The sequence below is a fragment of the Gymnoscopelus braueri genome (assembly GCF_963280865.1).
Source record: "Gymnoscopelus braueri genome assembly, chromosome: 1".
NCBI lineage: Eukaryota > Metazoa > Chordata > Actinopteri > Myctophiformes > Myctophidae > Gymnoscopelus > Gymnoscopelus braueri.
In genome coordinates, this window is record NC_137603.1 from 30,019,650 (window position 1) to 30,091,738 (window position 72,089).

The following is a 72,089-nucleotide window of genomic DNA, read 5'->3' on the forward strand; positions in this document are numbered from 1 at the left end:
GGGGTTAATATTAGGTGTAAAGGGGTTAATATTAGGTGTAAAGGGGTAAGGTGTAGGAGTGTGGTGAAGGGCTCAGGGCAGGTGGTGGGTCTTGCTCTGTACCAGGGGTTAGACAGCAGGGCAGTGAGCTAGCAGCTAGCATGGTAGCAGAGTAGACAGCTAGCATGATAGCAGACAGCTAGCTGATTGGCAGTGTGCCAGGGGTTGGTGAGTCTGCAGCATTGTGGTTGTGGGCTGGCTCGTATGCTCTCAGTCACTGATTCTACAGAGAGATAAAGTTGATGAGAGAACAGGTCAGGGGTTAAAAAAAATAATATCACGGACCCCAAAATTGACTTTCATTAGGCAATGGAACCCCATCACACTGATGTGAAAATATGTGTTGGTTTGAATTAAATTGGAATTTAAAAAAAAACACTACCCCCCAAAAAACTGAGCACATCATTCATCAGCCCTGTTTTGGCCCAACGCAACGTGGCCCAAACATCACATTGATTTAAACATTTAACTTTTTGTTTTAAAAGCCCTTAATGGCCTAGCTCCACAATACATTTCTGAAGTGCTGACTCTTCTTCCTGCCCCCAGGACAGGTAGGCCTAGTAGTAGTATTATTATATCTTTCAATATGGCAACGTTGTTTTCTTGGTAAAACGTTAAACAACAGTGCCCTCTCCTGGTGGAACTACATTTCCCTGTAGATTTCCCTATGCATGTTATTGATTGATTGATGTACTTTTATTTGGTAAGACATGAGAATAACAGTACATGGAAGTACAAATTCACGATACAAGGTCTACTAAACTGGAAGACTCATTAAGCACTGAGCTTGTTTAAGATGAGAACCCCATGCACACAAATCATGATGACATATAAGAGACAGACAGATATAACACTACTATACAGAATGTCATACAATCAGCTTACTGGTTACTGGTATGAAGAGTGAAAAAAATATATACAAAAGAAGAAAATGAAAAGGGGGGGGGGTAGGGGGGGTAGGTTAAGACTTAGACAGGGGCCATTTTCGAATTGCAGCCTCCTGAAGGTGTATCTTTACGGCAGTTTTGAAAGTGAGTAGGGTTTTACACTCCTTTACTCCTTTTGGTAGGGCATTCCACATTTTTGATGAATAGCATGAGAACGAGTTCATTCCCTTAGTTGAGCCAAATCTGGGTTGAACATGATTTGTGGAGCTGCCTCTGGTGTTATGATCATGGACTTCATTAACATTTTGGAAGTATTTTGACAAATACAGGGGGATCCCAATGTTGTGGTGTATCTTGAAGACCAGGCCCATAGTTACATAATGTCCTTCCTTTTTGGACTCATGGGCGTTGTTGTGGTGTATTGTTGTTTGTTCCTCTGCTCATTTTTCACAATATACAGTATTATAATCCTGTTCTGGAATCTGTAGCCTACATACTGAGTGACCTCCTATGAATGTGTAGGAATTGATTTGAATCAATTTGACTTACAGTGGTTGATTAAACTTAAAGGGATAGTTCACCCCCAAAATGACTTTTTTCCTATAGATTACACACCCCATGGAGCCTTGAATTCATAAAGATTTCATTTGTTTTCGTCGCATTCATAAGCCAATAATTAATGACCGATGGAAAGATGCTAATGTCTCTGGCATTAGCATCTTTCCGCCGGTCATCAAACATTGTTAATGTTATATGAATGATGGTGCAAGGGAGGTTGATTACTTGCCTTAGTTGCCTGCAATGTGTATGTGTGTCACCAACTTTCGCCACTAACACTTTATCCATTGCAGACAGACAGTCACTGTGCTTGTATAATATCCACGACCCATAGTTCTGGTTTTGACGGGTTTTATTATCGTCAAGTGGGTCCATATTCTATCACTTCGGGACCCCGGTTCTGTTTATCATTATACCTAATTAAGCGAACCTCCCGTACGCAGCACTGATTAGGAGGAGATGCAGCTGTGTAAAGCTTCATTTGTGCTTCGCGGTATGGCGGTGTTGTTGCGTATCGAAAATAGCAGACATTGATTGATTGATTGATGTAGTTTATTTAGTAAGACATGAGAATAGTACATGACAGTACATAACAGTACATGGAAGTACAAATTCACAATACAAGGTCTACTAAACTGGAACTCTCATTAAGCACTAAGCTTGTTTAAAGGAGAATACCGGACAAATTAAGTGTTGTCTTTGATGTCTCGTTACTCACCTACCGACGTGAAAAGTGGCGTTCTTTTTTCCATAGATTCCCCTGTCGTCATTTTTTAAACCCCCTCCGTTGTCATAATGGGAGCGCGTGGGTTATGGAGATTCGTCTATTATAACCGATGCAAAGTTGTTTTTTTCTCTACTGCTAGTCATTGTGGAGTCTCATGATAGTCAAACATGCGCTGAAACTTCCTGCGAGCCCACCGTTAATGGCGAACGACTTAACACTGGTTGCTTGTTTCCAGAACCTGGCAACACCAGTTGCCAGGTTCTGGAAAGAAACAAGCATCCATCCCATTATGACAACGGAGGGGGTTTAAAAAATGACGACAGGGGAATCTATGGAAAAAAAGAACGCCACTTTTCACGTCGGTAGGTGAGTAACGAGACATCAAAGACAACACTTAATTTGTCCGGTATTCTCCTTTAAGATGAGAACCCCATGCACACAAATCATGATGAAATATAAGAACAAACATACAAGCGTGATGACTCCATGTTCCCCAGAACTCTGAACAAAGTCCTCCAGGTGTTGAGGAAGTGATTTAGCAGGTTTGCACTGGAACCCTGCCATATACAGTAGATAACATTAGGCATGGTGGGGCGAGGCAACTCAAACACAAAATCAATTCTCATCAGCCCACTGCTGCTTGCAACACGGAGTAGAAATCTACCTCGGAACCAAAGTATTTATCTAACAGACCTACATAATGTGGTATAACATAATTTGCAATCTGGCGACAGCTATAACACACATCACTGCATACTGTATAATAAGGTTGGTTGGCCCTCCCTTGCGCCTAGGAGAGATCAGCAAAAAAAAATTAAATTAAAGTTTTAATTGGGAGTTTACCCTCTTATTTAAATTCTCCTATCTGAGTTTGGAAAGTCTGCTTTCAAGTTTTGTGACCCAGCCCCCACATACCTGGAACACCTTACAGGGTTTGCTTAAGTACAGCTCTCTTGTTGTTCCCCTATAGGTCACTTTCAGTTGGATCAATTTCTCTATTTGCAATCTAAATTGCACCTGTTTTAATTACATTACATTAAAAACATTTATTTTTATATTGTTTGTGCTTTTCTCAGACTTGTAATCTCGGCACCACTGGAAAAGAGGCTCTAAGCCTTGATTATAAGTTAAGCATTTTCATAATTTTCATAAAATAATATATTGAAATGTTTAAATCTTCCACATTTAGTCCGATTTAATTTTTCTTCTAAAACATACCCTGAAACATATACACTTGATAGAAGCAGCACATATAATCACAATAAGAAATGCCACTGTTAGTAAAAACAACATTACGTCTACAGAGTGGTAAGAGTACCAGGGCATTTTGTAGGAGTCTGTGCGGAGGTGAGCAGCACCTTTGTGTCTCATAACAAACTCTATCCAGAAGATGGCGCTGTCCAGCGGTTTCATTGGTGTGTCTCTGTGAAGCCTGGAGAGTCTCTGCATGTTCAACCTGTAGGAAGGCTCATGGAGGACCTCCTGCAGGATATTCCCAAAAAGGTTCTGATCTAACATGGAAATATCCACAACCTTTGCCACGCCCTTTGCTTTCATCCTGGCGAGGTTGTCTGCTTGGTCAAACACGATCGGAACACCTACAATTGGAGTGCCATGATATATAGCTTCATAAATACCATTTGTTCCCCCATGTGATATAAACACTTTGGTCTTTGCATGTCCTAACAGGTCATTCTGCGGCATCCAGTCAACCAGTAAAGTGTTGTTGCCCAGAGTAGCTGGCCTGTCACCTTTATGCCTCCAGATGACTTTCTGAGGGAGTTGGGCAAAAGCTGCAGCTATCTCATCTGCTAAGTCATGGGGAAGTTCTCCAACTAGAGTCCCCAAAGACATGATGATGACTCCATGTTCCCCAGAACTCTGGACAAAGTCCTCCAGGTCTTGAGGAAGTGGTTGAGCAGGTTTACACTGGAACCCACCCATATAGATAACATTAGGCATGGTGGGGCGAGGGAACTCAAACACAAAGTCAACTCTCATCAGCCACAGGTCTGCGGCTTGAAACAGGGAGAAGTAGTCTACATCGGGACCAAAGTAGCGGCCACATAATGTAGAATAATGCGCCCCCACGACCTGTTTGTATAAATACATTCTCATTGCATAAACAAAGACATTCTTTACTCGTCCGAAAAAAGTCATGTTATCTGTTAATTCTGAAACTGGAAATGGCACATATGAAAGTGGGGAGGGGGCGATCGCAAAATGGGCTTCTCCGTGAACAGTCCATCTGACATTGAACACTAGTGGCAGTTTTAAGAAGTGTGCCAGGATCACTCCTCCCCCATTAGCAGGGTCAGTCAAAACCATGTCATATTTGACGTCTCTAAGGGACTGCATGAACTCCTTGTTCTCTAACATTTTCACCACCATCTCGCAGACTTTCCTGTGCATTCCTGAAAACTTTTCTTTTAACTCCATGTCCAAAGCGAGACGCGTCCAAGCTGACCCAGCCCCTCTCTTTATCCGAATAACTTCAGAGATGAAAGAACGAAAGAAATTCTCGTCAGCACCCCCACTAGCATCCACGGTAATTGAACTGTAGAAGGGAGAGGTCTCGCTGATGTACCAGCTGTCTGACGCTCGCACTACCGTCACACTGTGGCCCCTTGAATGCAACTCCTTAACGAGCACCTTCATGTTCACCCAGTGGCTGCCGTCATGCGGGAAAACCAGGACTTTCCCACCATAGGCAACTGGGTGGGTGAAGGTAAAAAACAATATGATGGGAGCAAACACGAAAAACGATTTCTTCTTACAAGCATGTAGTAGCATGTTGGTCAATCCGGAGGTTAGTCCTACCATGTGCTCTCACTGCAGATTTCAATGGAATTTCTGTATTGGGGTTCAGATAAATCAAGAAAATTAGTTATGTTTTGTTCAACAAGATCGTTTCCACACATCATGAGATCAACACACTTAAAAACAACAAAAAAAATATAATTGAACCACACACACTTTTTAACCCATTCAATCCGGGAACGCATCTCTGTCATTTTAGATTTCTTTGGCTATTCAAAAATAGCAGATATACAAGCTCATAGCGCGGCACTCGGTGCCGCGCTATGAGCTTGTAGATCTGCTATTTTTGAAAAACAATCGTGAAAATGTGTGCAAATCTTTGAATGCACATATATTTTAAGCGAATATTTGTTTCTCAAATCTTTGCTTCTGGGGGGGTCCCTGGAACAAAATATTTAACAAATGTATAAAAAATACATTTTCAAAGATTTGCACACATTTTCAAGATTTTTCAAAAATAGCAGATCTACAAGCTCATAGCGCGGCACTGGGTGCCGCACTATGAGCTTGTATATCTGCTATTTTTGAATATGACAGCGATGCGTTCCCAGATCGAATGGGTTAATGTCATGTGTGGCAATTTGTGTGCGTTTGACAAACTGTACAGTAGGAGTAGTAGCAAAAAGTGTTTTGAAGAAAATTGGCAGAACAACCGGGGCCTATATGGGGAGTTTCATTATGAACCAAGGAATCCAGGGAAACAGTTTGTGTTCCGGACTTGTAGGCCAAAACATGAGGTTGGCAGTTATAGAATAGTGCCACCGTGATGCCAAAGAATGCTGACCATTCAGGGTAGTCGTTTTCAAGATTAGCCACGGACCCACCCACAGACAAACAAATGGACTGACAGACAGAAATGGCCAAAACATGAACTCTGGCCCTGCCTTCAGGGAGGGCGGAGAGAAGTATGTCCTAACTTGACAACTGCAGCATGTTGCAACACTTCCCTGTTGTGTTCTGCAATTTAAGAGCCTATATCAAATTACAGGGCAACACCCTATTCAACAAGAGATAATAATTGTAGTGGAGTAAAAGTATAATATTTGCAGAGATGTAGTGGAGTAGAAGTAAAAGTACTCCAGTAAAGTAAAACTACCTCAAAATTAGACTTAAGTACAGTACTTGAGTAAATGTACTTAGTTACTTTACAACACTGGGTAGTGATAGAAGGACCATGATGCCAAAAACAAAGAACTAATTATAACAAAACCCAAGCTGAGTAAACCTCTCTAAAAAACAGACAATTAAACAAACAAAAGGCTATAACTATGCACACATACAGTGAGTAGCAATCAGTCACAGACCACTGCAGGACTTAGCTGTAAACATTTTACTTAATTGTCAGAAATTGTCACTTATTACTCATCCAGTAGGCTGTTCAGGAGGCTGCAATTCCAAACTGGCCCCTGTCAAAGTCTTAACCTACCCCCCCACCCCCCCCTCCCCTCCTCCTAAAACTGTCTATTGTACATATTTCTTGTTTTTCATACCAGTAACCTGTAAGCTGATAGTATGACGTTCTGCATAGTAGTGTATATTTGCATGTCTTCTTAAATGTCATCATGATTTGAGTGCACAGGGATCTCATTTTAAATAAGCCAAGCCAATTGTACTTCCATGTACTTTTACCATGTCTTTCTAAATAAAGTATTCAATCAATCAATCAATCAAAGAAGTACAAGCAGTTCAAGTTACACATCCTATACACACAGTCCCACTTACCTAGTCTGTAACAAGATGTGCTCGGGTGTGGAGGCACAGAACAAAGTTTCAGCCTAAAATGTAGATAGCAAAAGAGAGAGCACCAGGAGAGCAGTTCCACTGTGAATGTAGAGTGAGGAGGAGCTGAGTGTCTAAAGATGGATGATGGATGCAAAGACCAATCACAGTAAGGAGTAGCAGTACTAAAGAGCCAATCAAGGGAAACAGAAGAGTAAACAGAGAAAGACAGGGAGGGCAGGCAAAATAAGAAATGTGTCACACACTTCGTATGGTGCACATTATGGCATGTCCCATGAGTACAGGACCACAATGCAAACAAGCCCTCAGGACTTTTTGTGTTTTGTGCAAAATGTGTGCCACTCCTCACTGTTTTGTGCAAAAGTTGTGCCACTCCTCAAAACTGTTTCTGTCACAGGACTCTCCAGGCCATGTGATGGTGTGGGGTTCCTTTTTTTTGTCCACTTGGTGGCAGCATTGTCACATCCTGTGGGCTTGTGTGGCTTTCTCTCTGGCATGCTGTATCCATGGCAATGGCAACAGGAACATGGTCAACAGCAGTAGCCTGGGACCAGACGAATCTGCTAGTGCAAAAAAAAATTGCCCTCTGCGATTCAGTGATATAGTCTGGCTACGGGAGGCTACAACAGCAGTGCTCCTGTTGATGGGAAACTGTCTTGTCCATTCCATTCTGCAGATGGAATGAACACAATGTGTTCAACGAAGTGTTTCTCAAACCTTTTCACGTGAAATCAAAAGCGATTTTTGTTGTTTAAAATGTTCAAAAGTATGTCAAATTGTTCACAATTTAAGATTTTTGGTATTCTTTCGAAAATAACTGAAGTAAAAAAAATTGAGGTTAAGTGGTTAAACTGATTTTGACCCCACTTTGAGAACCACTGAGGTAAAGATGGAAGGAACATGTCCTAAGTTATGGCAGCAGAGCAGCTGCTCAAAATGTGGAATAGACAACAGATTATTTTTTATGTATTATGTGTATATCTTCTACTTCTTTTGCACATTTGACACACTGCTGCTGAAGATATAAGATGTAATGCCTCTGCTCTTGCATTTGTTTCATATATTATATATTGTACACCACCTGAAATGGCTTTCCACTGCCATAATATCTGGATGTATTTCCTATTGAAACAGGGACCAGGTGCTTCCTCAGTCAAAAGTTGAATGGCACAAGAAATGTGGCGCTGACTGCTCCAGTGGTTTGCAAGGTTAGCTCCAGACAAACAGACAGACACACTCAGACAAAACCTTCATAGAAGGCTAGCCTCCTACAAAGCCATGCCATAAAAACAAAGAAAGACAAAATATGAATAAATGCTATTTTGCTGTTGAAAAGGCCTGACACAGAACTAGGGCTGGGCGATATGACTTCAAATCAATATCACAATTGTTTCAAACGTTTGCCTAAATTATGATTTACTTAAGGATGAACGATCATTGTGAGCTTGTAGATCTGCTATTTTCACAATTTTTGCATGTCACCATTATATAATAGTACGAAGTATAATACAAGGTTAAGTGGTAAATCAGACTAATCGATTTAGTCTATTATTAAAATATCGAATCTTCGTGTCGGTTTGTTGATATAAGAAAAAACGAAACCTTGCTTCTCAATTATTTGATTATAAGTTGTATTGGTTTCTATATATTATGTTTGGTTAATTGTCCTGCCCTACACAGAACTTCATATTTGGGCATAGCTGTCATCATAGTGACTTCATAGTGATGATGTGAGCGTCAGTGCTGCTCAGCTTAAAACCGGCCTTCACACCAAACATCTGGTGCAGAATCAAGGTGTCTGGTGTTGTTTTGCATAGTAATACAATGGCGCCTTATAGATTTTTAGGCTTATTTCTTCTCGTCCTGGCAGTTGGAGCCCAGGCTCTCTCACCATCTCATTACCTGTCACTGTCGGATGTGGGGAGACTGCAAAACCGACTGAGTCAACCTTTCACAGACCTAGAATCGGCGTACTACTCTATTGTTGGTCTAGCCAAACTTGGAGTCTCTGTTCCTGATCAAAGTGAGGCATGCCAGTTCCTTAAGTCCCAGCTCGACCCTTTGAGTCTTGATTCTCTCTTCTTCGCTGCTGAGGCCAGTCAAGCCCTGTCGGGATGTGAGATTCCTGTGTTCGATGAAACCCACAACATCCTCTTGGCTGCAGTTAGTGATGACTCGACAGTGATTCAGATCCACCGCGCTGTGAGTGCGCTCAGCTCCCTGGGGCTTCCTCTGGCGTCTCAGAAAGCAGTTGGTGCCCTGGCAGGCCGCATCAACAAAGAGGACAATATAATGGCCAAAACAATAGCCCTGCAAACAGCAGCCCGCCTCTCACAGCAGGCAGAGCTTGGAGGAATACTGGAGGAGATTGAGGATCTGACGGCTCATTTGGATGATCTGGGTGGCGTCTACCTCCAGTTTGAAGAGGGACTGGAGGCAACTGCCCTGTTTGTGACTGCTGCTTATTCGCTGTCAGACCATGTAGATAAAGCGCCCCCTCTAAAGGAGGACCACGTCATCCAGCTGGTGAACTCCATCTTTAGCAAGAAGTCCTGGGACTCTCTGGCTGAGGCTTTCAGTGTGGCAAGTGCTGCTGCTGTCCTCTCTAACAACCGCTTCCATGTACCAGTTATTGTCACTGTCCAGGGCCCAGCTACAGTCTCACACAGCCAACCAACATTGCAGCTCCTTGTCACCAATGTCCTTTCTCAGCCCCTGGCCTCAGCCAATGTGCAGGTGGAATCTGCTTCTGCTGTGGCCTCCAAGAGTGTCATACTCAGCCAAGCACCTTTCACCCTCAGAGATGGTGTTTTTGAACTGAACTTCATGTCAAGCCAACCAGCCGGCGGATACTACCAGTTCACTGTCGCTGTGACTGGAGACGACCGATTGGTTGCCAATCATGTTGAGCTGAAAGTAAAGGTGTCCACCAAGGTGGCCATTAACAATGTTGACCTTTCTGTCGTGAATAAGGACCAGAGCATTGGCACATTGACCACCGGGGTGGACTATCCTAATAAAGCCAAGATCTACTTCACAGCAGACAGCTACCAGAACTTTGTCATGTTCTTCCAGCTGACTGACGTTAACACAGGAGTCAACCTCACCCCTCACCAGACCTTTGTGATGTTGCGTAATCAGAAAACCGGCCAAGAGGTTGTGTTTGTGGCTGAGCCAGACAGTAAGAAACTTTACAAACTTGAGCTGGACATAGCTGAGCGGAACGTCGAGTTTGATTTGAAGTCTGGCACCTACTCTCTCCATCTCATCGTTGGGGATGCGACCCTGGAGAATCCCATTTTGTGGAATGTGGCAGATGTTGATCTGAAGTTTCCCAGAGAGGAGGCCCTCACCATCATGCAGCCAAAGACCCTTTACATGCCCAAACCAGAAATACAACATCTGTTCAGGGAGCCGGAGAAGAAGGCTCCTAGGATAGTATCCAATACCTTCACTGCTCTCATCCTCTCTCCATTTCTACTGCTGCTCGTTCTGTGGTTTAAACTTGGGGCCAATGTTTCCAACTTCAGCTTCTCTCCCAGCTCTATTCTGTTCCATATATTACATTCAGCCATGCTGGGCCTAATGTACGTTTATTGGATGTACCTTAACATGTTCCAGACCCTTCTGGGTCTAGCTGTCATAGGCAGTCTTACGTTCCTTGCCGGGAACTGCATGCTTTCCCAGAAAGCAGTCAAGAATTAGGGCTACAGCAAAACTACAAAACTACAGTTTTGCTAAACACTAAACCCTACTCCCTGAACTGAATGAACCCATTTGTTGAATCAATCACTCTTGAAGAACTTTAAAGTCCCTGTTCATATGTCCCATGGTGTGGTTTAAAACCTCATCTCTTCAATAAATCCATAAAATCAATAAATGTCAGATATTTTTCTACCCAAATGCATCCACATTACCGGAAGCTGTACTGCACCTTTTTCTTTGCTCTATCTTTGACCACATTTAATATTCCATAATATCCTATGAATTTTGCAAACGTTTGATTGATCCACAACATTTTGGTAATCCAAGACTATGCACTCCAAACTCAATCACTGACTTGTGGACGCGATGCACAGGCATGTCATGTTAAGAGGCAGTGCTACTTTATTTTCGTCCAACGTCCCTGCATACTTCCTCGTTCATTTAGTGATTGGCATTAGTGTGTAACGTGACGACGCCACACCTCATCTGAGTTGCGCGCCCTGCATCAAACCTATTTTCAGTGAATGCTAGTCTGAAGACCAGAATTTAGTGGTAAAACTCGTTTTGATGATACACCTCATCGATGTATTGTGCTAATAAACTACCAGGATTTTCACAGGCAAGCTTTAAAAAAAACATGAACATAACAAAAAACATGATTTGGGGAGAGTGGGTCTTTAAACACTGTTCAGGTAGACAATTCGCAAATCTCATCCATTCATTTTGCAAAACTCTAAGCACACGCACTGTGATCCCCTTGATAAACACAGGCGGCACAATGTAAAGGTAGAGTGAGTGATCTTTTTTTCTTCTTTTTTTTAACAGAAAAGTTTCTGTTACTGCGTTTGGGCCCCCGCTTGGTCTTCTACACACCAGTCACCTTTGTAGTTGTGCTAAAGACTTGCTTTAAGTTTTTCCTTTTTGTTAAAATAAGTGTTAAATAGCTCTATAATGTGATAGTAATCATTGATATAGAGTGTACACAGGGTTCTCCCCGTCTCTCCAGCTCTTTAGTAAACAGAAAATGCATTTTCAGGTCAGGAAACCAATACTTTCCAATAATGAGAGAGAACTCATGCAGGATATAGGATAAACATGTGAAGTTGGAGGTGATGACACAAAGAAGTGAGCAGACAGAACTGGAACACTATAGAACTGAACCTGATGAATGTGGGTACTCTCTCCTGATTTGCTGAAATTGGCATCCCACCTGGTATCTTTCCACACAGCATCACCCTTTAACAGGCAGGAGCCATTGTCATTTATCTTGAATGGGCCGGTAAAGTTCCTTTTTGGCCTCATAATCTTTACCAGGCTAATAACAGTAATAACAAGAGAATCTGAGCGATATGAATGTCATAACATTTATTAATTTGTGAATAATGTGAATAAAAATGCATAGGAAATTATAGATTATTTCTGTCAAGGGCCGGAAAATATGTTGTCAACATAATGAGTTCATCTTTCCTTTCCTCTCATCTTCATATTCCTCTTCGTAACACCTGGAATTACAATGTGACACAGTCTAAGTCCCCCGAAAATGAACAGGGACAATGATGCTGGCCCACTTGTAGATGACAGGAATGAAGAGCAGCGCAGAGCCCAGGATTGAAACGATAAGGAAGGCCCACAGGAACACTCGATCCAGAACCTGTGCCACAAACTTCCAGTCTTGCACCACCTGTGAAAACAAGCAAAAGAACACATACATTATCTTTTGCAGAGAAAGACATGGTTTTAAAGTCATTCTGTGTAACATCCATTTTAGCAGACTTTTTGGTGAAACCTCTGTTAGAACTGCGATTTCCAGACATCAGTTCAGAAAACAACAACACGGAAAGGTCATTTCGAAACGAATGCTGCAGGTTCCTAGCACCACAGATATTTTGGAAAGCAACATTTTCAGAAACTGTATATATTAACTTAACCATAAATACATTTCTTTTCAGGAGACCTGGTTCTGCCAGACCCGGAATAAGTACTAAGATCAGAGCACTACGTCACGGCTAAGCCGGACTTCACATGACGTGTCAGCCTGTGTCTATGCCCATGTATGGACGAAAGGGGGACAGACTTTTATAAGCCGGACTTCACATGACGTGTCAGCCTGTGTATGCCCATGTATGGACGAAAGGGGGACAGACTTTTATGGCTGGGGCCTAAGGGCAAAGGGGGCATGCCCATGTATGGAGAAAACAGGTACAAATATGCCCATGTATGGACGAAAGGGGGACAGACTTTTATGGCTGGGGCCTAAGGGCAAAGGGGGCATGCCCATGTATGGAGAAAACAGGTACAAATATGCCCATGTATGGACGAAAGGGGGACAGACTTTTCTGGCTGGGGCCTAAGGGCAAAGGGGGCATGCCCATGTATGGAGAAAACAGGTACAAAGCCTCATGTAGGCCGACCCCTTGGGTCTGGCAATAAGGTTTAGAGAAGTCGTAAAAAAAAAAAAAAATACAAAAAGTTACACAATATTACTTTGAAGCCATATAAAGCCCATACTGTAGATATGTGTAGAGGTGACTGAATGAAGTTGATGTAAAGCTGGGTGCAGTGCCTACATTTACAATGGGGCAGGTTTACAGCCTGTCACATGTCAACCCAATAAAACCGGGAGAGCATCCATGTCATTTTAGATTTAGTGTTGGCTATGAAAAAAATAGCAGAAGTACAAGCTCACAGTGCGTCCCTTTGTGCCGCGGTACAAGCTTGTTCATCTGCTATTTTTGAACATTTTTGAAAATTCTTGAAAGTGTTAGAAAATGTTTTAATAACTTTGGGGGTCCTTGGCACGAAAAAGTTTGAGAACTACTGAAGGCATTTTGTAGAATCGGCCTCAGGTCTCAAAGGGTTAAGACAGATTTCCCAATGAATGCATTCACTCAGCAGTCCACGCTGCAGATTTCAACAAGCCGAGGGGAAATCAGGCCAGATTTACAGCCAGGGAAATTTGCAGCTTTGAGCTTTTGCCCAGGATTGATATACAGAAACAACACCTCAAAACATTTCAGAACATTTTAGCATTTTTTGGTTAATAACTAGAAAGGGGTGTTCAGTGGAGCGCATATCTCCGCCAGGCCAGGTGGCCTATAACCAGGCTGTGTAGAGGGAGAATGCAACATTATAATTGTATTATGCCAGTCAGGAGCCGTGTGGAAGTTCATATTTGGGCAGCAAGACTCCATAGATAGCCCAGCGGGATGCTCATCCCATAGCATCTGACACACACGCACAGAATACTAATAAACTGGGGATTGAATTCTTTGACCTGCAGGCATTCAATACTGATCGTTCCAGTGGTTTACAAGATTACCCACGCACACACGTACGCACACGCGCGCGCACGCACACACACACACACACACACACACACACACACACACACACACACACACACACACACACACACACACACACACACACACACACACACACACACACACACACACACAGATTAAACAATCTCCCTGGGCATTGATAACAGCAGGACAAAAAATATTTCATACTGGCACTAAGTACTGTGGATACAGGCCAATACATTACATTACAAGTCCAGGACCCTTACCTCTCTGACCTCATTCTCCTTGACCACATGCATAGCGATGTAGCGAATAGAGTCCAGTGCTGCCTGTAGGTTGTGCCGAGTGGCGGGAGGAGGGGTGGATTCCAGCGGTGAGCCTTTAGCACCACCTGATCTCGCAAAGACCCCTATTCCCCCTTTGCCCACCTCGACAGCTTCGTGGGTGGCATACCTGTAGCGGTCCACATGGCTGCGCATGCATAGAAGCTTGGGCAGTCGATGCAGGAAGATCTTCCTGACCCACGGGGCCATGTCGTGGTGCGTGGAGGAGGAACGGTGGTGAATGTTGATCGCAAAGACGGTGATGACGATGGAGAGGGTGACGAAGATCATGGTGAAGACCAGGTACTCCCCGATGAGCGGGATGACCTTGGACGAGGAGGGTATGATCTCCTCGATGACCAAGAGGAAGACGGTGAGTGACACCAGCACCGACGTACACAGCGAGATCTTCTCGCCGCCATTAGAGGGCAAATAGAAGACCAAGATGGTGAGGAAGGACAGGCCAATGCAGGGGATGATGAGGAACAGGGTGTAAAAGAGGGGCAGCCTACGGATGATAAAGGAATAGGTGATGGTGGGATAGAAGGAGCTTTCGTCTGTCCTCACACCACGACTGCCTGTGGCCTTCATGATCTCCCATTCACCGCTGTCAAAATAGTCCCGCTTGTCCACGTGGAAGTCTTCCAAGAGGATGTCCACCTGTTGCACAGAGAACAGAACACCATCAACCAGAGGATCATTATGTATTGTGGTTATTGGCAGAACACAGCAGGAACATTTTTCTTATATTGAGTTGTCCACTTAGAATAAATTATGTAACCAATGTCTCAACTCTCTCGAATAGTCTCAATGGGTCTAATCTAAAAAAATTATAAAGTAATTAGGCTACAAAAATAATGAAAGGACCATACCAGCCTTTTTTTTAAACTTTATTAGTCCCTCTTACTTTGATAGGATTAGGTTCCTCAAAAAAATGCTTCAATTATTGACATAATCAGCCTATAGTTGCTAATGAAGACTGATGCCTCTAAAAACACGTTAAACACCTCAAAAGGACACAAAACCTACAACACTTCATCATGCTATTTTGATGTTGGTGTTCTCACTTGTCCCACACGTCAAAGAGGCAGGTATGCTCCTTTTTTATTTATATTTTCTTCCAATTAATCCATGTGGTGTATTTCAGTCCACATACTGGTTCTCAGCTCTCAGATGTTTGGAAAATCCTGATGAAGAACGTTTTAGATCGAAATGTTAAAAGCAATACTTAAAAACTAAAGTGAAACTGAGAACCGGTGTGCAGACTTAAGTATTTTTTGCTGTTGATCTGTCGCTTGTCCATGGACCGAAGATTGGATGTGCATGCATCTCCTTTGTACAGTATTTCATAGATAGAACAGGTGTCAGTAATGACTTGGAGTACATTATACAATGGTAACAACCTGTGAGCCATCGTAGGTCCAGGAGCCAAACTTCATTGAGCAGTTCTGGAGGTCAAAGGGGAAGAAGGTGACATCGATGGTGCAGGCTGACTTGTAATTGGCCGGTGGTGTCCATGTTATGGTACCATCATATCTCACCACAGCCTTGGTGACGGTACCCTCAAAACGGCCATCGGAACTATATGGGAATAAATATTAGTTTTTTAATCTACAATACTAAAGCATTGGGTATATGGTTTTAGCTGCAAGATCACATACTGTATAAGATCAAACAATTTAACAAGTTAGCTGCAGTAGATTATTTAGATTCAAACTAAGCAATAGGGTTGTAGCACTCGAGACCGGCTTTTTGATTTACTCGGTCTTGTCTCGTCTCGCCCATAATTTGACTCGGTCTTGTCTCGGTCTCGCCCATAATTTCACTCGGTCTTGACTCGGACTCGGACTAAGGGACTCGGGACTCTGCCCCCACCGAGTCCACTCGAGTCCAAGACCAAGTCACTACAATGCAATGAAATAATTTTATTATACCCATATTATGAGGAGCCTATTCACATTAACATTCTAAGAGAGCTGTCTCACTGGCGCTTATGGACAGCTGTCTTGGAGCGCATCATCTCGTGGTTGACAGCGCAGCAGCAGCAGCAGAACACACTCTGCCATGTCCCTCTAGTTTATATTATTTTTAAATTATTTCCATTAACAGCGCAAGCTTTCCAGGTGTTTATTTATTTATTTATTGTGTGTTCACTGTGTAGCCTGTGGTTGTTTTAATAAACGAGATTCTCTAAAGATGATTAGAGACGGCTTTCAGTAAGGTTTCCTTGCGCACATTATTGATTGCCAGTGGCTGACAGCGCGTGTGCGCATCTAATCACAAAACCCGAGGCTTGATCAACAGAAAAATATAGATTAATACATTTGACAAAATACAGCGAAATCCCAAAATTATTAGTCTTAATATCCAGTAAGCAATAGAAATGAACTGCAAACAAATTCAAAGTTATAGGCTATCAATATCACACAAAAGTAAAGAGAAGCTGTGATCTCACCTCACAAACAAATGGACAAGAAATAAATAATCCTTTTGCAAACAACATCCATGTTCTGTTTGTTTGTCAACAATGATCTAAATGGAAAGTTTATTTCAGCTATGTGACAGTTTGACATAGTTTGAGGATTTTTTGCTGTGCAGTACAGTCCTTGTTTAAGTTCATTGCCTTCACCTGTTGTTCTGCTGTGCGCAACAGGGCATATCTCCACCAGGCCAGGTTTACCTACCCAGGCCATGAAATTCATAGGCAGTCATCGTAGCCAATTAGAATGAAATATGCTAAAACTGACTCATGTACTGATACAGAACCGTCGCTGTTGGGTGGAAACCTTGTATGTTCCTTTTTTTTATTATTATTTAAAAACTGGTGAAAATAGCCAATCTACAAGCTTCAGTTATTAATAATTAAGAAATATTATATTTTAAATAGTGCAAAATCAACTAAAGTCATTGTTAGTGCAAGTTCAATCACATTTAATTTGAATGAAAATAATTTGTGTGGAAAATACATAAAATCTGTGAATCTAATGTGATTCATATGACCCCTACTTCAGTCAGTGAAGTCCAGGGCTGAATGTGACAAATATTGAGACCAATATAACTTAGTACAAATATTGGTCATTTGCCAATATGGGTTATATTACACAGATAGTTATACCATTCTTTTACTATATTAAAATAAAATCATCCTTAACCTTCAAATTAAATTCATTATGTCGTGGACTTTAAAAAAAATGCCCTGGCATTTGGCCATTGTGCCCTAGAAAATGACAAAAGGCCAAGTGGCCTTGCCCCTGGCCTAAAATGATGAAATTCCAGGCCTGGTCACAATGCGTCATGGGACGCATTGTGAGCTTGTAGATCTGCTTTTAAAAAAATATATATATAACTACTGTAGCCTGTTATTATGACGTTTACATATTTTAAAACTGAAGATGCAAACGCATATTGAATGACAGTGCGTTTAAATCGAATGTCTCACCAGTGTTTGAAACACTGATTCATTGCTGGGGTGTGAGACTTGGTTGGTCAATAACTTTACCATTCACATGTAATTCAGTCATTAAAGTAGCACATATCGATGTGCTATGTAATGATGGCTCCTTGTCATTAAAGGGGAGTAGTTTTCATTGTTCTGTCTGTAAGGAACATTAATGTGTAATGATGATAATGGCTCATTGGTCAATTTGGTCATTGTTGTTTGGTCTAGGTTTACCATTGAGATGTAATTAATTCAGTAAAAATAACTAAATAGCTAATTGCTCTGCCATTCATTAAAAGATGCAAAGAATTTTTTAAATGTCAAAATAAAAACAAAACAAAACTAGAAAAAGTGCTCCTCGGAGCACAGGTCTCCGCCAGGTCAGGTAGGTTATTGTTGCTTCCTGGTGGCACTATAACAGGCCAATGTGAAAAGGGCGGCATTTCTTCCTCTCTAGTGGGAATGTGTGTGGAAAATTTCACGGAAATCGCATGCTGCGTTCATGATTTGAGGCATTTTGTTCCAAACTGATCTATCCTGCAAACTTTGGAAGCTAATGTTAGCAAATTAGGATGCAATATGAAATATCGGACACATCCGTCTTGATCACATGACTATAGAGATACTGTGTACTGATTTGCGTGATTTTTGGATAGAATCTGAAGGAGTAATAGCAACAAATTTGTTTTACAAAAGTCAGCCTCCTGGTGGCGCTCTAACAGGCAGATGTGAAAAATGCAGGGCAAGGGTTTTTCCTTGGCCTCTAGGGAGTGTGCAAAGTTTCCTGTGGCCTGTCATAGCGCCACCATGAGGCTGATTTGAACATTTTCTATAAAAAAAAAAAAAAAAAGAAAAAAAAAATCTGGTCTCGGTCTCGACTCGGTCTCGCCTCCGGTCGGTCTCGGCCTCGACTCGGTCTCGCCTCCCGTCGGACTCGGTCTTGACTCGGACTCGACCCCCTCCCTGGCCTCTCGGACTCGGTCTTGACTCGGACTCGCCCCCCCTCGGACTTGGTACTGACTTGGACTCGCTTTAGGTGGTCTCGACTACAACCCTACTAAGCAATTAACTTTAACTGAAGGAGTTACTTTAAGACAGTGGTTCTCAAACCTTTTCACATCAAGGACCCCCAAATGTGATTGATTGATTGAATACTTTATTTAGTTTAGTTACTAAATAAAGTTAGTTTTTAAGTTTGCCTAATGGCTTGTTTCAAATGGGGTCCTTTTGTACTCAATTCATAGTGACATTAAATGACAGACAGATATACACTACTACTCTATGCAGAACATCATATAAACAGTTTAGAATTGAAAAATAAGAAAAACTAAAATATTTATTTATATTTGGCAGGGATGATCTCTCAAACCGCTCGGCCAATCAGGGCCACATTTGTTATGCACACTGGCAGTAGACCAAAGAAGAACCAGTAAGTATGTGTTTTATTTCACGTATTTCACGTATGTGTTATGCTCTGTTGCAATTGTGGCATCGTCTTGAACCCATAATTTTGCCATAATAAGTGTGTGTGTGTGTGTGTGTGTGTGTGTGTGTGTGTGTGTGTGTGTGTGTGTGTGTGTGTGTGTGTGTGTGTGTGTGTGTGTGTGTGTGTGTGTGTGTGTGTGTGTGTGTGTGTGTGTCTTGTGCACAACTGTTTTCCTCTTAAGGACCATATCAGTGGTCTGGCATGTGTAACCCACCCACACTGTCTTTGAATCACGGTGTACTTGACATTACTGCCGGCTATTTGCCAAAGCATACTGTGGTTTGTGTGGATTGATTTTGAAAATGAAGCCGAATATAGTCCCTATAGAGAAAAGATCATTAACTGATTGTTTGGTTATTTGAAAAGAAACCCTTTAACATCTGTTGCATGTTATTATATAGGTGAAGCTGTGAATTGACCCACTGGTGCTGGTATCCTCTAATCACGTTTATTGCATCATGAATATTATGCTTTACATGTGTTGTTGTTCTCATCATTATCAGCTCATTCCCATGACACGTGTAACATACTTATCGTACAGCACAATGTCAGGAATCCAGATAGTGTCCGAGGGCACTCGGATAGAAGTGAGGCCCAGGTAGTCATCTGGGTTCCACCTCAGCTTCTTGTCAACCCATTCCTAGACAGTGGATAACAGACAGGGGAGAATTTTAAAAAAAGTATAATGCTGGATAATGTAAAAGAAAAAGACTGGACTCTTCACCTCTGTACGTCTCTGGTCCCTGTACCGTAAATTCTGGTACCGTAAGCACCAACAATGGTCAATTCACCACCAATTCAATGTATACAGTGTGGCTCATGCCAATATGCCTGCCCCTGAGAGTCTTATTGACAGCAATTACTGGGCAAGAGTCCAGCAAATACCTTGTTCAGCGAGGATATGAGCACAAAACCCAGCGCAGGAAAGGGAATAATTGATTCTACCACTAATGTTTAAAAACAAGACCAGGAGACCTGGTTCTGCCAGACCCAGACTTCACATGACGTGTCAGCCTGTGTCTATGCCCATGTATGGACGAAAGGGGGACAGACTTTTATGGCTGGGGCCTAAGGACAAAGTGACCAAAACCTGTTTTTTGCCCATGTATGGAGAAAACAGGTACAAAACATGCCCATGTATGGACGAAAGGGGGACAGACTTTTATGGCTGGGGCCTGAGGACAAAGTGACCATGCCCATGTATGGACGAAACAGGTACAAAGCCTCATGTAAGCCAGACCCCCTGGGTCCGGCAAAAAGACTGGACTCTTCACCTTTGTACGTCTCTGGTCCCTGTACCGTAAATTCGGGTACCGTAAGCACCAACAATGGTCAATTCACCACCAATTCAATGTATACAGTGTGGCTCATGCCAATATGCCTGCCCCTGAGAGTCTTATTGACAGCAATTACTGGGCAAGAGTCCAGCAAATACCTTGTTCAGCGAGGATATGAGCACAAAACCCAGCGCAGGAAAGGGAAGAATTGATTCTACTACTAATGTTTCAAAAATATTCCAAATCTTTCAAAACATTTCAAGACTTTGTTTGAAAATAGTTATATCTACAAACACAAGAATGTTCAAGCTATTTGAAAATGGCTGATCTACAAGCTCGCAACGTGTCGCATCGTTACGTGTTGTGAGCTTGTACATCTGCTATTTTCGAATAGCCGATGTAACTGTATGAAGTGGGTAAACTGAGTATAACAATATATTAACTAATTTAGCTGGGGACCCCCTGGAAACCCCTCAAGGACCCCTGGGTGAGAACCACTGCTCTACCAACCCTGTCCCAGCACCCTAGCAAGCCAATCCCCGACAACCGTAACCATGGCATCCACTGCCCTTCCATCTCCTTATTTTGCATTATGTAATTTATCACTGTTGAAGGGAGTGCCTGACCTGAACGGCAGAACACGGTGTAGAGTGGTAATTCCCTTGGCTGCACAGCCTGCACAGAACAGCGGGCATCCAAGACCATTAATAAGACTGACAGGGAGAGTAGCCAACAGGTGGATGTAGATGCGTGGGCAGTGGGCAGGGTTGCGAGTAGGAGTAGGGCTGTCAGTCACGATCATGACACTTTAGTTGACGTCTTGAGATTAATTGTCTTACAGATAATTGTGATTAACGATTTAATTGTGTTTTTGGCACTGAACAATGGAACGCATAATTTGGCTCACAGTCTTCGTAAACAAAAGGTGCACGCAGGGCCGATATGACAAATCACTTATATAAAGAAATGACTGCCATATTTCATAACTTTATACTTTATCGGTGGTTAGCTGACTGTCTGTCCTTTTAAAAATACCATGTAAGCCCAGTTTGTACATTCATTTTGCAGCATCTTCACAGTTCCCATGTTGAAACATCCCTGACAGGCTTTTCCTAAACAATCCTAACAGTCTTTGACTGTCAGTTTCAGCAGAACGTGCGTACATGTTTGGAAATGGATGGATGTTGCATGATTTGTTTTATAGTTGTAATTCTTTTTTTTTGGGGTATTTGTTGTAACAGTGGTACTTGCCTGTTTCATCCACACGTTGGTTGTCATGAGCCCCTTTTTCTCATCCTAGTATATAAAAAAAAGAAGTTTATATTTTAGATGCTGTCTTACTTCACATTAATGCCCTTACTTAGGCTTACACTGTAAAATAATTTCACTCTTGTAACTCAGAGCTACAAATGGGAGTCAACAATGACAATTTTACCGTGTGCACTAGTCTGCACAGACAAATATGTCCAGTGTAGATAATTTTGTACCATTACACGCCTCTACTGAAGCAGGGGGTTAAGTGTTTTGTTTTGTTTTATTTTATAGCACAATAAAAACAGTACAAAGGTAACATTATTAAAAAGACACAGAAATAAGTGCAGGTGAGAAAGGAAACCCATATAGGGCTTATACAAGTTTCTCACGGAAAATAATAATCAAGTGGTAAATCAAAGATAGTAATCAAACATAAGACACGACAAACAACATGTTTTTGAAGTAGGAATCACCAAACAACCATTAATCATGTGATCTGTCATGCATTTGTGCTCTGAATAATATATGGCTATTACTTTAAGTTCACAAATTCACATGATTAACTTATAGTACGTCACACAAATACTCTTTTCAAACTTACCACATCAACTAGCTGGGAGATGGCTAGACCAAATTTCACCTGAATTGTCCCGTTGAGGTACTCTACTGGCCGGACCCATTTCTGGTAGTTTTTGAATAGGTACTTAAACAGCTTGTCTTCGGACTTTGCATAGGATGACAGTTTGGGAATCCCTGTAGAGGTGTGGAAAGAAAGACTGGCGTTAAATATAGAGAAATTACGATTCTGTCAAAACTAAGTGAAAAGAAGTGGCTGGAGGAGACTCCACGTGTTATCAGTCTAATCCCTTCCCAGGCCAACAGTGGAGGTTGGCAGGGTCACACACCACAATACACATGGGGGGAATTGGAAAATGACAAAAAGCGGTAGATCAAATGAAATTAAAACATTTGGAAAAACAAAACTTGGAATAACATGTGGAGTATTCGCACAGAGCTGATGAGTCCCATGACTCATAGTCATTGGCAGCTGAAGCGGATTAAATATGACTTGTGTGTGGGATGTAATCACTGTTACTAGCATGAATTGATAATGCAGTAATGTGGCTTTTTTCAGTACCCAACCAATGTTAAGGTCTATGAGGCCATCTCCGCTGGACTGATCAACACCCAATTTCTTTGGTGCACTGCTTGTATGCAAACCATTTATTTGGTTTATATTTTTAGAAATATTTGTCTTTAATTTCATAATGGAAGTCAATGGCGCTCGGATCAGGCTGAAACCTTGCCCAAATGTGGCCAAAAACAGGTCATAGATGACTGACATCACAGGCCAGCCACATGAAGACAGAGATCCACATTGCAGCCACAACATTGAATTCCCATGTGGATCCTGTAGATATTCAAGAATATTATCACATATAACCATCTTACTTTGGTAAAGGGCATTTTAGCATAATGCATTTTTAAATAGCAAATTTACGAAGAACACGTGGGTCTCATCTTTTAAGTCTGCTATGAAGACATTCATTAGTGGCTCACTGGTGCATCCACTTAAGATGCAGAAAGGTTGACCAGCTGTGACCCTAGCCAGGGAGGAAAATGAGGGGGCTTAATGCTTTCTATTAAATAGTTTCAACTGGGAATTGTTTTAACCAATGTTGATGCTCGTTTTCTCATTGTCTGATTTATGTATTACTTTATTTTCATTTCATTTGCCTAATGTAATCTCAGCACAATGGAAAATTAGGGTCCACTCATCAATGTACATCAATGTATTCCAGAGAAAATAAATGAAGGTTGAATGATTGAATGATTGAATGATTGAATGATTGAATGATTGAATGATTGAATGATTGAATGATTGAATGATTGAATGATTGAATGATTGAATGATTGATTGAATGAATGAATGAATGAATGAATGAATGAATGAATGAAAACAGTTCACAAATCATGGGCACTATACCCTGCCCAAACCACCCAGAAGCCTCTATTCTTTTTGCATCCCTCCTCCACCCCATTCACCTCCATAGTTGCTCTTTCCCCCGCTCCTCTCTCTCTCCCTCTCTCTCTCTCTCTCTCTCTCTCTCTCTCTCTCTCTCTCTCTCTCTCTCTCTCTCCCTCCTCGCTAAAGATTCCTGGGTCAGAACCTACGTCCCTTCCCCTCGTCCATTCTTATTCATTTCAATAAACATCCTTAACCTTTCTCAGAGGTGTGGTTCTTGACTCGTGAATAACACCTTCTTCATTCGCAATCCAGCCACCTTCCACATAACAGGACATCTGTTGACCTCTAGATCTTAAATGCAGATGAAGGACTTACTGTAACCTACTCAGCACAGCAACTAAACCAGTATGTTTCTTTTGCTGAGGCACACTTCGTATGCAGAGTTGGGAAATGAGAAATATTGATTGCATTGTTAAATGTGACACCATTTCTTACATAACCTCTTTAAATCACTCTCCAACATGGTTATGGGCTTATTTTATGATTTGCGGAATGTGGTTGTAAATCCACCTAAAAGGGATGAAAGAGGCAACGACCGCTGATACCATGGTGTCACCCCAGGCCGATCAATACGGACCATGCTCTGGCCTCTGCGGTCAATAGCGGTATGATTAGAAGATTCATCATCTCCACAGCTTCTCCTCTGCTCTCAGCAACATTCTGCCTTCCTAGAAAGCAGAATACTGCAGGTTTTGCTGTATGGCTCTTTAATGCTATAGGTTGGAGTTTTTCAACGGGGGTGCTGCAAACTCCCAGGGGCCGTTCAGAGAACATTGGGGGCCGCTGGAAGCAATATTTTTGTAACGGGGGCACCAAGGGGAGATGTTGGTGTAGAGGGGAAGAGAGTGCCCATTTTATACATGTAGACCACTGACACCCTCTATACTTAGTAAAACGAACCCGAGTTGCACTGTACTTGATGCACTCTTTTTTGATCTACACTAAATCTCTTTGTCGCGTTGTGAGCTTGTAGATCGGGCTGTTTTGACAAAATGTTCCCCCAGAATAGGGATGCTGGGGTCAAAGTGGTTATATAACTTGATGGCGCAAATAGTTTGGGAAGCACTGTTTTGTATGTTTCCCACCTGAAGTGTGACCTGTGATCCGTAACCACTTAAGCCATATTTTGCCATATTCTTATAAGTTCACAACACAGCATTGTGAGTGACCTCATCTGCTAGTTTAGAAAATGTTTGAAAATGTAAACGACGATGTAACGACATCCCCAGACAGTATTTGTATACGAGCGTGTGTCTCTCTGTCTGTCTGTCTGTAGTTCACACACATTAAGAACTCGGTGTGCATGAGGACCTGAGGGAGTGCATGCATGGTCCCCGCCGTCGAGTCGGCCTGAGATCCGCTCGTCAAGAATTATCTCTGCTGATGAGCCTATTTTAACCCTTTAAGACCTGAGGCCGATTCTACAAATGCCTTCTAAATCGGTAGTTCTCTTCACTTTCAAGGTTTTTAATTTTAATTTTTTAAATAGCAGATGTACAAGCTCGCAGCACGCCACGAAGTGACGCGCTGTGAGCTTGTATATCTGCAATTTTTTTAATAGCCAACTCAAAAAGCTAAATCTATGGCCATACAATCCTACTTACCTTTCTCTCTGGGAAGTAGGCTAATAATCACATTCTAACAGTCCAGTTTAATGTCAAATTTGTTATATTTTATTCAGTAAGGTTTTTCTTTTTTTATTATTAAGCAACAGAATAATAAACAAACATAAATGTTCAAAGCATACATTTAGCGGTCCTTTTATAAATGGTTGTGGGCAGCCGTACGGGACGTGGATAATTGATAGGTGGTGCTAGCCCAAAAAAGGTTGAGAACCACTGCTATAGATGAACACAAACACAGGGCATTCAAACGTCTAATTGATTAATGAGGAATTTCAGATAGGCGTATCTTGAGTATGCCACTCACTTAATAAAGAAGACAAGACACTATACAAAATAAACATCCAAAATTTCGCTTTTACAGAGGCTCAAATTAAGTAACATTCTGTTATTCTTCATCTATAAACCGCTTTCAGTCTGCCGTCCCTATACTTTTAGGGACATTATAAGGTTATTTAGGTCAGGTATTTAGGTCATTATAAGCACACTTTTAAAAAAAATTGCAAGCTCAGTCCTCGTAGATTTATGATTATTTACAATAACTGATTAAAGAAACTGCAGCTCTCCACAAATTCTATAGCCATACTCCATTGTAACAGCTGAAACATTTATCTACTGTAACGGCCAATTAATCTAGTTAGCAGAGATTTATTGGGAAGAATGGAAGTTCCTCAGTCATTAATAAACCTATTTGTCTAATGAGTAATGAGCGCTGATATGCACTGGGTCAGTCCAGTTACATAACCAAGCCCCCATGCGTTCTGCTGTGTCCTTGGATTAATGACTCCTGCTCACTCTCTCAGGCACTTTCTCTCATGTACTACTGGGACGTTCACTGATGCCATAATTCCAGGCTGACTGCTGTAAATGTTTTAGCCTTGATATAACTGTATATTCCTCATTATATTCAATTGACTGTGCAAACAGTATTATCCATATTCCCACAGTGTTGCTGGCTGACACTGTACATACCAATATCAGCCCTGCGTCATATTCACTGTCAATGGTCTGTACTGTATATCCATTCATGGACGATAGACGCATTTCCATATTACTGTTGATACAGTAGATTGTACATGATACAAATGAATCAATTAACGTTTATATTTATATCTATAATTAGTTCCTATGCTAACCCGATCAGTCTCTAAGCCTCTTATAAAAGTAGCATGGAAGCTTTCTCAAAAAAGAAAGAAAACCCTAAGTGGGGGTCCCAGCTTCACCTCAGTCTCAGCTAAGGGGCCCTTGGACTGGAAAGACATTAAAGTGGTCCGTCCGATTAATTGATAATATTGATAGTCCACTGGCGAGCCCTCCTCCCTGCCCAACGGCCACTCCTCCTCCCTTCTCTTTCCCTCACATCAATCCTCTGGAGAGCATGTCAACACATTCACTGAGAGTGCTGTGTAAAATCCTGTCTGTTAAATAGTGTTCAAATGTAACATGTTTGTACACTCAAATGTACAACTCAACTGTGTGTAATAATCCTATTTTAACTGGGGACCCCCCACCCCGACAAGCACTTGGAATTGTAGGAGTCGAGGCATTACATTTAGTTTGACTTGGTTCCACAGATAAATATTGTGAAAATAGCCGATCTTCACATGCTCACAACGCGTGATCATGTACTGTAGATCAGCTATTTTCAAATGTGTTATATATTATATTATTTGACAATTTGGCCAATGTTTGACCAGTTTTTATAGCCTAGTTTGTTGATTACTTTTGACACAGTAATGGTATTTTATTTTATTTCAGAGGTATTAAAAAGTCACCTTAAATTGTCACTTTAGAAACGTGCAGTTGTACGTATGTTGGTTTGTTTACTGTCAAGTGAGAAAACAATGTTGCACATTAAGCAAATAATCTGGGAACCCCCCCCCCCCCCCCCCACCCCCCAAATCCTATGGGGACCCACAGGTTGAGAACCACTGGGATATATAACTTACGTAGTGAGTGGAACAGGTGGCAGCATAGCAGCAGCAGCAGCAGCAACAATGGGACCAGAGAGCAGGAAGTCCCTCCCGCTCCCAGCATGATATCAGAGATGGCAGCAGATGTACACAGCTGGTCGCTCAGGCATCACAGGCCTGGAGCCTGCAGAACAATGGCCATGCTTTTTGTCATTACAGGGCAGCGATTCCCAACTGTGGGCCGTGAGGATGTTGCAAGTGAGCCCCCAAATTATTTGCAAAACACGCCGATTTTAATGATAATAACATTAATATAAAATAAATGTATATTGTAAAAAAAATGAATTATTGCATTTTTTCCAAAGGTTGTGAACTCGGTTTAGATTTTTAAAAGAGCAGTCCAGGCTTTTGGACATGTGGGTCCATTATTATTGGCCATAATTCTTAAGTAAGTCCCATATGCTTGGGACTACAGGGAGGGGATAAGAATATAATGGCACAGTGCCTTAATTATTCAATCTAGCCTTAACACCAACATGACAATAGCATTTTTGAAGGAGTTTCGTGTCATTAAGATACAGCATGGTGTGAGAAACATCAGAATTCAATAACAATCATGAATAGGGTATCTTGATAATGGAAAAATATATCAGAAAAGGGTTTTGAGCAATCCTCAAAACAGCACAAATGCAGAGTTAGGCAGTTGATTTTGATCACTCTCAGCCATGCCATAATGTACAGTAATGCCTTATGTAATAGATAAATGCATTCACCTAAATGACATATATTTATGCAATAGACTGTCTTTGGAGACATGCTGTGAGGTCTAATTAATCTCCATACATGGCATATTGAGTGACAAAGTCATGTAAAGACAAAATACACTACCTGTAGCACATTACATTCATCATAGACCTTTGCTATGCAACATCATTATTTAATCAAAGAGTGCATGCCACATACTATACATACAAACATGCACCATTGTGGACATAAATACCTGCTCTGTGTGGCTGCCATTCACACACGATCCTGGGTGGCTTGGTTCCGTTGGTATAGCCCTGCTGCTGACAGCTATAGTCCTCCATCTAATAGTCCTCCATTCTACGCAGGTCTCCTCTCCCTCCACGCCTCACACAGATGTCGATCTCTGTCCCCGCTGCCTTCAGAATGGGCAGCAGGCTGCATGTCCCCTCCTTCTACTTCTGAAAGACCCCCCCCCCCACCCCCCAACACACACCCCACCGTTCTCCCAGAGGAGTGTGATCAGTAATCAGTGACAGGGGGGCGTTCCCCCCAGGGAGGATGCTGCGAGCATCGATTCGCTGCCTCTCTCAGCCTTGAAACATCCCTGCTGCTCTGCTGCCTCCTGTGAATGGAGCAATGCTACCAGCCGTTTAAATATTCTCCGTTGCTCAAACCTGAGGGCAAGGCAACACTGTATGTGCGTGCATGTGCGTGTGTGTGTGTGTGTGTGTGTGTGTGCGTGCGTATGTGCGTGCGTGCGTGCGTGCGTGCGTGCGTGCGTGCGTGCGTGTGCGTGTGTGTGTGTGTGTGTGTTGCACATGTCTGTCTACCTGTGTGTGTGTGTGTGTGTGTGTGTGCGCACATCTACATACTGCATGTCTCCATGGTGACAGCATCCTCGGACCTCCCAATTAGCCTCTTGCTGCTATACGGCACTTGCTCTTGTTATTAATCATTTTATTGATTTTGTTCTGTATGTCATTGCTTTTTATTTGTTAAATATGAATGTTTGTTGGGAATAGTGCAAATAACAAACATTTAGTTTTTTTTTACTAATTAATTCATATTTATTTGTTTGGATTTTATTTGCTCACTAAGATGTGTATCTATACTGTACATTAATTACTGTCTGTCTATGTTTATGTCTGCCTCGGGCATAACTCGGGCGGCATGCGCCCGATTGACCTCAAACTTGGCGTGTGTGCCGGTGATGATCCGGGAGTGTGCAATAGCCTACCAAGTGGGAGTCGGTGGTCGAGAAACGTGAAGTGGAGTAAAGTACGTGGAGTACAGTACTCAAGTAAATGTACTTAGTTACTGTCCACCACTGCGTTAATCCATGCCACAATCAGTGGAATTTTGCACAATCCATTCAGTTGCCTTCTTATGTAATGTAGTAATCTGTTTCCACACTACAGTACAAGCCACAGTATTTATCCAACATCTCTTCTTTTGTGACTGAAGTGGATCATAAGGAGAACATCTTCTGAAAATCATTGTTTCTGCTAAGGTCTAAATTATAAGTCATCCTAAAATCTAACTTAAAAACACAGTCACTATACCTGCCACTTACAGTACACAGTACACAGTACACATAGACGCTACAGCTAAGATGGGAAACGGAGCCATCTGCAATTGCATAATGTGACTTTTTCTATTCTTCATCATAATGAATCACCCAAGATAAGAGGGCTCATTCATAACAAAAAAGAAAACTATATGGGAAAACTTTGTGGTGTCATTTTCATTTTAAATCATAATGAATATAAATAAAATTTATTTGACACACTGTCAGCTTAATATCTTAATAATGCTCAAATTCCAATTCTACAAGGATGCTAAGAATCCATTGTCTCTGTTCCCCTAAAAGGGAATAGCCACAACATACAGCTATCCTGGCAGAATAGCTGACAAAATGTATTTGTACAGATAGGTGAAATTGGGTGTAATAGACATGATGGGTTTTGACAATTCACAAATTATTTGAATTTGAGAAATTATGTGAATCCACCAAACAATTGAGCTACAGACAGAGTATTGTGATTGCTTTAATCAGTGATAGAAGAAAATCAACATTAAACATTTTGATATAAATTTGACATTGTTTCATTTATATTGTGCACCCATTCTTGAGAATTGGGACAAATCATCACATTCCAAATTACTATTTATTAACACACTAAAAAGTTAAAAATCCTTTAAGAATATATTTTTAAGATTTATACAATGTTTCGGTCTGGTTTTCCTTTTTTTCTAAACTTGCACTCTGCCACAAAACACCCTTGTCTAAGACAAGGATTAACAACTAAAACATTTATTTGATTTTTTTTTGTTAAAAGCATAAAAAAAACTATGTGTAGGCCTATTGATAACATAGGTGTAAGAATGTACTATTAATATCAACTTTTTTTTTTATGTTTCTTTTTTGTTAAAGTTTTTGCCTTTCAAAGTTGTGTCCAAGTCAAGATAGTTGTCAACTCCATCAGATTTCTACAAAAACATAATTTAATCAGGCATAAACAGGTTTTAGCTATATTCTACTCTCACTTCCTGGTTAAAAAAAAGCCGGGAAAGCTGCAAAAGCTCTGGTAAGCTTTACATTTTTTCATAAATGCACAAAAAATTATCGCTATCTGGTGTGTCCCAACCATAACATGTCAACTCTGTCAGTCCTTCTAAAAAGAAAAATCTATTTGCAGAACCTAAGCAACTTTGAAAAATAAATTGTCAACTCACTACGACTGTGCTGTGAATGAAAATACATTTTGTAAACTCTGTCAGACTCCGTCAGATGTCAACTCCGTCAGATATATATATATGTGTTTATTTTTTGTCAGCACTTGCGCAGGAAACCGGGTTCCAATCCAGGGTAGAAGAGGAAAGTTACATAGTGCAACTTTAATATGGATAGCTGTTTCAGCAAACAACTTAACATTAATAGAGTGTTCTAAGTATTTTTTGATTGGACCTGTGAATATAAAGAGAACACATCTGGACTTGCAGTTGCTGCCTCTGTGGATGACAAAGACGGAAAGTTAATGTTTGCTCTTAGCCTGTGTGTTCAAGTTTAGGTATTGGTTTTGCAATAGTTCACACAGCAGGCTATTCGTGTAATGATTATTGTCTGAACACAAGATAGACTGCTTCTAAAAATAAAGATGTGGTTTTCTGTGTGGAAACTGAAATGTTTGCACAATTAAACTTTGTTAAAGGTTTGGGTTGTGTAGTTACCTTGCCAGAGCCACACGTATAAACGCTGAGTCTGTTTTATATTTTTAATTTAATTGGCAGAATACATTCATTTGTATGCTAAAAGTATGATTTGACACCTGTTTTACCATGCAATGTAAATGAATGGGGAGCATTATATTGGATACAGTTTTTATCCAATGAAGCAAATATTGAAGATATCTTGCCAAGATTTTGTGTTACATCATGGCAAGTTAACTACACAACCCAAACCGTTACCCCCCCCAAAAAAACTATAAACACACAACTGTTAAACTAGTGGTGAGAAGGTACAGTGGTTTATGCCTATAATGTTGCCTAGGCTATTACACAAAACTATTGTTACCATAAACATCCTATGGAGATAAAGCAGCTGCTACCACTTAGTGTACTGTATTTGTTGACTACTTATGCATTTTTATGTTGTCCTATATTGTATTTCTCTATTCTACTGTTACATGTTATGGTGCTATACAAAAAGACCACTATACCCCCTAATAATATTAATATAATCATTATTCTTGTTATACTGATTGTGTATCCATACCTGGCACTATTGTGTTATACGGTAGTATGGGACCTGAGGTGTTCACACTTTCCTGGACAAAGTCATCAACGTAAGCGTATGTATCATCATCATTGACGTCGTCAAAGTCATCGTAATCATCATCATCTGCATGTCAGAGAACTGAAGTTATCTGTTTACTCGGGAATAACAAACATGTCACCTTGCATTGAAGATACTGCTGTACCTACCTGCTACGCTGACGGAAGAGCCACCATGGACCATTACATTGTGATCCCTGAACAGATAGAAAGATAAGTAACATAATCAGGGGTGGACAATTAAAGTGCTCAATCCCAGGTCTTGAGTCAAAGTATAGATACTCCTGGTCTGTCAAAAGTACAATATTTGTCTTTGAAGGTCATAAGTATCTATAGAAATAGCTTCAAACTGTAGAAAAGACAGCCTCTTACGGTGTAAATAATTCAGACATTTTGAAACTTGACATTAACAATTACAATGTACAATTATTTGGGGAAATGGTGAAAGATTATGAACTGAATATGGATTTGAATAGATGGGTAACACATTTATTTTGCATGTTATTGTGTTTGCAATCTGCCAATTCCAAATTCCAAACCTCTATTATATTATACAGTAGTCAAATATCCCCCACTGTAGTATTACTATGCTGTAGTAAAGCAATGGCTAAATCAATCATTAGTAATGTTTAATTTATTTGTCCTTACCGGGCTTGCTCCTGCCAGTTGAAATGATCCCCTATAGCAATGGAAAAAATACGTTGATGGATAGATTACAAACAAGATATCATCAGGAAATGGATGGGTGCACAATTTCACCCATGTCTAGTGGGGAGTGGGAGAGGTACTTACACTGTAAAAGAGTTAATATGTCCATATTAACTCTATGTGGTTACATTTGGAAACTCTCACATTTGCAACAAATTAACACTGACAATTTTTCACTGTCGGGCATTGGTTCTCAAAGACGGGGCGGGGGGGGGACAAATACACACACACACACACACACACACACACACACACACACACACACACACACACACACACACACACACACACACACACACACACACACACACACACACACACTGTTACTGAGTGTGTAACGTTACGTACCATTGTGTACCTCTGGTCTGCCGTCTGCTCTGTCTACATGTCCTATCTCCATCTCATCATTGACCTGTTGACTGAAACATAAACGATGTAATGTTAGAAATATGCATCTAGAGAGTGTGAAAAACTTTGTATGCACTTTTCACATCTGGGTTTTATAGTGCCACCAGGAGGCCGACTTATGTAAAACAAATCTTTTGCTATTACTCCTTCAAATTGTATCCAAATTTCACGCAAATCGGTATACATGATCTCTATAGTCATGTGATCAAGACGAATCTGTTGGATTTTGTCCACACATCACGTAAATCTGTACCCATTATCTATATAGTCATGTGATAAACCACAATAACCTACCTGACCTGGCGGAGACCTGTGTTCCGAGGAGCCCTTTTTCTGGTTGATACTGTTTTTAGATTGATGCTGCTGAGTGCATCACAATCCACGCTAATATATCTACATGTGACATGTATCACACATGTTGTAAACATGTTTTTTTTATTTGTAACCCTTTATTCTATAGCCACTTTTATAGCCACTCTTTATTTTGGGCATGTCATGATGCAGGCCACTGGCAAACGGAAATTTTCTTTTCTTTATTCAAAACTGGTGAAAAGTTTGGGCCTACACCCTACACACTCACATTGCGTCTATTTATTTAGCAATTTTTTCAAACAGGGTTTAGGTGGCAACTTTTTCGCCACCCCCAATTTTTTTCTGAAATGACACCTATGCAAACCTCTGAAATAACACATTTCAGAGGTTAATTTTTCAGATAAAAAAAAGAAGAAGAAATAACTTACCAGTCATTGCATGAATTTGGACACCCTGTTAAAAGAGAGTGAACAAAATCTCTATGTGAACATCTGTGTGGTTTTTTGGTCTGCTTTTGGAAGTGAATGAGCTAAATGTAGATCGATTAGATATGATTAGAAAGCCCTTCAATTTAATAATTTAGACATAATTTAGTGTAATGCATTAGCCTTGGACAGCACCATCAACAAGGGAGATAACTAGATAAGACTAATCTGTGCTGTTACCAAGATGTAAAATCTTGTATGTTTTGAATATTTTGACATATTCTACAGTATATTCTCATGATAGATGATATATCCCCAGACAAATATTCTCATCAGCATAAAATCGTTATAGTTTTTCTCCCGGTCACCTTTTCCATCTGCCCTATCAGTAATGTTCAAAGTGAAGTGCGGTTATTTGATAATAACAGGTGTTGTGAGCTTGTAGATCTGCTATTTAATGTTATTTGAACAAAATTACATTTAATGTGAGAACTCTGAGAACACAAATATTGCACAGGGATCCCTGGCACATATTATTTTCAGATGGAGGTCCACAGTCATATACATAATAATTTGCCGATCCTTGAGTCATTACAAAGTTTGAGAACCACGCTGCCCTACACATAACATCTTAATTCAAGTCTGTTGTTGTTTTCCTGAAGGGATTAGTCCATGTAACCTACTACTGACTGTTGCAGCCATGACCAATAGCAGAGGGAAATTCTCAGATTGAGTGATATTAATCTTTAAGTTCTTCTTACCTCGTTTGTGAGCCCACATGAAGAGGATAGCAAACAGTAGCAGGGTTACAAGTACAGTACAAGACACCATGACTTGCATTAGATTAGCACCAGGCACTGGAAAGCACATCAGATAAGCATGGTTAGGAATGAATGGTCATAACCAGTGGTTGTCAAAGTACTCAACCCCAGTACTTGAGTCAAAGTATACTCATTGTAAAAAATTACTCCACTACATTATTAATCATAAAGTATTATTTTCCCTTCCTAGAAATATAGTGACGTCAAAAGTCAAATATTTGTCTTCAAAATGTAGTAAACTATTGCAAATGACCTACAATTTGAATAGTGGCCCTCATTGACCTTAATCTATGCGTAGGTCATTAAACAATTTACTTCCATGGCTGTTTTATCTGCAAGTAGAGGTGCTTCAATATCATTATTTTTTTAAAATTCAATTATAATCCTGATAGCCAAAGAGCATCAATTTATAGCCTGACAGCCAGAGAAGTGCTCCTTCAACATTTCTTTAAATGTACTGTATACTGCAAGTTCCTTGGGAATGGACGCAGTAGTAATCAAACACTGGTTTTAAAAAGCAGGTTAGTTCCCTTATTTGGAACTGAATACACAGAGCCCATTAACACAAACCTGTCTGTAATCTGTAGGCCTACTGTTTGCTGTTTGTAAATGAAGACTACATTGGAAGTAAGTGTTTTTATTAATACATTGTGATAATGTGTTGTGAAAGTAAACTGTAGATGAGTAAACCTCACATACACCGCAGGGTATGATTTTTTTATTGTATCTATTTTTTTAAATGTATGTATGTATGTATGTATGTATGTATGTATGTATGTATGTATGTATGTATGTATGTATGTATGTATGTATGTATGTATGTATGTATGTATGTATGTATGTCTGTATGTATGTATGTATGTATGTATGTATGTATGTATGTATGTATGTATGTATGTATGTATGTATGTACTGTATGTATGTATGTATGTATGTATGTATGTATGTATGTATGTATGTACGTACTGTATTCATTTATTCATTCATTTATTCATTCGTTCATTCATTCTATTGTACCTCCAAAAGCATGTTTTTTCCTTACCTGGGAGCCTGACAGTGACATCTGCTGTGACATCTGCTTCAAGAATTTGAAGAAACACTGTGTTGCTGCCAAAAAGCTTCCTATTTTTGTTGTGAGTGGATCTTAATGGCAGCACTACACAGCTGTATGGACCCGTATCCTCTACGCCTACACCCTTCAGAGTGAAGGTTGATTCCATCCGCTTGACGTCAAATGCCTGAACGTGGACAATTGTCCCATTTTTGCTGAGATAAGAGTGAATCAGATGTGTGCTCCCATCTGTGGGCAGGGGGTCTGAAATGGTACATGTGAATTCAACACTGTCTCCCTCACTGACAGTGGACGGGCCTGGTAATGAGATGTTTGCGGGGAGGAAATTGGCTGGGGAGAAGAGGAATAAAAATATATTTTGAAAGATTTTAGTGCATGCTCCCTAAAATATTGTTTTTCATGTACATCTTACAGTAGTGAATATTTTACATGTACACTAATTCGGCCTAGTAGTATGCAAGATGCAAGATTAGTGTGCAAACGCACGCACGCGCGCACACACACACACACACACACACACACACACACACACACACACACACACACACACACACACACACACACACACACACACACACACACACACACACACACACACACATCAAATACAAAATACTTTTATCATCTATACTGTACACTTTTAGGTAATGATAGATTACACTGAATATTCAAAAATATTCTTACCTATTACTTCAATTAAGATTTCGTTGTCTCCTCTCCCAGACACGTTAGTGGGTGGATATTCTTTTTCAGAGAAGACACAACTGTAAGCTCCACTCTCTTGGGTACTAACACTTCTCATGGCCATTTCAGTGTCAAATATATCCTTTTTCTGTATCTGTTTACTCACGCCATGGCCATCCTTACACAGATAGATGTGAACCATTCGGTTCACATGTTGTTTTTTGCCGTACGTGCTACAGGTTACTTTAATATCATCCTCTTCAATTATGGTTGTCTGATCTGTCATTATCCTCGCAGGGATAATGCCTATATTAGATCAAGAGAGACAACATTGGTCATTAAATATTTATGCCTTGTTTTAAGCCTACTTTGTTGTACAATAGTGTCACTCAGTTAAAACAACTCTTAACGTAACCAACTTGTAAGCCTATATTATGTACAGAAACACTGAATATACGGTAGACATGTTTCCAACTTTCCATAATAACCCCAATGACTAATGAAGTATAACTTACCTGTGTTTTGGACTATGGACAATTTCGATAGGGTACCTTTAAGGGGAGAAAATAAATGCAGTCACTTCTGTCCTATTTAGTTTTTTACAACGTCTTTGATTTAGATTGTTTATAAAAAATATTTAAGTTGTCCAGATATACAGTACTTACACAAGAGAACAAGGACAATGATTTCCATGATTGTAATGCAATGTCCAACCCAGTACTGTACGTGTGAAATGTGGTAATAAATTGCTTCTGACAAATGTACTTGCTGTCTCACCAAGAAGGAGAGTAAGACTGCTGCACTGCTAAAAATGTAGATAGAGCTAAATAAGTGACAACTTCCTGTACAAGGTGCTGCTGTGTTAGTCATCGCATGAAATGCAACTTGAAGAGCTTATTGTTCCATGGCCTAAAGTTACAGGGAAACCATCCCAATTTGTAAAATCGTCTCGATATTATTTGTTTTAGAACTCCATTAGCAGCCATACAACTATAAAACTAAGTTCTCTTCTGTGTGACTGTGAAATAGCTGTGACTACTTATATTAACCGGTTTTACAATTAACTGCAGTTTAAAACATCACAATTGATGAACTGTAGGCTCAACATAATTGTGTGTGTGCAGGGAAGTATGTTCCCCCCAAAGAAATATACTTTTTGTTAACTTTTATTCATTATTTTGTCTGTATTATTTGGCTACTGCATTATTTGTCTTATATTATTAGTGTTTTGAAAGGCAGTAACTATATTAATAAAAGCAAACAAAGACATTTTGTGGGGAAAGTATAATAAAACCTAACATTTACTAATGCTCCTGTGATTTTATACATCCATAGTTTTGTGGAATCAATTTACCGTAATAATCATATTAATTGTGTAACCATGATTATATTATATTTATATTATTTATCTCACTATAGTAAGTAAGTAAGTCGGAGAGGCTTATTGTCTTATTATCTCACCATAATCCTACCATCAAAATCCATAATAGTCCAACCCCTACTATGAAACACCACTACAGTCATGTGAGCATGTTTCTCCACTGATGTCAATGGAATAAAATGTGAGAATGTGAAAACTACAACCTTTACTTCCTATTGAATATCCTCGGAGGCCATGATATTATCCTTGTTTGTACTGTGTTTACAGTAAAATAGCAATCTCTTATCTTCGGAAAAGATGATCTACTCTATTACGAGACGTTTAAAAAGATATTGTTGACTACTTGGAGAGAACAGATTTGGACTTCGGATTACACTGGGTCAGTGAAGTGAATCTGAGGAGGATCAAGCCTGTATTCTGTACAAGGAACTGGATGGGGGCCTGGCATGTCTTGCCATGTGGATTTTGTGGTGGAATATGGGTGGACACTGAAATGACCGTTTGACATTTCTACAATCCTCACTGTTACTTTATCCGCTTGTATACATCCGCTTGGTTACATTTGGACCCTCGCTGAGTTGAATTAACACTGAGGATTTCACTGTTATGATCTGGTCTGGTCATCCCTGGTATTAGTTCTGAGTGGGCTTTAATTCAATTCATTAGCCTTGCAGCTATCTTATCTCATCTGATGTGACGGGAAGCTACAGTGCTATCTGCCTGTGCGTGTCCCTGCCTGCATTCAATTAAACACTGAAACCCTCTATACTTAGCAAAACGGACCTGAGTTGTAACCGCGCTCTTTTTTTCACCGTACATGGTACACCAAATGTCTTCGCCAAAAATAACCGATCTACAAGCTGACGACGCATTGTGAGCTTGTTCTGCAATTTTGTTGTGCAATTTTGCCTCAAATTGATTGCAAAACTATTTAAATTAGGCTGTCTGTTTATAGATGTGTGTATGTAGTATGTACATAAAGATGTGTGTATGTAGTATGTACATAAATAATACGTAAGTATTGTATAAAATAAATACGTATGTATGTATACATGTAATTTAATTTACGTCACTCTGTCTGCAATGCTCATTAGCTGTCACTAAGGAAACAGATACTCTTCCTGGGGTCCACACACACAACAAAAACATAACATATAACACATGTAACAAGTCTCAATAAAAACCTGTTAAAGACGTGTAAAGGTCGAGTAAACAACTAAACTAAACAACACAACACATCGAGTTGCATTCCATCACGCTTGTTCAGGTCAGTTAATTAACGTCAGGTTTGTTGCTAATACATTTTTACCAAGTGGCTCCTGTAGGGGCCGAGCTGTCCAGTAGAGGGTCTGTGAGTGAGTCTGTGAGTCTTTAATCTTATAACGGAAGTGAATGGGAGTTGGATCAGGCTGAAACTTTGCCCAAATATAGTGTGATACATCGTAGATAAGTCATAGCGTCACAGACTGGCCACATGAAGCCTGAGAACCACAAGGGAGCCATGCCATAATTAGACACCTTTGTCTTGTTTAAAAGGTGCCTTGCCGGATGATTCAGTGATTCAACTGGTAACGTGTTCCACCTTGTGATGGCCCTATAGCTACTGTACATTACAGATCAGCACACTGTCTGTTCTGGGTTTTGGCTTTGACTATAACCCTATAGTAGTCTGCCTGATAGTGTGACTATGTTGATCTTTCAGGTATTTTATTTGTGAGTACAGACAATGTGACTGTTTACATTAACACAGTGGTTCTCAAAGTGGGGTCTGGGGACCCCCAGGGGTCATTGAAGGGGTTCCAGGATGGCCTGGAAACCAGACGAATCAGCCAGTGCAAAAAAAATAATAATAATAGCCCTTGGCAGATTTGGTCTGGCCCCGCTCGGTGTTGATTTGATTTCCCTGCCCCCGAAGTTGCGGGGCGCCAATCAGGGTCCAATATTCAAATTGGAGCAGGTTAATCACATTATTTAATCGCATTTTTTTATTTGCCCCTTTGAAATGCATGGTTCAGATTAAAGACTAATATCTACGCAGTGATATTAGTCTGGCCATGCCAGGCTAGTTCCAGGGGGTCCCCAGAAAAATGAGTTACTGTAATAGCATCACAATCACTTTTAACCCTGTTAATTTTTTTAAAAATATTAATCTTGGAGATAAAAAAAATAATAACACAAATACTCTTCTGGTGGTTGCTGGCGCAAAATCTTGTCAGATGGGGGTCTGTGGCCAACTACATATACATTGCAGAGTCCTTCACATCAAAACATTTTTTGAGAACCAGACCTGCCTGATAGTGTGACTAGGCTGGTCTTTCACATAATTTATTTGTGAGTATACAGACAGCTTGGTTGTTTACTTTTTCCCAAAGGGACCCGTTAAATTGCTAGGCAACCTCTCAGCAACTCTGAGCCATGACAGACAGGCATACATTCTCTTTGTAGTTTGTACTCTGTCTCACTGACAGACACTGCAGTGTGAGCCTTGCAGCTTTATTCTGAGCTATTTGAAGCTCAGGCAGCTTTTTTGGGCTGCACTCTGCCATAAATGACTGATGAGCAGCCATCAACGTGAGATAGAACGTGTGCCTCTGCCACGAGCACTCTAGACCAGTGGTTCTCAATCTGTGGGTCGGGACCCCCAGGGGGTCCCTACATGATTTTGGGGTACTTTTAAAAAAGGGGAAGAAAAAGACTATTACTGCATCAAAAGTAATGAACAAACTATATAGAAACTGGTCAAACATTGGCCAAATTGTCAAATAATAAGAAAGAGGCAACAATTGTGAAAATAGCAGATCAAAATGTACTGCCTCAACTCCTACATTCAAAGTGCTTGTCAGGGTGGGGGGGTCCCAGTTCAAATATGATTATGTTGGGGGGTCCCCAGTTCAAATATGATTATTTTGGGGGGTCCCCAGTTAAAATATGATTATTTAAGGGGGTCGACGTGGCCTGAAAAGGTTGAGAACCACTGATCTAGACCACCGGTCCTCAAAGTTGGGCCTGGACCCTGGTTCAGTGATTAGTTCAGTGATTAGTTGGTTCAGTGATAATCAACCTTTTTAATTTCAAGGACCCCCAGTTTGCTATGCATCAGGTCATGGATCCCCATTTCACACCATTTGTTTTACTCTCTACACATCAATCGATCTACACTGTCAAATCCTCAGTGTTAAACTGTTAATTCAAATCTGTGTGTACAAATCTGTACACTCTCAGAGTTACAGAGCCGTAAAGGTCCATTTGGACCCCAGGTGGTCCCTGGACCTGAAGTTGAGAACCGGTGCTCTAGACGGAGTGGTAAGAAAAGAAAGGAACAGCTTAATTTGCTGTCCGGCAGAAACCAGCTAATTCCATTTTGACCAATGAAAAGCATTAGAAAGCGCTTCTGACAAAACCTAACTCCATTGGATCCTCAAACTTTCTGCTGAACCAGTTAACTCCACGGAGTTAGCTGGTTTTGCTGACTCCAGGCTCCTAGCCTGGTATCCAGCCTGCTTCGCTACGTTCGGCGGACTTTTTTTTCTCTCTTCGCTTCTCAGTCTGGAAAGCCTCCCATTGGGAGGTTTTGCAGAACTACACTGGAACTACATATGTTACGTTGGGCAACGTCGTTGCTGATTGGATGTTGTTCAAACGAATGACGAATCACAACGATCACACTGTTTTTTTGGTCCCGCCCCGCACCACAGACCAATCAGAAGCCCCAGGTTCGATTCGAAGCTTTTGGCATGTCCCGCCTCCCTTGGAGATAGGAGGCTTTCCAAAAAGTCCGCCGAACGTAGCGAAGCAGGCTGGATCCCAGGCTACCAGGCTCCACCCCCTTTTGACCTCCAACCTCACTGTGAGCTTGGAGGTCCATTCAGCTGTTATTATCAATGATGACCTCCTAGCTCCACTTTTTTTCATTTCCTGAAAAATGAACATTTTGGAGTTAGCTGGTTTCTGCCGGACAGCAGAGTTATGATGCATGATGCTCCTCTGGTCATTTTCTTCTCCCATGATAGCTGTTGTATATAGTCATCAAATCACAACACAAAGCCATGAAATGTCATCTATAAATCCATAGGCCTATCTGTTGATCAAGGCATTAACACCACCTGCCTCCTGGCTGGAATACTTCCCTTATATGTTGGTCTAGTCTCCCTATGCTGGATTGCAAATTACAGATTCCCTCATGCAGATTACATTCACACTTATGCAGATTTCTACCTGCCGTGGTTTCACCTGAGGTGGTTTTTAACCATGTAAAGTATGTGGTTTTTATGATGCTAATGTTTCTACAAGAACACCTGCATTATGATGTTATTGTTCTAAACATAATGTACATACTGTACTTGCTGTCACTATCTGTGTATATATGTCTTTATTTGTTTATTCAACCCGTTTCTATCACGCATTTCTTTTCTCTTCTGCTCACACTCTACCTCTATCCTCTCTCTTCTCACAGAAAACTACAAAATGATGGGGCCTGCACAAACAGAATAAATGAATAAATATTCACCCACTTCACAGTAAACCTGTTATGTGACAATAAAGATTATTGTAATTCTGATATCTGACATATGATCCAATTTGGTGCTCAAAGGTCAATGTTGACTATTGAGTGTAGGACGGGACTGGTTGCATTTCAAATGTTGTATTCTCGCATCGAGCCAATTCTACTTCCCATGCATACATTGTCCTTGATGAGGACACTATTCGGAAAGCTCAACCAAGCTTTTTCCTCCTTATCAGCAAGTCTGAAATGATAGTGAAGCTCATACCGCACTGCTCAGAAAAGGACACTGTGGTGTGGCTAGCGGTACAGAGTGAAATCGGCAGGATATTGTTCTTTTTTTATTGGCCTGGAGGCAGCCTGCCTACACTGGGGAGATGAAGACCAGAGGCCAGTCTAATGAGGTCCTTCATCACCGCCCCTTCTGTATTGATTGTTATCCAATAAGCTGAGGCAAGCTCAGAGGGCCAGAGAGGAAGTATTAACGTGTAATACACAGACCCACGGCGGCTTGCTTTAATCATGTCTGCAGTACATCCTCCTGCTGCTTTGCCCCTGTAACAGCCATCTCCTCAATAAGAGAGACATATTGAGAAAGCAGGAATTCATAGAGCACTGTTTCTCTGGTCCGGGGACCACCGGGGGTCCAAATGGACCCTTACCCTCACGGCTCCATTTGGTTCCATTTGCACGCAGACCTTAGAGTTCACCGCCTGAGGAGCATGTGCAGAGAAGACACCAAGAAGCTGGTCATGAAGTGTAAGAAACACCCTCTACTCCTCAGGGAACCAGAGCCAGGACACAGAGACTAGAACAGCAGTCTCTGTGAAAAATGACAAGGATACATCTTATAGAGACAAAATGACGTCAGATCAAGAGGAGCGACATAACCTTTAAAGTGAAGTAAAGGGGTGAAATAACCTTACTCAGGGGCATATATATGGGCATACAGTATGTCCAGACACACACACACCTGACCCATTGTTTGGGAGAACACTGCTGTAGATACAGTATAACTCATTGCCTGATGCGTCCTTCCTTGACCTTGACCTTTGATCACCAAATTGCACCTTTTGTTAGTGATGGAGATCTATTCACGGCCCTCTGTTATATGATTTGATGATGCTACAGTGTAGCATTACAGACAGAGTCACATCTAGTACATAATAGAACCCTACAATTTTGGCCATCATTTATTTTTCACGTGTAGTATCACAAAATGGCCACGTGGTGTCACCCTTTAAACACAGTCTATTTGGATCATTGCTTGGCTCAGTGTTTTGTTCATAATGTATGCCTGTTTGCAGATGCAGAACACTGCCAGTCCGCCACAGATGTAACTATATTACAACGTTAATTGTACAATTGTACAACGTTCTGTCTAACGTGTGTTTTCTATAAATACAGTAACTGCTTTGTTTTTGTTGCTTTATTGAATCATCATGATTTAACATATGTACAGTATGTATAGTTCTAAAGTAATACATCATAATGAAATGAATGGCTTTACAATGCACACTGGACACTATACAGTAAACTGGCTCCATTGCAACAGTGTCACTTTTGTTAATGTGCATAGGCCTGTACCTGGATTGGAATTACAGTATGTACACATTTTCTAACTCCAATATATCAGACTTTTATCAAGGCAAACATAACTAATCCTGTACCCTACAGAAGATTCTTGAGCAGCTTAACCATGTACCCAAGCATCCCTATTATGGCGTGAACATTCGGTCAACATTGCTGATCTACAAGCTCACAACACGTCGAAAAATGCAATGTAACACGCTGGGAGCTTGTAGATGGGCTATTTTTGAGATTTGGTGTAAAGGGGGTAAGTTTGGCTGTACTGTATGTCCATATTAATTGTCAAACAAAATAACAGCAACAAAGACTTGATTGTCATTGTTAACTTGATTGCCTTCAGATAACCATAGGGTCCAGTGATTCTCAAAGCGGGGTCCGGGGGTCAGGGGTTCCCCAGCTAAATCAGTTTAGCCACTTTAACCCTGTATACATGTAGATCGGCTATTGGAAAATATAGCCGATCTACAACGCGACTAGATTTCTTTAGACAAAAACTAGTGTCGATTTGTAGACTCAAGTCTCACAACAACAAAAAAATCGAAATATTTTTTAAACATTTTAAAAACACAAATCTTGTATGGGGGTCCCTGCCACAAAATCTGATTTGGGTCCACGGCCAAATACGCATGGATTTGGGGGTCCTTGACATGAAAACGTGTGAGAACCACTGTATACTGTACAATCCACCAGAACGTGTGGCTACAGAGGCGAGAGACACTGAACAACTGATCAGCTCACAGATGGAACCATCTTTTCTTCTTTGTGTAGGGGGCGTGTCAGTGCTTCCTCTGTCTGAAATTCCATTGTGTCGCTGTCGGGTGGAAACCATGTATGTCCATAACAGTTACTTTTCAGAAAATGGAAAAAAAGGGGTGGTGTAATGGATCCAATGTAGTTATTATTTAGTCACAAGTTGTTGTTAATACTTTTCATTGGTTAAGCATTTATAAAACCGACAGATTTAACCACATTAGCTTTCATGTAATTATTTTTTTAAACAGCAAAAAATAGCAGATCTAAAAGCTCTAAACGCATCACATTGCGATGCGTTGTGAACTTGTAGATCTGCTATTTTTTCTACTTTTGAGTGACACTGTAGTATGACGAAGTAGGGCATTAATGTAGGAAACAAAAAAAAATAAAAAATGGAGATACGATTTGTAATGTGTAATCATGTACTTGAAAGGGTCTGGACTGGAGTCTCTTAGTTCCGTCTCCATGTGAGTCAAACTTCGTCGAAGAGTAACAGAGGCTGAATGAAGAGTCCTGCTGTTCCGAGGATACACACCAGGATAAAAACCCACAGGAAGATCCTATCGATCACCATAGCAACGTACTTCCAGTCATCTTGAACCTGGGATAGAATCAAAGTGAAAATACATTTTCATTTGCCTGTGACATTGACATTTTTTTATGTAGAATGGTGCATGCTGAGGCCCTGAGTGTTTTGTAGGCTTCAAAATGCAGGCTGTACCACACATGCCTTCTTTTTGCGCTCTATAAAGCAGAGCAGCATGGCAGCGCTTGCTTGTTTGTTTATTTGTTCATTAATACGGATCCCCATTTGCTGACGTCTAAACGCCTAATGGGGTCCAAGACTATAATATACATAAACAAAAACTAGAAACATTACATAATCAATGTATCACCCCCCCACACACAAAAGTCATGTATCACATAAAATAAAATATATTAAAAAAATCACACCCTGTGTGAAGTGGGCGGTGTTTTGCTAGCTAATCACAATACTGAATGGAGTCAACCAATCATGTACAAAAAATAAATACATTTATTGAAACACTCTTTATGATGGACGAAACCATAACTTTAAAAAAACAAATGTATGGTTTTAAAGTTATGGTTTCTTATATAGGGCTATGCACATGTGTCATGTGACACTGGCCAATCACAGTCCTGAATTGACTGTGATTGGCCAATCACGGTGCAGGGTTAGGCGGGGTACTTTTTGGCCAATCACAGCGCAGGATAATTGTACAAATTTCCAAACCTCACTTATAGGGGCGGTTTCACCGCCCAAAAAAAACACAACAGGAATAAAAACACAGTCCACCAACCATCAATCTAACAAATAAGCTAAGACGCTATTGTTATCTGTTGAGTATAAAATCTAAGTTTCCTTAACAAGATTTTACTTTGATTTTGCGAACATCACCTAGAAGAAAATTACATAATGCAATTGACCTATAAAGTACAGCCCTCTTCAAATATAATTGGACTTAGGTAGGGGTATAGTTATCAGTCCACCCCTGGTGTGGAATATGAGCAATAAATTATGTTATTATAAAGACCTTTGGGAGTCTAATTACTCTATGAAATGATATTATATATAAGTAAGTTAGCAGAAAGTCTTTCCTTGACACTGAGCCAAGTGAGACGTGCATGCATGTCTACAACACTTCTGTCTGTAGGCTACTACTGTTTTGAGTCGACTTTTTTCCACCTTTGGCGGTCAAGAGCACTCCTCCAAAAAACTTGAGGCATATTGCATGGTTCTCAAACTTTTCTTGGCTTAAATACCCCCTTACCTGTCTTCTGAATCCCAGTACCCCCTTTACCGGACTACAACATTTAGCTTAGAAAATATTGACATCAAAAGCCCAGTTTTGATGTCAATTATGTTTAAAATTAAACAGCATAACAGCAAATAAGTATTGGTTTCTCTTCACTAACAGTTGTGCCAGTCAAGTTTTGATACGGACCAGCAGGTTCACACAAAGTCTAAACATAAGAGTAAAATATTTTGTTCTCTTTTACACTTTCTCTGACATACCCCCTGTAGTACCTCCGCCGCGTACCCAGGGGTACACACGTCCCCCCCCCATTTGAGAAACACTGGGGCATAAAAACACAAGGCACCCTGCTATTGCAAAAGCAGCGAGCATAATGCTTCACTCACATTGATAACAATTACACCAGAAAAAAAAATCCTGTCTGATCGGGCCCTGAGAAAGACCACTATAGTTCAATCAAAAGGCAATGCTATTGCTGTGCTGCTTGAACTCTGTGCACTACTTCAGTAGCACTAATAATATGTAGTCGCATTCAAGGAGCTACTTAAACATTTTTATTTATTTATTTTGAACCCAGGTCACTGTCATTTTTCATTACTTATCCTTTAGCAGCTAGAGATAACACAGTGGATCTATTTAAGTGATAAGGGATTAAGGGATTCCCTCCCTGTTCAACCTCCTTCAAAGGGCCACGGCCACCATGATGGAATAAATGGTTATAGACTCACCTCCTTGGCTTCATTCTGTAGCTTCATGTTCTCAGCTATGTACCTGACGCTCTCAATGGCTTCCCTGATCTCTGGCGAAAGACGCGACAGGGTCATGAGTCCTACATCCAGAGACTCCGAGCTGGAGCACGGGCTTCCAGCTCCTCCGTGTCCCGCGACCCCAGCAGCCCCACCTCGGCTAAGGACCCCAAGGCTGCCCAGACCCCCGCTCCCTCCCCCGGAGTCCGACGGTAGCTTCGTAGACTTCTGGTGCCAGCAGCAGGTGCAGCGGCCCTCCCTGCACAGGGTCCCAGGGGCCAGAACCTTTTGGGGGTCCCCGCTCAGATTGTTGAGGTTCGAGAGCTCCGTGCTGAGCAAGAGCCGCTGGCGCTGGGCCAGGCTGGACATCGCGCCGGTGGCGAGGGCCTGAGGCTTGTGCTTCTGTGGTGGTAATGTACCCGAGGAGTGGACAGCGCAGGGCCTGGAGGGCAGCAGCTGACCAGACCCAGACACTGATGAATCCCTCTCTGGTTCCTTCTCTGGCCTGGTCATGAACATCACTTTGGGCAGCAGCCCGAGAAAGACGCTCCGCACCCAGCGCGGCATAGTGTGAGTCTTTGGCGTGCGATAGTGCACGTTCAGCACAAAGACGGTGATGACGATGGAGAGGGTGACGAAGATCATGGTGAAGAGGAGGTACTCTCCGATCAGAGGGATGACCAGCGAGGTGGAGGGGATGGTCTCCGTGATAACAAGCAGGAAGACGGTCAAGGAGAGCAAGACGGAGATACACAGGGTGATCTTCTCGCCGCAGTCAGAGGGCAAGTAGAATACCAGCACGGTGAGGAAGGAGATGAGGAGGCAGGGGATGATCATGTTGATGGTGTAGAAGAGGGGCAGGCGGCGGATGTACAGGGAATAGGTGATGTCCGTGTAGATCTCCTCGCAGCAGTTGTACTTGATGTCGTGTTTGTATCCCGGGGCGTTGATGATCACCCACTCGCCGCTCTCCCAGAAGTCCCGGAGGTTAATGCTCGAGCCGATCAGCACGAGGTCGATCTTGGCCTTGTCGTAGGTCCAGGAGCCGAACTTCATGGTGCAGTTTTGGTAGTCAAAGGGGAAGTAGGTGACGTCGATCTTGCAGGAGCTTTTGAATATGGCCGGAGGGATCCAGGTTACGTCGCCGTTGTAACGAAGCAGAGCCTTCGTTTTGTCGTCCACCTGGAAGTCTCCGACTGCACTGTGGAATGAGAAAGAGAAACAGATAGAGACAAAGCCAGAGACAAAATAGATAGAGTGGCAGACAGAGACACAGTAGAAGTTGGTGGCGGACAGATGAGTCACTGAAAATTACATTGGAAGGCTTTAGGCAATTGACTAGTGTGTCACAGGGCCATTAACCGGAAATATGGCCTGCAGCATCGTCATTTCATTGCAGTCTGCTCTTTACACTCCATTAAGAACAGCACAAACACAATCTATGGATGTGCAAAATGAGAACATGTATGCAATGTGGTATGATATCACAGTTCTCTGTGCACACTGTGGACATATTATTAATGAAACAGCAGCAACAAATAAACTAATCATGACAGGTAATGATTTCCCTCTTGAACTCACTTGTTGTACAGAACAATATCTGGCTTCCAAATCCTGTCCGACGGCACACGGATAAATTCTACACCACCAAAGTTTTTGGGATCCCATCTGAGTTTGTAGTCATTCCAAATCTGTAATAAAGACAGAAAGAAAGAAAGAAAGTTTTACCATCAACATTATGCAAACGCTGCAATAAGAGTAGCATTCCATTTTGGCAGTATATTAGTTGGCAGTATACAGTATTTAGTATAATATTTAGATGTTGCACTCTCTTCTGGTCATAAATACAGCCATTATCATTATTATTTTAATGTACCTTAATTAACATTTTCAACTAATTGTTTGTGACTTGATATCTCTTTAGAACATTTATTTTATTAGCTGGAGACAATTTAGCTATGGTGACAGTGTGTTAAAGATACATAATTTATTTGACCACACAAATTATTTATCTTAACCTGTCATGACTCATGCAACTGTTTTTTTTTTTTTACATTACATAAATGTTATAGGTTAAAAATAGGCTCATGTTTAGCTGACACATGCTGTCATTTCTCATATCAAAAGCTCACACTATACATTTATGTATGAACAAGTCTAAAAGCTTACTACCAGCCCCTATAGAGCTCATGCTGCTCCTTAGCTCCATTAGATTTTCTGATATTTTGGATTCAACAGAACATTTTGGCCAAAGGGTGGCCGGCCCTATAAGAGGAAAGGCCTTTTGGTGAACCCTACATTGTATAGGTAAAGCCTACACATTTAGTGTAGGGTTCATCCTCCAGGGAGAATGAGGGTGCACCACAAATAGCATGGCAATCAAAATGGTAGTTTTTGTTTTTGTTGGGGGGGTCGTCAGTTCAATAAATCAGTATAGAAAACGGTCAAAGGGCAATGGTGTTTCAGCAGACAGCACTGAATTGTACACAAAATTTTCTTTTAATAAACAGCTGGTGAGCACCATAGACAAATGTTAATCCAGTGCAGATATGGGTATATTTGCTCAGTGGTTGTACCAGAGGGAGGACCTGTACTGCATCATTTCCCTCAGAATTAGTTGCACCATGGCATATATTGCCACTACAGAATGTGGGATCAGCCGTGTAACAAAACCACTAAGCCATGTAATATGATTCTAAAATACAAGCGGAGATCATTCAAGGCCAACCCTGGATCACTGGGGGGACGTTTGGATCACAGATCTGATGTTCTCATGGATTTTTAAACAAATGTTTTGTTTTGTGATTAAAACGTTTGCTGTACGTTTCCTGTGTACATTTACAGTCAGGCATTTAGCAGACACTCTTATCCAGGTTGTAATGTGGTCAAGTAATGAGAAGGCAAAGAGAGCAAGTACAATATGTGCTACAAAGTAACTAGCAAGTACTACTCATAACAGCTCTTCATCAAAGTACATGCACATATGTAGACATATACAGTCAGACACATTTAGATATTGAAGTATACATATATTTATCTTCTTATAGTAGTTTACAATAAGAAGTTAACAATTTATGTCAAAGTTTACTTTGGCAATATACAGTACGTGCATCTTCCTAAAAGCTTTCCGCTGACTGGGGCAAGGGTGATCAATCCTTTTGAAAGCTCCTTCTTATCAGTAATTCAATCTAACCAGTAAATATATTGCTGGCCTACCTACTGTCATATATGACAGAGAGGCCAGTAGCTGGTGACCTTGCTCAAGGTCCATTTTAAACAGACAGGCCACAGCGATGGACGGGAAGAGAGAACTCACATGTCTCAGCCACAGATTTGTCTCCATGATCTGGTTGACTTCATCCTGAAAAACAGATAAGAATTGATCCTATGAGTAAAGTGGCATTTTAAAGAAATGGAGCATGAGCTCAAGTAATAAATTAATACATTTTGAGAGCAGGGGAGCGCTGTCACAGGTGATCATCTCCTCCATACAATATTATTTATGTGAGCTGTAGTTGTATTGAAAACTGTATACTGTTCCTGGAGAACAGTATTCAGTGTAACACCTGAGCCTCCCTGCCCCTATAGCACATTGCCAAGAGCTGGAACCAATAGTGGGCCATGGGGTCTCTCATACTATAGATGAGGGGTCTTCAACGTTTTCAGGCCAAGGACCCCCTAGCTGAGAGAGAGATGAAGCAGGGACCCTGTCTATATTTGTATAAAATTGTGTTTCAGATTTAACTTTTTTTGTTTACTTGGTCTGCTCTTTTTTCCCTCTACACCAAACACCTCTTTGCCAAAAAATAGCCGATCTACAAGCTCACAACGCCTCGCAGCGCGAGGCGTTGTGAGCTTGTAGATCTGCTATTTTAGAAAAGGGATGCTATCCTTAGAAAAGGGATGCTAGGGTTCAAGTGGTTAATGTAAAAAAAAAAATCATATCACGCAAAGATTTGGCGGACCCCCTGTAGTAACTCTGAGGACCCCCTAGGGGTCCCGGACCCCCTGTTGAAGACCCCTGCTATAGATTACAGCTGTCAGTCAGTCTCAACTTTGACACTTACAACCCCATAATAGAGCTGTGTTGTGAGGAGGATAGGCCTGGGTTACTCGGACCGTGATTGAACCAATCTCATGACCCAGTGCATAGCATTAACCATTCATGTGGACCTGGGGGTTATGTGGGGGTATATACATGAAAGTTTACACAACATGATCCACACTAAATGGATACGTAAACATTGTTCTGTGCTTCTCTGTATTTTTTTTTTATCGCATGTACTGTATGACAAGACATGTAGGCCTACATGTTTTCACCATAAATCATGCATGGCGTGGTGGAGAAATGGTGGAATTACAGAATGTGCATGTATCCACTTCCTTTTTTACCCCACCTGGTTAGAAAAACTCCCAGAATTAACCCATGTATCAATACCCATACAGTACATTTCCAAGACTAAGATTATATTAATGTAGGTCAAATGTAACTTCACAGATTATAAAATCGAAAGTAGGTAGTTGACGAGGTAGCCAATGAAAATCTATAGCATATGTAGCATATGTAGTATGTACTGTAGCATATCAAACAAATTTGTATAGCACTTTTTAAGAACAGAGTCACAAAGTGCTTGATAGAAGAATCCACAATACAAAGATAGCAATAATACATCACAATAACAAGAAACAATTATATACATTACAATTAGTTAGAGTGCTGGGGGTTATAAAACAGCTTTATAAAGGTGAGTTTTTGGAAGGGATTTAAAACGGGGCAGAGATTGAACAAGCCTTATCTCCTCTGGCAAGGCATCCCACAGTGTCAGGGCTCTAATTGCAAAGGCACGCTGTGTACACTACAGTATGTACGCTAGAAGAAGAAACAATAAAGTTGTGGCATTTCCAAAGAGAGGCCAAAAAGCGGAACAGCGCCCACAAGGCAAGTGACACAATCACTGGAGGAGGACAGGGGACAGCAGTGATCTCTCCATTGGGCCAGTGCCTGCCTGGCATCCTGGGGCAAACATCTGTCAGTGGCATCCTCACCAACGTCCAGGGAGACAGGCTGCCCAGACGTTTTTTTCCCCTCCCTTTTCTTTTTCTTTTTTGAGAAATGTATCGCATCCTTAATGTTTTGTACCAGCGGTGAAAATGTGTACCGAACTGAAGAGAAAATAAGATTTCATGTAATTAATGGACAATAAAGTAGCAACTTCTTATCTGCTCTTGAGCAGAATGCAGTTACACCACTTTAATGTTGTTATGACATTATATTGGACTATTATACTGAGTGGAAGAGCAGCAAAAACATAATATTTATAATTGTTCCTGCATAATCTCTCCTTGTGACTCTTGTCGCAAAACATATTCTCTGAAAATGTGCATGCACCACCTATAGAGTGAAAAGGTATCTTCTCATGTCAGGTTGTTTTTCAAAAACACTGATCTTTGCATACAATTTACAATTTACAATTTAGGCATTTAGCAGACGCTGTTAATCCAAAGCGATTTACAGTAAGCAAGGACAACACAAGATAATACATCAAATGCATAGAAATAGTAGTCTAATAAAGTAATAGGTAAACCAATAATCTAATAATAGCTAATACATACGTAAACCAAGAACCTATCATCAGCCTGTACATTGAAACTAAACACACTATAGGATACCAGGTCAACAATGACCTGGCATCTGTCTACATAACATGCTATCTAAGTTACATTTTAGCCTTTGCATAAGCCTGCAAGGTCGTCAAGGCTAGGGCAAGTGCTAAGGGCTGTGGTGGAGTCTGAAGAGGTGAGTCTTCAGATTACGGCAGAAGATTGGGAGTGAGTCTGCAGTTCTAATTGCAATAGGGAGTTAATTCCATAGTTTGGGAGCCAGAAGGGAGAAGAGTCTGGGACGTGTGGAGCGTTGTCCCGGATGTTTTAACGATGGTTCTGACAGATTCCCTGTGTTAGCTGATTTGAGAGAGTGGGAGGAGTTGTAGGGTTGGATCAGGCTTTGAAGATATGGGGGTGCCATACCCTTGGTTGCTTTGTAGGCCAACGTCAGTGTTTTGTACTCTGTGTGGGCAGTAACAGGGAGCCAATGGAGGGAGTGGAGACATGTGAACATTTTGTCTGGTTGAAGACCAAACGTGCTGCGGCATTCTGGATCATTTGGAGAGGCTTAAGTGCACATGCCGAGATGCCAGAAAGGAGATAGTTACAATAGTCAAGTTTTGATATGACTGATGTCTGGATAAGGAGCTGGGCTGACTCCTGGGTGAGGAAGGGTCTGATCCTTCAAATGTTATAGACTGTAAACCTACAGTCTATGAACTCTGCTGTCCTGGACAGTCAGCTCTCTTTCAAGAGAGCTGACTGTCCAGGACAGCACCAAGGTTCTTGGCTGTTGGAACCGAAGTCACCAGGGTGTTGTCTATGGAAATATACATACATATGGCCCCTGAGCCCCTGAGCCCCTGGCCCCTGAGCTCCTGGCAGAAACTCCTGGTGCTACTAGGCTGCTGGTGACTCACCAGCAGTTTCACAGCAGGCCACAGCGCAGCATTTCCTATCACTTCCTTTGCTGTATTTCATTAAGGTTCAATTGCCATTGTACACACTGCAGCTCTGGGAAACATTCATGTACACGTTTTACCAACGGGGTCAGAATGCAGGGGGCAGCCAGGAATGGTGGCCCTTGAACAGGCAGGGGCTTTGGAAAAGCATGAACATATTGACTGCTGCTGCATTGAACATGTGACCTCGTGTTTAAGGGATGGTCTGTCTAAACACCTGGGACTCTATGGCCACTTACAAACACGTTGGGGAGCCAGCAGCACACTGCAATATCCCTTATTGGAAGATGATGGCGGAGCCAACACAGCCAATGAGCTATTGATGTTTTAAATTAGCTCATGTATCGCTGCAGTAATCTACGTCGGCCAGTCCCTACCGACAGAGGCTGGGTTTGAAGTGTTACACGTAGGGAGGAAATAATGGCCATCCATCAACACTATAGTAGCATTTTGGCACTTGCTATTGTACATCTACAGTATGTGTCATCTTCAGATCCTACCACATCCTGGATACCTGCCCAGCTCTTCTGAATAAAGCCTTTATAACAGTAAAATCCAGATTGTTAATTTAACTTGGAAAGTGTAAAGATGTTTATTTTTTACGTTTTCAGATATTGGTTTGATCCTGTCCTCTGCCTGGACATATGCGAATAGCAGATCTGCGATTCATAAATCTGCAATAAACAAGATCCGATCACTATTTTTGAAATAGGGCGTACAAGTTTTCTATTTTGGATCTCAAACTGAAAAAGATTGGAAGATGGAAACACAACATGTGTTTCCAAACAGGTGAGCAACAGTACGGAATAGTAGTACGGAAGAGTACGGAGTACGGAGCTGATTTTCCCATCTGTTTTTATGACCAATTGCATGTCACGCTGCCCTTTATGTCCTCGCGTTTCCTTAGATTGAGGCTCAGGTTTAGAAAACTGGGGCCACTCTGCATTGGCAGGGAGACACGCTTATAGGATCTCAAGCTTATAGTACCAACAATTCCTCAAAAAAACACACAGTGACAGGCCATCACTCATCAGTTTTCCTGTGGCTGACATTTTAGATGCAGGCCTGTGTTTCAGGGGCAGGGAGAATCCAAGGCATCTCAATTGGCCCTGACAACCACTCATCCATCTCCTCACTTCATTTTCGTCTTGAGAATTAACACAGCGCTGGTTCTCAAAGTGGGGTGCGTTAACCCCTAGGGGTCCTTGGGAGGGATTCCAGGGGGTCCCAAGGAAAACGAGGAACAGTTTAAACATTTAATTCCTATATAGATATATAGATTTTGTTCTGCTATTCGAAGATACCAAATCTGCAAGCTTCAGGCAAGGATGCCTGAAAAAGGTCAATGACCGAAACCTTGCTATAAAATAATCAGATTTTGCACCGTTTTGAATGTGCGGAGGCTGCCTTTATTGTTCATTTGGTTTACGTTGTTTGCTCCAGCACCTCACCCAAGTCTACTTTCAGATGAGCAGTGTTTTCTTTTCACTCTTTTGTCTCATTGATGATTGTAAAAGCATAATATGCCAACAGCCTGTCTCTTTATCAAGATCCCCATTGTTAAGCCTTATGAAATGTGGGGGAAATCTCCAAAACCAACCGTGTTAGTTTGGTGGTTTTTGTGCTCCATATGCTGTACTGTACATCCATGTGTATTCCTTGTGGGCATTAATCACAATGAATCAATGGCGTGTTCACATGCAGCAATGCATAGGGCCTCCCCATTCAATGCTTTATTCATGCCATGCCTTGTCTTACCAGCCGAGGACATGGAAACTCATTGAGCTTGGTGAAATGATGTTCCACTGTGGTGGAGTTGAACTGCATAGGACATTGTTGCTGTCGGCCAGAAACCTCTTATCTCCATACTTTAGCTTTGTATGTTCTCTCTTGAAATGAATGCCATACTTCTTCATAATGCAATGTCACACAAAAGTAGCAAAAAATAGCAGATCTACAAGCTCAAAACGCGTCGCGTTGTAGATATTTTTTTATTTGAATCCTGAAAAGTAAGAGTTTTGGACATAGTGAGGTTTCCACCCGACAGCAGCGACATGACGTGCTATACAGTTTAACTCCACCACAGTGGAACAGTGGAGGTGCTGCAAGTCACAGAAGACCAATCGCAGCGGAGAGAGAGAGAGAGAGAGAGAGAGAGAGACAGAGAGAGAGGGGGTGGGGGGGGGGGGAATACGGCCACTCACTACTACTTACCACTTTGACCAGTTGTGACATGGACACCTCAAACTGTACAACCACCGGATCTGACACGTTCTCCACGGGCCGTATGAACTGGTTGTACCTGGAGAATATCACAGAGAACAGCTTGTGTTCTGCCTCCGAGCAGGTAGCACCTGGATCAGAGCACAGGGTCAGATTATGAAATACTGTGCACACCGCTGCAATGTTTGCAACCAATAGACAGACAGACAGACAGACAGACAGACAGACAGACAGACAGACAGACAGACAGACAGACAGACAGACAGACAGACAGACAGACAGACAGACAGACAGACAGACAGACAGACAGACAGACAGACAGACAGACAGACAGACAGACAGAGAGAGAGAGAGAGAGAGAGAGAGAGAGAGAGAGGGAGATAGATAGATAGATAGATAGATAGATAGATAGATAGATAGATAGATAGATAGATAGATAGATAGATAGATAGATAGATAGATAGATAGATAGATAGATAGATAGATAGATACATAGATACATAGATAGATAGATAGATAGATAGATAGATAGATAGAGAAACTTTATTTATCCGGAGGGAAATTTCAGCTGTTTCAGCAGAAACAGTGATACAATGACTCACTTCTACTGTTTTGTCTTATCTTAGGCAGAGACTGTAATGCATTAAGTAGATGTCCCTTTCTATTTCAATAACTCACCGTTTCAATTAATTTGTTTTTTAACATGTCAGTTTTCTCCTCAAGTTGGTTATGGTATAATGCAGTGGTTTTCAACCCTTTTCATATCAAGGTCCATTATTTATTCGGCATTTGAGCCGCGGAGCCTCTCAGACCCAAGACTTTGAATATTTTGTGGTCATTGGATGAGATTTTGTCCATAATTCCAATTGTATTGATGTTGGTAGGAGAAATAACAGGCAAACGTTGATCAAAATAACAATTCTTTAATTAAGCAATTTAATTAACAATAATTTAACTCTTGAGAGCATAAAATGAGGGAGAGTGTAAATCATTTTACACTCTCAAGAGTTAAAGATCTATAAGGGTCCATTTGGTTTCATTTTACACTCTCAAGAGTTAAAGATCTATAAGGGTCCATTTGGTTACCAACTCTCCATCATTTAGCTGGGGACCACCTGGAACCCCCTCAAGGACCACTGGTGGTCCCCAGACCACTGGTTGAGAACCACATGGCATATGGTTTGAATTTCCTTCAGAAGGTCAGATTCACTCATGACTAAGGAAGCAATCAAAGAAGCATATTGCATGAACAGAAGATGTAAAGGGGAAATTAATTGCTTTAAATCAGAGGCCACCCAGTGACGTGCAGGGCTTTCATCATAACGCACACACACACACAAGACAGCTGCCTGCTAAATGTCATAATTTAAAAACCATACAATGGAAACATATAACGTCTCATATAACAAGGGGGAAAATGGCTGGTTTGTCTGATTGTCATCATAATGCAACAAGGCTGTCTTAAATGATAATAAACCAAATTCTACTATTGATTGCCTCCTCCCTCAGCTGTTAGAATTATAGATTTGTTTTTAGTAAATTAATATTTGCATATCACCATTAATGCAAACTGCATTATTTCGCTATAATAGTGAGATCTAATCATTTCTAACCATACTGTTAGCATCCTAAATTAAATGTTTTCAAACAACATGACTAAAAACTAAAAGTAATTGAATGGTTTAAAATGGGTACACATTTAGCCATTGAAAAGACGTTCAAATCTGGGCTAAATATCAACTACACTTTATATTCATCAATGACAATTGAAACAAATTTAGTTGCAGTTTATTTTATTTTATTAATATTTATGGAATAATGGGTCTACATTATAGACCGGCAAATTTAGGTAAACCAGACGTCTAAAATCCGACTATGGCTCACTGGGATATGCGGGGCAGCGAGAGCAGCAGACACGAGACACGCAACAAGTATCAATGTTCTCCGGATAAATGGCTGTTACTCACCCGACAGAAGAAATAAGAGAAGGAAGGAACAGGTGGGGATAACGAGGACAAATGGATCTTTCATCATGGCAAAAAAAAAAATCCAAATGACAAATTCAAAATGAATCCGCTGGGCTACAGTTACAGCACAAACAGACGAGGAGAAAGTGATGGGGACAGTTGTTCACATCTGCTGGGGGAGAGAGACGCACGTTATTGTGTTCGGGGGAGTGGAGAGAGCGAGAGAGAGAGAGAGAGAGAGAGAGAGAGAGAGAGAGAGAGAGAGAGAGAGAGAGAGAGAGAGAGAGAGAGAGAGAGAGAGAGAGAGAAGAGAAGAGAGAGAGAGAGAGAGATAGGGGGGGTGCTAACTGTCAGTGGTGGAAAAAGTACTCAAAGGTTTTTTACTTAAGTAAAAGTATCAATACCGCAATGTAGAAATACACCGTAAAAGACCAGAATTCAAAATTTACTTGTGTAAAAGTACAAATATCAAAATGTACTTTAAGTACCAAAAGTAGAAAGTAGCCTACTCATTATGCAGAATGTCCCATTCCACAAGTTTTCAAATAATTGTGGTGGAGTAAAAGTACAATATTTGCCATGAGATGTACAGTAGTGGAGTAGAAGTAAAAGTACTGAAAACTGGAAATACTCCAGTAAAGTAAAAATGGCCAAAAGAAAATGTACTTAAGTACAGTACTTGAGTAAATGTACTTTACACTGTGTGTGGGACAGTGAACCTTGCAAATAGTAATACAGTTAACAGTGGATAATAAACAGAGGTTTGAGGCTACACTGCAGACATCTAAGAAAGAAGATAGAAGAAACACTGGGAAAGCAGAGATACCACCACATTTTCAAAGTCAGCACCATAGACAGCTCCAGCTCAATTGTCTTTAATACATTTGCTTGATTGCTAACTTAATTACTTAATGCAACACATTTCTATTCAGCTGAATATCCTATTGTATGCTTGTATGAAAAAAAACACACTCAAGTTCAATCGATTTCTTAAATTTGATTTATTTTTTAAGTCAATATGCTTGAAAGGGCAGGGGTCATGTTCACCTCTCATCTATTTCTACTGCCAATAAGGACTGTGCTAAAACACAATCCTAGGTCTCGAGGTTAATACCCCTATAGAGCTTTGCTGAATTGCTATAACATTGGCTTATGGGTGTGGGGGGTAACTTTCTCAACTATAAGGCCTGCAAGACACATTGGCCGAGAAATCGATGTTTAAACCATTATAGAGCTCTTGTACGTCTGGAGACTATAAGATAAAACACATCCTGGCATTGCTATGGATGCTGATAATAGGCTATCTCTTGATTTAAATCAAGCTCTCACAAAATAACCAACAGTCTGCAGAATGTGTAACGAGCCCACTCAGCACTGTTTATTGAGCAGTAAAGGTCCAGTCTCTGTGTGTGTGCGTGCACATTATGTGTGTGCGTGCAGCGTGCACAATATGTGTGCCTCCAACTGCCTGAATTGACTGAAGGGTCCATTCGTCTATGAACGATACGTGCATATGTACAGATACATGTTTCGCCAGTAGATGGCACTATATATGAAACTATCATAGCCTAAGATTATCACTCTTGAGCATTTGTGTGATGGCTGACTCAGCAGCCACACATAGACTATAATGTATGGTAACTCTTCCTTTTGCTTTATATATTTAGTGTTTATTTTCAGTTGGTCATTATTAACCAGTTGAAATGACATAACTTATTGTTTAGTTGTTTTCCATGAGTGCATTTATGAGTTTTCTTTGAGATACCAGTTCTGTGGGAGGCTGCTGACATAAATGGACATTATGGGCTGGCCAAAGGAATGGGGATCAGCTGCTCCAGATCTGCAGCTAATCTGGACAATTGGACTGCACCACAGTCCCTCTGCACTATGGGGTGGGGCAGGGGTTCTTAGAGTGTCAATGGTAGTCTTTGTCTTTTCCCCCTTTTGTATTAACAGTGGTCTGACCCGTCCCTATATATGTCCACCTCCTATGTCATTCTGGTTAGTTCAGTTTTCAGTTGTGTTGTTCAGTCCTGTTTTTCCTGTTTAGTTATTTAGTTTGATTTGTTTATTTTGAGCACCTTTATTGTTTGTTATCCGTTAAATCATTATTTTGAAATGAAACACAAAGAGAAAGAAAAATAAATACAAACAAATGAATATTATTTTAAACCAACAACCCAGTTTCCCTGTGTCTCTCCTTCCGACCAACTCGGTCCCTGACAAGCATTAATATTGCAATGGTGGAAAAAGTAGAATACTCACATGTTTTACATAAGTAAAAGTATCAATACTGCAATGTAGAAATACTCTGTTACAAGTAAAAGTCCGGAATTAAAAATGTACTTGAGTAAAGGTACAAAAGTATTGGTATCAAAATGTACTTAAAGTAGGCTATCACAAGTAGAAATTACTCATTATGCAGAATGTCAAGTTTCATAAGTTTTCAAAATAATAAAATGTATTAAAATCTTTTGAAATTAGCAGATCTACAAGCTCACAATGGGTCGCAATGCAAAGCATTGTGAGCTTGTAGATCGGCTATTTTCAAATGGCCAAAATGTATATAGGGCTGAAGTGGGTATGTATGTTTTGTAATAGTAATCCAAATCTACAAAGAAACTAGTCACTAAAGTTTTCAAATAATTGTAGTGGAGTAAAAAGTACAATATTTGACTCTGAGATGTAGTGGAGTAAAAATAAAAGTATGAAAAATTGGATATACTCCAGTAAAGTAAACGTACCTCAAATCTATACTTAAGTACAGTACTAAAGTAAATGTAATTAGTTACTTTCCACCACTGTAATATTGTATAGTGCGGTGCCCCAGGAAGGGAATACGTGTATAGATTCTTCACAAGTTCAGCTATAGCAGAGCAACAAGAAACATCCTAACAAGTCATTTAACCTAACTGTATTGGATTGTCTTTAAAATACAGCCTACAGTTGTTTTCAACGCAAATACATTTACCAGAAATTGCTCTTGAATCAAGTTCCTTTTTTCACCCTCAGAATATTGTCACTCATTTGAAGAGAACTCTTAGAACAGGTACTGAACAAAGACAATGAACCACAACTGCTCCAGCTCCAGCATCGTTGAGGGTATTCCGGGCGGTCCCTCGCAAAATTAGTTAATGTATGTAGCATCAGAATCAGTTAAATCACTTCAACCCTACATCGGCTTTGAAAATAGCAGATCTCCAAGCTCACAAGACATCACGCAACGTGTTGTGAGCTTGGGTGTCCCTGGCACAAAATCTTTTCAATGGGGGTCCGTAGCCAAATACATATTAATTTGGAGGTCCTTGACATTCAAAGATTAGGCCACCACAGTCTACTCTACAGTATAGTATCACCATACTGGCATGTTGTTGTTTTAAAATATTTAAACCTCAATGTAATTTGAGGAGTGGATATTTTTGCAGTGGGGGGTATTTTGTGGTTGGCTATAACACTAAACATTTACTGTATAACTAATAATATGCAAAGCAATCTTTTCAAGTAGGATCAGTTTACTGCATGCCCTGTAAAACTCACACAATATTTTCTGCTTGGTCACTCAATCACACTTTCAGCTGAATAGCTGTCCTAGCTACATGATTAAACATTCTAATTAACTCATCCTCAACAAATGTATTGACTTTGGAGACACATTATTATCAACGGGAACATTACAGATTTACAAAGTACTTTTGGCAAGTCCCCACAGCTTTTAAGACTTTATTGGAGCGTTAATACATTTTACTCAAGCAGAAGATGACACAGATTGGCCATTTCATACATCTACACATTTGGTAATAATACCACATCACATTTCAACCACATGGTGATACTACTGGCCGGGACTACAAAGGAGGAGTCATAACATCACGTTACTGTACTGTTCGGGCAGAAACCTTGTATCTCCATTATTTCAACTTGTGTTTTTACCGTGAATTAATGCCCTAGTTCGTCATGCTACAGTGGCACACAAAAGCAATTTTTGAAAATGTGTGTGTCTGTGGGTTTTTATAAATATTGAACCAATGAAAAGAGCTTGTGACTAAAACAATAACTACATTGGATCCACTGGAACACAGGCTCTTTTTCCCATTTCCTGAAAAGTAATGGTTTTGGACATACAGTACAAGGTTTCCGCCCAACAGTGACAATTATCAACATACAAATGACCTTCACAGCGGTGCAGTGTTAACTTAGCTGTGTTATAGGTGATTCATACTTTGTCATATGACGGAGTATAAATAGGGCTTCACGTTACAAATGGCTACAGTACCTTAGTTTAGAGACAGACAGATGAGGTCCAGATCTGTGCCTCTCTTCAACTCAGTGGAAGGAAATGTATTCAGCACACTGATGCCAAATATGAGGTCCCATGCAGATGTTACACTTTCACTTCCTCACATCATCAGGTGGAGAGGCATACTGTATAAGTGTTGATTTTGACAGCAAATTTTGATTCAATTTTAGTCACAGTCTTTTGAATCAAATTACATTTAGTTGTAGGCATATTTAAGTCACCTGAAATGTTTTACTGTTAGTCTAGTTTTAGTCTGCTAAATATCATAAGATTATAGTCGACTAAATCTACAGTTGATTTAGACTAAAATGTATTTCGGCAGGCCTTGATGGCGTCGTAATGGCTGATTTTACACTTGGTTGCATGCTGAAAATAGCCGATCTACAAGCTTGTGAGCTTGTAGATCTGCTATTTTCAAAGCGCAACACCCGAGCGCAACCAAGCATAAAATGACTTGTCTTTTAGTTTGACTGGATCTCTTCTCCACCAGTCCCTAGTGACATTTTAGTCAAGTTTTTATTTGTTGATGAAATTGGCAATATATTTAGTCTTAGTTTTAGTCATCATAACTTAGTTTTTATTTCGTTTTCGTCAGTGAAAAAAGGTAGTCGCCGAACATTTTTCGTCACAGTTTTAGTCGACGAAATCAACACTGGAGGCATGTAGGCTAATATGGCTATATTGCACAGGATTGGTCACTGGGTTCCAATAATTTGTGCTCAGTTTTCCAAAAGCACCTAATCACTGGGATATTTTTAGTTACATTGTTTCTTAATTTTTTTTTGCCACATCTAGATAGTAGACCTGAACAGCCAAACAGATGTAAATCCTTTCTCTGTTTCTTTCAAACTACTTAACCACTTAAACCCTATATACTTCGTTGACCGGTGTCCCCCAGGGGTCTATACTTAGTCCGTTGCTTTTCACCCTTTCAAATCTCTCTTGCCAAATATTGCTGATCTACAAGCTCACAACGCATTGTGTTGCGACGCTTAGTGAGTTTGTAGATCTGCTATTTTTCTGCTCCCAACAAGCAGGGTGGTGCCTTGCATGGTTTCTTCTGCCGTTGTTATGTGAATAGGTGAATGTAACGCACATTGTAAAGACTTTTAATAAATGCAGTCCATTTACCTGGCACCATCTATAATGCCCGGTTATGATAATCCACTCCAACCAGGATAATAAAATCCTAAAATATATCTACAGCTAATGTTTTATGCAGGTCCGCTTTCAGTATGACAAATGCTACCAAAAATTTGAATTGCTAATCTGCTTTTGGGAGAACTAGTCCTGTCCGGTCCGGCTGGTTGTAGATCAGATGTGAGGTGTTTCTGAGCTGCGCTGTTGTTGGATGGGGATAATGTGAATGTGAAACAGATCAGATACGAGGTGTTGGATGGGGATAATGTGAATGTGGAACAGATCAGATATGAGGTGTTGGATGGGGATAATGTGAAGGTGGAACAGATCAGATACGAGGTGTTGGATGGGGATAATGTGAAGGTGGAACAGATCAGATACGAGGTGTTTCTGAGCTGGGCTGTTGGATGGGGATAATGTACCCTCTCTGGAACAGCGGCTGCAGGAAGAGGCCCAGCGTCCCCGTCACACACACTATTATAAAGATCCACAGGAACATCCTGTCCACCACCATGGCCACGTACTTCCAGTCCTCAATCACCTGCAAACGCACACATACAGTTCATATCAGTTCAGGTTTAAGGGTGCAACAGTTAATCAAACTATTTGATTTAATATGAAACACTATCGATTTTAATAAAATATTAGATTTTCCCAAATAGCGAATAGATGAGGTTGTGGATTGATCCTTGAATGCACTCACTCACTCACACACACACACACACACACACACACACACACACACACACACACACACACACACACACACACACACACACACACACACACACACACACACACACACACACACACACACACAGACATTTGAAATATTTATTTATGTCCACATAAACAGAAGTACAAGAATGCCTTGTACAGCAGACAACAATCAGGGGTAAAGGAAACAACGCCTCCTCCAAATTGAGCGGCTTCCTATAATAGCTGATATTGAGCAGTACCTTGCTAATTGTTTAGCCCTCCTTTTGGGGAGGCCGGCCATTTGAAGGCCTCTCAAAACCAACTTGTGCACGTGCCCTAGGGAGGCTACCAAATATAAAAACCAAAAGTTTACATCTGTAGCCTAGCTGACACACACACACACACACACACACACACACACACACACACACACACACACACACACACACACACACACACACACACACACACACACACACACACACACACACACACACACACACACACACACACACACACACACACACACACAAGCACACACACTTAGGCCTATATAGATTTTATCAACAATGTGTAAGGTTTTACAATCAAATGAGCCTGTCTTAGGTTATTGTATTGGTAAAGTAGAGAGGACAAAAGGAAATCTATCAGCACCAAGGACAACGCTCTGACAGACAGTCAATCAAATCAGCAAGTCAACTAATGAGATAAAAAAATACGCATAACATAATCAATGCTTCCATCATGATGATGAATACACACTTAGTTAGGACTAACGTTATACTGTAGCCTACATCCTAATGCTACTGTACCTGCAACATGTTTGTTGCCACGCCACTGCGGGCAGAGATGCTGATGCCAGCCCTACTGCTGCATTGCTGCTAGGTGACCGTTTAGTAATCTAATTTAGGAGAGCTTTGCTACCTTATCCTCTTGTTCTTTTCTATCTTGTCTTTACTGCCGCTTTTGTGTCTGAAAGGCATGATAACTGCTTGCTTGGCTTGCAGATGTGCTCAGCTTGTCAATCTTGACAGATTTTGGACCTCCCATGGGCCCCCACCCAAGGGCACCTGCCTGCCCTGTCTATATTTACGCCCCATGCAGTGCTGTGCTGGCAATACAATTGACTTTTGTCTGCATTGGTTTACAACTCATACATTCTTCATATCCTGCCCGTTATTGCATTAAAACAAAATTGGGACTACATTCTCTGTAAGTTAATTCTTGGGCTGCAACAGAATAGGGTAACTGGAAAACTGGTTGCACAGTTAAATAAGTTAAATTCCAGGACCAGACTACACATTACTCAAACCCTCACCGAAAACGCTATTGACCCTTTCACCCCCTCCTCCATTGCTGTCCTTGGCAGTTTTTAAAGGAGGGGTCATTTCTCAAGCCTGGTCACGTCCAAATTGTATTGATCTGGCCAAGAAGGTGATTGATTACCAAAATCCTTGTGTTAATTTGCTGGGTCACAACCACTATCCAGCGGGTTAAGTGTTTTCCGTCCTGCTTCAGAGGGGAGTGTTAGTCCACCCCAACACTAACACTCCCTGCTCCTGTTTACCAATCAGAAGCAAGTCAGCACGGCCCTACATTAACTGACTTCAGGTACACATAAATTCACTGTGGCTGCAGCTACAGTGTTAGGGGTGATTGTAGCCTAAAGGACAAACACGTAGATTTGTAGACTGGAATGACACTGGTGTGAAATGTAATCCCTGTAAATAAAATGGTCATGTAAGGTGAGGGAGTTCAACAACCTCCACTCTTCAGCAAGGAGATTAACCCTGTGTCAGCTGCCATGTGTGAATGGCTGTAACCGTATAAATGGGAAACACTGCATAAACGTCACGCACATCCAAATACTGTTTGACCACTTAAACCCTATTCTGGGCATTGACATAATAAGCGAACACTCAGCAAAATAATTTACAAGCTCACGATGTGTTGCAACACGACCTGCCGTGAGCTTGTAGATCTGCTGTTATCGGCAAAGAGATCTGGTGTAGAGGGAAAAAAGTAGGGGGGCCAAGTACAGACCCTGGGACACCCAGGGTTATAACGAAGTACTGTATACAGGGGTTACGTGATTAAAGCAGGTACTGGACCAACATAAGATAGCTATGAAATGATTAAAGAAGGTCCACACAGCACACACTGTAGCTCCCTTAATGCAATTGAGTGCAGACTTGAAAGTCTGAGCATCACTTGTGCCAATAAATTGCACTTAAAAGGACACTTCACCCAATTTCAACCATATCTTCATATAATTGGTCCGCACTAATGCTCATTATAAGATGGCACAATCTCTGTCTACTCACTCTGCGTCTCATTGGTGGGCTACGGACAGTTCAGAGCCTACCAATGACAACATCGATGGGGATCTCAAGCTAAACAGAAAATACCGCCTTTAGTGAGAACCAATTATATGATGATAGGTTGAAGATGGGTGAAGGGGGGTCCTTTAATGGAGCTGCAGTGTGTGGAGCTTCTTTCATGTTTCATTACCATATGAATGTGAGCCACAACATTCATTAAGACGAGGAATTGCTATAGAGCGATCCGCAATCTTTCGATAAAACTGACACCCAGCCCTATCGGTGCTGTCATACAAACAAGTGCTTTAAGTGTATCATAATTAGAAGGGAAAAGGAATCCCACACACTGTCTTCACTTAGAGCCAAAAAAGGTTTAAGTGAAGACGCGCAGGATTCCTTTTTTGCCCTTCTCATGTTGACTGCCTGCTCCGACGCACCTGTCCATTAAAGTAGGTGTGCAAAAGTGATGATAACAACATGCTTTTCAACATATCATTTCAGGCTGTGAATCTCTGCTGTAGACAGATTTCTAGTAGACATAATATACATACACTCTGATCGTCATCGTCTCCCATCATGTGATCTGCCACATATCGCACTCCATCCACCGCCTCCAGAACATCAGGAGGCCAGTCCGAGTTGCTTCTCTGCCGCAGGTCCTGGCTAGAAGGAAAGCCATTGGGTAGGTACTCTGTGGAGCGCACGTCCCCCTTCCTGCTCCCGTAGCCATAACACGGAGGAGGTGTGGCGCTCTTGTTGTAAAAGTGTCCCTGGGTGGAGAACGATGAGTCCGAAAAGAGGAGGGCGGAGGAGGAGGAAGACGATTTCATGGGGCCCGGGTAGCCCATGCCCAGGATGGCCCTCCTGGCTCGCAGGCACCGATGCCGACGCAGCCTCTGGCGGGCGGAGCTGTTCTGAGGGCGCCGCATGAAGAGCAAGGCGGGCATTTTGACCAGGAACACCAGCTTCACCCAGGCGGGCATGGTGTGTGTGCTTGGGGAGCGGTGGTGCACGTTGAGCACGCACACACTCGTGATGATGGAAAAGGTCACCAGCACCATGGTGAACATCAGGTATTTGCCGATCAGCGGCACGTCGAGAGAAGTGGGAGGAACGATCTTTGAGATCAGGAGCAGGAACACAGTGAGGGCCAGGAGCACGGAGATGCACAGGGTCATCTTCTCTCCGCAGTCGGAGGGCAGGTAGAAGACCAGGATGGCCAGGGAGGTGATCAGCACGCAGGGGATGATGAGGTTAATGGTGTAGAACAAGGGCTTCCTCTTGATGATGAAGTCGTAGGTGAGGTCCACGTACGTGGGGTCCAGAGGGCTGACCGTCCGCCTGCCCGGCAGGGCCAAAATGTCCCACTCTCCGCTGGGCGTGAAGTCGTCCATGCTGGCCACCTCGGACTTGAGCACCAGGTCGATCTCCGTGTGGTCGTAGGTCCACGAGCGGAACTTGAGGGTGCAGTTCTGCTGGTCAAAGGGGAAGTGTTTGACTTCAATCTTACACGCGCTTTTGTAGATGGCCGGTGGGAGCCAGAAGACGCTGCCGTTGAACTGAACAATGGCGTTGGTGAAGACTGTGACCTCATAGGTGCCGTCAGCACTGTGGGCAGAGGGACAAGTGGGGAAAGGAGGTCCTGAATTCGTTCACAAACAAAACCTACATGTACCAAAGTCAAGGAGCTGACATCACAGTCACACTTAAAATGGAAAAAGCCCTGAATTTATGGACTCCCATAGGTTATTTGCATCATTTGAGCTGTCCAATCGATAGTTGTTAAGATGAACAATGCTCTAACAAAGCAATAAAACATCACAACTAAGACACAAACATGATGACATCAAGGACAATGGTCTGGAGCAGTCGCTTAGAGCAGTGTTTCCCAACCTGGGGTCCGGGCCCCCCTTGGGGGGCGCCAAATATCACGGGTTGGGGGGGCCTTTGTCTGTTTGGAAGTAGTCCAACATTTTAAACATGCTACACAAAATCTGCAGTTTTGGGTCATTATATTATCAAAAAGAAACCAAAATAGTATTTTTCAAGATTTTGCTAAATGTTTCAAAAATGGCTAAAATATCAGATCCACAAGCTCACAATGCGTGGCGATGTGACTCATTATGAGCTTGTAGATCAGCTATTTTCACTTTTTGTTGGATGAGAAGTAGAGTATATACAGCTTAAGTTGTTAACTAGTTTGACTTTAAACATGAAATGGGGAGAGGGATAACATTTTTTTAAGAAAGTTCAATATTAGTAGTATGCTTCCTTACTTGTTGTACAGAACAATATCAGGCAGCCAGATATGTCTGGAAGGAATCCGTAGTTTGTCGATGCCTTCATATTTTGATGGGTCCCATGAAAGTCTGTAATCCACCCAATGCTGTAGAGACAGAGATTGTCTGAGTTCTCACTTATGACCATTATGCTTAATTTATACTCCATCATACAACAGTGTCGCTTGCCAAAAATAGCCGATCTACAAGCTCACAACGATTCGCAATGCGACTCGTTGTGAGCTTGTAGATCGGCTATTTTTGGCAAGCGACACTGTTGTACGACAAAGTATAAGGTTTCCCTGACCGGTCTCACCCAGGACCAGCTCACTAACAATTACATGCTTCATGATCACATTTGCTTCACTCCAATGAAGGATGTTCAGCGTACAATTATGCAAGTGGTTTGTTCCACAGAGAGAGAAAGCATGGACATGGTGTAATTCAAGTTCAGGGGGACATTTAACGGGGTAGATGGGGAAGGTGTGGGAAATGTAATTGGTGATTAATCTTGACGGACCTTGAGATTGATCTAATCTTTCTTACCTGAGTGAGCCAGACATTGGTGGTCATAATCTGCTCCCTTTCATTCTGGGAACAGAAAACAGCAATAAATTGACATGGAATTCACATGTCACAATCTCCATTTGTGTACAGATACTTGAGAACAGTATTCAAATGAATGTACTTAGTTACCGTCCACCACTGATTATGACTGATAACTTTTAAAAAGGGAAAAGGTGGAGTCTATAATTTTGGCATCAAAAGCCCTGTGCTGATCATGTATTCCGTGTCAGACTCGTTCCAGTGATTGTAGATTGTTTGCAGACATCACACAAGTCTGCAATTTCTCATTTACATTTGCTAGGGTTTTCAAGATTGTTATAGTTTGAGAAGGAAGCATGGAAAACAAGCCAAACCTCAACATCAAGGACAACTTTGTTCTGACATGAAAAAAATAAATAATTGCTCATTCTGCAATTGCTAGAAAGAGAAACATTAATTACAGAATAAACAATACTCATTGTGACATATTGTTTTTTAGTCTAGTCTTGACAGTTTCTACTTTATTTTAACACTTCACTTTTCTTTCTCTGAATGCGTCCAGCTCTATTCATAAAATAAACAAAAGTAATTGCATTTAAAGAAACAATATCCTACTTGTTGTTTGTTGATGGCGTTCTCATTATACGGCTACATGACATAGAGGTTCAATAAAATGATAGCCAAATGCCAATTACCACGAGGAAGACAGTATAGCTCATAAACTGAGGTTGTGAATGCGCCTAGTTGGATTGTACTGCAGCTGGGGATGACTCCCAACAGTAAATCTAAAGACTGCCTCCCAATGCACAGTCGGGCCTGGCGGCAACAGCGGGTTTACGGCCCCTTTTAATCCAATGTGCTGAAGTTTCAATCAGAGGCAGAGATCACAGCCGGACAGACCTGTCCTTTACTCTACCCATCCATCCAGGGCCCTGACATAGCAGCAGAAGCTGAAGTAATTAACTGGTTTCTCAAATCTCAGAGGGAATCCTCTCTCTTTCTCTTTTTGTCTCTTTCTCTATCTTTCTCCTCTTTGAACATTACTTTGTCTCTCTTTCTTATCGTGGTTCTGTGTGTGTGTGCACACACACACACACACACACACACACACACACACACACACACACACACACACACACACACACACACACACACACACACACACACACTCTGACACTCACTCCAATATCATGTCTGGCTTAGTATTAGGGCATCGGGTAGCTCACCACACTAATGAGCTGTGCCAGAGATACTTGGAGTTTGACAGTGACCCTCTCTGTCCTGTTGATGGCTGGGCGAATCAGCTTGTTGTAGCGATCCTTTCCCAGCAGCCAGTTCATGAGACGTTCCTCCGAATCAGCACAGCTGGTACCTGGTGAAAGGCAATTTTGGATGGATTATAACCTGCTGTCCCGACTCCCTATTTTAGGCATGTAATTTTAGTTGAAAATTAAAATTATAAACTTTTAAACATGATGAAAATAGCAATAAACGATCTACAAGCTCATGATGTGTCCCACAGCAATGCGTTGTGAGCTTGTGTATCAGCTGTTTTCGTAGTATAAAATAGTGCTTAACTATTAATGGTTGTAAAAAAAAAAGGTTGTGAATGTAGATAATTTTGCAGAGCTACTTTATCTGGACAAATGCTTAGGAGAGGTACAGTTACTGTTTAAAATAGAGTAGCCACACACACACTATCTTCACACACAATTTTATTAATGCTACCTTTCCTCCATGAATTCAAGCCATCACAGGGCGAGCAATTGATGTTGTCCCAGGTTCGATTCCAGGCCTGGCCAGCAATGTGTCAAATATGACTGGTCGAAGTGTCCTTGAGCAAGACACCTAAGCCCTAACTAACTCTGCGTCAGCTGGGTTGAGCTGAAACCAAATTTCCCTCGCGGGCGCATGTAGGTCAATATAATCATATAATATCAAATAAACCATTAAAGGAATACTTCATTATTATTATTATTATTATACACATACACACATGATAATCATGTGTGTGTGTGTGTATAAACATTTTGAGCTCAACACGTCAAACCATTGCTTGTCAAACAACTAATGGAGTTTCAGCGTTTGTAGCTTTTTCTGAGTTGTTTTTTCTTTTTTAGTTATTTTTATTTTTATGTAGAGGATAATGATAGGCAAGCAGTGTGACCTATCATGTTAACCCAGTGAGGTCAGGGGATTAACCATGTACAGTATCCAAGGACAAGATACATGAAACAGATGGCAACGTCCGATTATGCGATTTGCATCAAAGTGATAAAACAGGATTTGTAGCTTATGCCACTTGTTTTCATTTCCTGTGCTACTGTGATTTCCCCCTCGTCTATTTCGATGTTGTTTCATGGAGCATGTTTTATGGCCCTGCACAGGGACCTGTTGTTGATGCAGTAAACCTCCATCTGGCCCTGTGCTTGCTAGTGTGTCAACAAACACTGTAGCATATGAGCTGAACAAAAAAACAAAACACCTCCTCTCTCTGCAGCACCTTTAGGTCTCACATACAATCAGCATCGTCTAGTACCCAGTCCTCCAAGGAACCACCAGGGATCCCGGGCTGCTGCTGCGTTGAGGTAGACGCAAATGTTACGAGGACCTCCGAGCTACATTTCAATGAATAATTAACTGCAGATGGGGTTGAGGGTAATAATTCCACAGCATGTTAATGAATCTGCTGTTGCCTCCGCTGCCTGCTGCAGCCACATTACCAGTTGTTTCTCTAGGATGAAAACAGGCCATGAGTCCCAGCACATGAAGTCCGCCTACGCCCCTTGTTGATAAATGGCGCCCCGCGGCCAAAGTGAAGAGAAGCCTGATTAAAAGCGATGGCGAACACTTCCCATTCAAAGCAGGATGGATGGAGGTTGCACTACCTCTTCCCTTCTCCACTCTCTTCCCATGGGGAATAACTAATGCCCTGACACCGCAGACTGTCACAGTGTCACAGTCACCTCGCTCTAGTCGAGAAAATCAGTCTAAAAAGCGGTGGGACACTTATTGACGGGAGAATACAAGAGAGATCGCTATTGAGCTCAACGTTCACTTAATGTGTATGGTTACAAAACCTGAGCTATTCGTCACACTCGCCTCATTTAACCTATACTGTATGACCTGCCAATCTCCACAAACCACTCTCTGGCCAAGTATCAAAT

The 72,089-nt window shown here is 41.3% G+C and overlaps 6 protein-coding genes across 6 annotated transcripts; 1 reads left to right on the plus strand and 5 right to left on the minus strand.

Moving 5' to 3' along the window:
- Positions 1-2,497: 2,497 nt before the first annotated feature.
- Positions 2,498-6,851, minus strand: LOC308085533 (UDP-glucuronosyltransferase 2C1-like). Its single transcript, XM_080428728.1, has 2 exons — positions 6,754-6,851; positions 2,498-5,064 (listed from the first exon to the last, which is right to left on the minus strand). The coding sequence occupies exon 2, from the start codon at positions 5,032-5,034 to the stop codon at positions 3,397-3,399; it is 1,638 nt and encodes a 545-aa protein (XP_080284854.1). The 5' UTR covers positions 5,035-5,064; positions 6,754-6,851; the 3' UTR covers positions 2,498-3,396.
- Positions 6,852-8,595: 1,744 nt separating this feature from the next.
- Positions 8,596-10,476, plus strand: LOC308088333 (dolichyl-diphosphooligosaccharide--protein glycosyltransferase subunit 2-like; the record flags this gene model as incomplete). The annotated part of the gene is made up of 1 exon (XM_080432740.1): positions 8,596-10,476. The coding sequence occupies one exon, from the start codon at positions 8,596-8,598 to the stop codon at positions 10,474-10,476; it is 1,881 nt and encodes a 626-aa protein (XP_080288866.1).
- Positions 10,477-12,001: 1,525 nt separating this feature from the next.
- On the minus strand, positions 12,002-27,248 carry chrna5 (cholinergic receptor, nicotinic, alpha 5; the record flags this gene model as incomplete). The annotated part of the gene is made up of 7 exons (XM_080451435.1): positions 12,002-12,157; positions 14,048-14,764; positions 15,508-15,685; positions 19,560-19,669; positions 21,558-21,602; positions 22,162-22,313; positions 27,161-27,248. The coding sequence occupies 7 exons, from the start codon at positions 27,246-27,248 to the stop codon at positions 12,002-12,004; spliced, it is 1,446 nt and encodes a 481-aa protein (XP_080307561.1).
- A 3,570-nt stretch (positions 27,249-30,818) lies between these two features.
- LOC308088341 (uncharacterized protein) lies at positions 30,819-36,312 on the minus strand (the record flags this gene model as incomplete). Its single annotated transcript, XM_080432755.1, has 6 exons — positions 30,819-30,883; positions 31,647-31,772; positions 31,856-31,902; positions 32,354-32,384; positions 32,762-32,832; positions 36,302-36,312. 6 exons carry the CDS (start codon positions 36,310-36,312, stop codon positions 30,819-30,821), a joined length of 351 nt encoding a protein of 116 aa, XP_080288881.1.
- Positions 36,313-44,832: 8,520 nt separating this feature from the next.
- On the minus strand, positions 44,833-57,704 carry chrna3 (cholinergic receptor, nicotinic, alpha 3; the record flags this gene model as incomplete). Its single annotated transcript, XM_080432765.1, has 6 exons — positions 44,833-44,961; positions 46,867-48,085; positions 48,466-48,575; positions 50,201-50,245; positions 55,665-55,804; positions 57,641-57,704. The coding sequence occupies 6 exons, from the start codon at positions 57,702-57,704 to the stop codon at positions 44,833-44,835; spliced, it is 1,707 nt and encodes a 568-aa protein (XP_080288891.1).
- A 5,746-nt stretch (positions 57,705-63,450) lies between these two features.
- Positions 63,451-70,283, minus strand: chrnb4 (cholinergic receptor, nicotinic, beta 4 (neuronal); the record flags this gene model as incomplete). Its single annotated transcript, XM_080437759.1, has 5 exons — positions 70,149-70,283; positions 68,923-68,967; positions 68,374-68,483; positions 66,649-67,705; positions 63,451-63,618 (listed from the first exon to the last, which is right to left on the minus strand). The coding sequence occupies exons 1-5, from the start codon at positions 70,260-70,262 to the stop codon at positions 63,451-63,453; spliced, it is 1,494 nt and encodes a 497-aa protein (XP_080293885.1). The 5' UTR covers positions 70,263-70,283.
- Positions 70,284-72,089: the final 1,806 nt, after the last annotated feature.

Excerpts from the sequence above, each read along its gene's own strand:
- LOC308085533 (XM_080428728.1), bottom strand. The coding sequence starts at position 5,034 with ATGGTAGGACTAACCTCCGGATTGACCAACATGCTACTACATGCTTGT.